Source organism: Colletes gigas, unplaced genomic scaffold, assembly GCF_013123115.1.
Source record: "Colletes gigas isolate AHSC1104 unplaced genomic scaffold, ASM1312311v1 Colletes_gigas_Sc00049, whole genome shotgun sequence".
In the NCBI taxonomy this organism is placed as follows: Eukaryota; Metazoa; Arthropoda; class Insecta; order Hymenoptera; family Colletidae; genus Colletes; species Colletes gigas.
Window position 1 is genome coordinate 198,999 of NW_025106678.1, and position 60,948 is coordinate 259,946.

At 38.4% G+C, this 60,948-nt stretch overlaps 2 protein-coding genes across 5 annotated transcripts; one reads left to right on the top strand and one right to left on the bottom strand.

Annotated features, from left to right (window-relative positions):
- The first annotated feature begins 7,255 nt into the window (after positions 1–7,255).
- LOC122403346 lies at positions 7,256–55,580 on the top strand. 4 transcript variants are annotated; one of them, XR_006259614.1, is made up of 9 exons: positions 7,256–9,881; positions 37,606–38,096; positions 38,444–41,183; positions 41,445–41,565; positions 41,979–44,030; positions 45,036–45,228; positions 45,308–45,556; positions 52,854–53,597; positions 54,055–55,580. XR_006259614.1 is itself a non-coding variant. In XM_043406827.1 (8 exons), exons 1-8 carry the CDS (start codon positions 9,872–9,874, stop codon positions 53,403–53,405), a joined length of 6,408 nt encoding a protein of 2,135 aa, XP_043262762.1. In that variant the 5' UTR covers positions 7,256–9,871; the 3' UTR covers positions 53,406–55,580. The 4 variants fall into 4 exon arrangements, 3 of the variants coding, with proteins under 3 accessions (XP_043262762.1, XP_043262763.1, XP_043262764.1); XM_043406827.1 differs by having other exon boundaries at positions 52,854–55,580; XM_043406828.1 differs by having other exon boundaries at positions 45,042–45,228; positions 52,854–55,580.
- A 3,155-nt stretch (positions 55,581–58,735) lies between these two features.
- On the bottom strand, positions 58,736–60,354 carry LOC122403339 (DNA-directed RNA polymerases I, II, and III subunit RPABC4). The gene is made up of 3 exons (XM_043406820.1): positions 60,198–60,354; positions 58,963–59,055; positions 58,736–58,860 (listed from the first exon to the last, which is right to left on the bottom strand). Exons 1-3 carry the CDS (start codon positions 60,253–60,255, stop codon positions 58,838–58,840), a joined length of 174 nt encoding a protein of 57 aa, XP_043262755.1. The 5' UTR covers positions 60,256–60,354; the 3' UTR covers positions 58,736–58,837.
- Positions 60,355–60,948: the final 594 nt, after the last annotated feature.

A 60,948-nucleotide genomic window follows, 5' to 3' on the forward strand; every position in this document is an offset into this window, starting at 1 on the left:
GCCTAAACGAAGTTGCCACATACTGTAAGTCGATATCTCGGGGAAAAGTTAGTTTTTAAAGAAGATGGCCGATCAGACGAACCAGATAAAGTTCTAGAATTTCAGTCTTGAAAAAAAAAACGAACGCCCCATCCGGACGGGGTGCTGCCCTGGCGAGCAAAACGGACGGTTGATTGTCAAGCTGCACACCGTGGCGCACGCAAATTGAACAAGCCTGTAGAGGCGAATAACCAACCCAACCAACCCAACCAGTCAGGCCAGAAGACTCGAGGCCTGTGCTCGATCGGAGTTCCGGAGGAGTCCGACTGTTGTTCGCCCGAGACGACGGGACATTCCACGAAATGCCCACCCGTTCTACCCCTCCCTGCTCGTCCCTTCTTCCTTTACGCTGCTCGATTTCCCCTCGAAGGCCCAACGTCCCGAGGGCCGCAAGGGGACGCTCCACGCGTCCAGCGATGGGACCGATCCGTCGTCGTTACAGAATCTCAAATCGCACCTCTCGAATTTGAACGGTTCTGCTCACGCTAGAACTTTGCTTGGCGCTTCCTGGCCTCCTATTGGCTTCCATCTTCCATCAATCGGAAGCCAAGACGCAGCTGGGGGCCTCTTCTGCGGAGCTTCACATCGAGGACTTATGTACCTGTACAGGTCGAAATTAAGAAATTATTATGATGGTTAAAATTATGCTTTTTCTTTAAACTAGAAAGCACTGCTTATACAAGATAGTTTTAACAATATTCACAAAAAATTTCGGAGGAAATTTTTTTCTCCTGAACAGTGTTTTTGAAAACAATTTTTTTGGCACCAAAGATATGATCTGAATTAAAGAATAACAATTACGTGTTAAACTAGATAAATAAGACTAGTGCTTGTCATAGTCGATTTTAAAAATATTGATTATTTCAGAAGAAAATGTTCGTTGAAGACAATTTTTTTTGCACCAAAGATATCTAATTGTGACCTGAATAATTAAAGAATAAAAATTACACGTTAAACCAGATGAATAAAACTAGTGCTCATCACAGTCGATATTAAAAATATTGATTGTATCAAAAGTACGTCTGCAACGAAAACTGTGGTACCTGGCCTTAAAATATGCTTTCTTTTATTTATGACAAAAAAAAGTTAATTCACAAATTTAAAAAGTCGTATAACAAGCACTATTTTACCATTTTGTTCGAGTGTGTAAGGAACCCGTTAAAAATTCGAAAGTAATCTGGAAACAATTTTACATTTAGAAAAAAGGCCCGAGAAATCGAACGCCTCTGGAGCGACTTATTGCTTATCATAGTTTTTTCAGCCGAGTCTATTGAAGTTCTTTCCAAACAGCAGGAAGAACGAGCAATTAGGAACAGTAAATAGTTTGCTCCTCGCCGGTCAAGTAATTGGTATCACGAAAAATTGCTAGAAGCGATGAACTTATCCCATTAGCGACTACGATCGACGCAATAAGAACACTTCGAGGCAATAATTAACAGTTTAGACGTTGCAGCGCGAAACGAATAGCATCGAACACTCGTTGCTGGTTAATTATCACCCAAGACGATCCCAGCGATTGATTTATACGTTTCCATGACCACCTCGATGGAGAGATTAAAATTGCACCGAGTCCGGCGAAATATTACAAGGGACTGTTCGGCCTCCGATGCAATTAGCAGTTAATATACTATCATTATCGTGGCTTATCACTCAAGGACAATCGGATGAAGGTATATAATTAACGATCGTATCGCGTATACCATAGCCAAGCTTCTAGCTGTGCAAGTTTATCGATCATATCGGATACCAAACGCCACTCGACTATGTAGTTTTTCCGCGGCCAATCAACTGTACGAATTGATTCCGCAACGCAACAGGTCATTTCGTTTTATTCATCGATTCCACCTCGAAGTTTACCATTCGATCTGAGGCTCTTGAATTTTACCGCGTCTTCCGCACAGTCATACCGTGACGCGTACGATAACACGATCGCGATACAAAATCGAGCTGCAAGCTCTATCAAACTCATCGAGACCGTGGAAAATGCTCGTGAAATATCTGCTCGGAGAGAACAATGTTTCTGGTGTTCCGTGGAACCGGTATTTCTAATTTTATTTTATCGAAAAATAAATAACAGAAATAGAATCGCGGAATGGCAAAGGAACACCTCGAATAATACACAATCTAATAAGAGAATCATCTGTTTTTAGTCGAGCTTCTAATTGTGATCTAAAATAAAAATGAAAGAATCTTAATAATAAGATAAGACATAAGAGTACAATTTATGGAAAAATTCTGTGCAAAAAAAAAATTAATTCATTCTGTTAAATACCCATATCAGATTATGGGTTTCTCAGAACGTATTGTTAAAATTCAAATTAGTAAACGTATATTATTGAATGAATTGACCTACCAATTCTTGTCAAATAAATTATTCTGATGAATAGTACTGGCAAAAGTAACCAACTGAAAATGTAATATTAAGAGTTTTCACAATCATCGCGAAGAATGATTATCATATATCTTTCTGTCTGGAATAATTGAATAGATATTGGAGAAAATACAATCGTCGACGTGAGAATGTTTTCTGACGTCTGCCAAACACAATTTGATTAATTCTAATAGGAGAATACGTCCATTGAAATTTTCATTTATATGCCAGGAAAGCTTATTTTTCTGAATCTTCGATCTGTTTCCTATGTTTTATCAAATCTATGAAATTTATCCCAAATTCTTGGTTCAATAGCTTTGCAATTAACGTGATCGATAAGCAAGTTGAACAACAAAATTGTAAATCACACGGTGCAAAATCGGGCTCGAAGCGTTAATAATAAACAATAATTGGGTTTCATTTCTCTCGGAAATTCGATTGTTCGGTATTTTAGTTACAAATCTACCTCGCCAACCCCACCATCTGACGTTATTTCCGTTTCAGCTGCTGATTTAATTCGCTGTTACCAGCAAGATCCAACGTAAGAGTCCATTTCACGAGCACGGAATAATTATCTTCGTTGAAAAATCATACGTAATTACGCGCGTGTTCCTGTCCCCCAAATCAATACGTTCAACTTAGTGTTTTATCGTACAAAGCGTGTAGATAACGAGATACAAGCCCAAAATACTTTTATGAAAATATTTTACGCAGTACATTTTAGAGCAACGTACTTTATAAATATTATATTTGTCGTGAGATTAGGTTTCAAGAACAACATTTCAGTTTAAACCTTGTCTCTTAAGAACTAACATTATTCAATTTTAAATTGGTTAGAATTTTGCAAATTTTTTGTTAATAAGGAATTTAAATGAGTAAAATAGTCCCTTTTATTTTAATTTAACACTATTAATATACAGTTTATACTTTCCATCAGTGATAATTCCTTGAATCCATAACTAACAGATTATTAGATTGAATACAGTTGTTTGTTATTGAATTTCTGTTACTGAACGGAATTAAAACAGAAGATACTTGTTATTTCCGCGGTGGACCAACAACCTTTGACCGGCAAATTGAAATTGTAAGAGAAATATTTAAAACGATGAAAAGGATGCGATGTGGGAAGATAATTATAGGAGAACTGATTTCACAAATTAAATGTAACTTCTGCGGTCTAGAAGCGTTACTTTATTGTTCGATTTGGAGCTTGTCAACAGTTCGAGAGGTTACACGTAACTGACTGTCGCTCGCCGGAATTCGGGATCCGTTACATGTGTTAGGCAACAACCAAAAACGTCCTCTTCGCGCGGAGAGAGGGGGGCTTTGTGTACACCGTACAGTAGCTATGTATACCGGGTACACGAAATACAAATTTAAAAAGACGGTTTACAAGATAAAAAATGGCGAGGACGTTCGATAACGTAGACTCGTTTCTAATTGTTTGAGCAGTTTGCACACTTGCACCAATTCGGATCTAATCTCAAGTTGCAAATACTTTGTTTAACACTAGAATCACCAAACCAGTAAAAATTCATAATTTTTAATAAAACTTGTAAAAAATTGACTCGACTGAATTTTTATAAGAGTAATTTTCTATGAGAGATTATATGTATAAACGCTTATTTCCATTGCATTATGTATTTCTTCGCGTATCTGTCGGTTAAACTTCTTTGGTGCAAATAAACACACTATAATTGTCGGAGGAAATTTAATAAGTAAACCGCGAATAAGAGGTACATCGATATCCACGAACCAACCGCTCCTTTCCGTTTCCTGCTCACTCTCGTGATTAGTATTTTCTTCCGATCGTCTTCCCCAAAGGAGCGGCCGTTTCGCAGAGGTCAATTCCCTGAAGGCCGTCCTTCCGGGACTGGCAGACGCGTGAGAAGAAGGTTGTATGTATCTGCGAGATAACAGGGTCCCCCTTGCGAGTGCCTCGAGCAGGGAAGACGAAACACAGCCGTGGCGACACCGAGGAAGACTTCGTCTGCCCTTGGCTTTTACAGATCCGGAATAGATAAGCCAGATTATCGCGCAGGGATTCCTGTTTGTCTACCGATTTCCCTACTTTCCTATCCGATGCTTGTAACAGAAAGCATCTCGAACGTCTCGCCTAAAAGTAGCCAAAAGATTCGGTGTTTTCCCTCCGAAACAAACACGTTAAAATCGTTCAGTAACGAAACAGAACAGCAATTTCTAAAGTAGAATTCATTAAAAATACAAACCGGTTGGTACGAAAGTATCTAGCCACCGTACAAAATTTGCAATACTTTATCGACTTATTTCTAATTTATTTTACGTTTCGAAATAGTAATCTACAATTTCTGAAACGAAGAAATAATTTCCAAAGAACGGAGTACCACCTCGCGTATAATTCGAACCGGCAAACCGATCTTAATTCACCAGTCGGCTTTAACCGATAATTAATTGGAGTTACTTGTTTCGATTAGATCGATCGTATGTACAATGTTCTTGGTAATTAATTGTACGCGACTTGGGTGTTTGCATGTGTTTCGAGAGTCCGTGTCATAATAACGGGTATGAGCGTCGTTTGTGGTCGTGTGGGCAGGATGGTCGGTGTATAATACGCGATTAAGCGACGGAAAAACATGTAGATTTATAAAAAGTCGATTACAATTGTAAAGGAATTATGCATCTCATTCATTGTTTATGCGATGACGGCGAAGAAAAGTCCGACGAATAGCGCGTCAGGAAATCCGCGTGACGTAAGGGGCCGCGATGGCGAACGGTGGTATTTTCTCGATTTTCCGTTTAACATGCTGCGGCGGCCGCAAGGCCACGGTTAAAAGCCTCATTATCGTCTTCAAATATGAGGCATAGACAAGAGAGAGCCGTAGTAGAGTGCGTCCCTGAGGATTCTGGCTGAATATCGCTAACTTTGTCTCTCCGCAGGCTTGAACTTTCTCGTGTCGAGATACGTTAAAGCCTATCCACACGACCTGGCTTGTTTAGATGTGTTTTAACACTTGAATGCCGCGTCGGTTCACCGTACTCGGGAATGTCCACCATGTTTGAATCGCAACGCGACAAATAGAACTGTTCGACAATTGTACCGGTACCACTGATCTTAACATTCTGATGAGAGTAGCATATTTAATATTAAATAGAAATCAGAAATGTTAAGAGTGCAAATCTTAATAAAAAAGTATAGCTCAAAGTAACCTACCAGAAAGTTAATATGAAAGAGTAGTATAATCTGAGAAAGTTCAGATATCGAACTCGTCGTCTCAAAATTCTTTAACCTCTTCAGGGACGAGTTTTTTCTTCTTTTTTTTTTGTCTATTTATTATTGACAGAAACCATAATTATAAAAAAAAAAAACTAAACGTCCACATATAAGGACGTGAAGAGGTTACAATCACAGAAAATGTTATTATTCCTAAATTTTTAAATATTACATCTGGCTAGAAAGTATACTTATAAGGTGATTATTGTAAATTAGGTTGGTTCGGTCGTCAAGAATTCTGTATTAATGATGTACAGCAGTGGTTCGTAACCTTTTATTTTTGTGAGAAGAGAAATATGTTAAAATTGCTCGGTAACGAAATAGCAGCAGTTTTAAAAATATTAATTTGTAAAGTAGAATTCATAAAAAATACAAGCCGTTGGCACGAAAGTATCTAGCAGTACTTCATCGACTTATTTCTAATTCATTTTACATTTCGAAATAGTACTCTACAATCTCTGGAAATAGTCTTCAATTTCGTGAATAATTGCTATTGAAATGAATGAAATTTTGCGAGATATAATTTAAAATCCGGCACCGAAAATAAAGAATACCAAAAGTCTTCATTTACAATTTTTTATTTTTATCTTGAATATTGAAAGATCAAATCAGATTCTAGTCAATCTAAGTACCAAGATAGTTGACTTTGAGACTCCATATTACATGCTGATTGGCAAATTTAGATCTTCGGAAGATTTGTATGTTTCCCACATTTAATTTAGACATTCAGTTACTGAAATACTCCTATAATTCTTTAAAGTGTTCTTTAAAGTGTAAATCATCAAAGGCTTTTTGTAAATCTAATATAGTACCACGATTATTCTTCTTTTCTCTAAATTATATTTTATAATTTCCGTTATTTTTGTCGTATGTTTGTGGAAATAGTATCAATGAAGTGCCGAGATTTTCCCAAGTAAAATGAGTACAAACACGACATACATCGAAATAATTGCAATAGCACAGTAGTGTCCGTTTAAATGTTAAATGATCGAGACCGGACGTAGACACTTAAACGGACAGATTCGGGAACAATTAACCGGGCATCACTGTAACTTGATGCATATACATAATTTGTATATTCGAATACAACTGATCCGATTTGCATCGTGTTTGGACTCATTTTAATTGGAAAAATCTCAGCAGTCCATTGATACTAGTTTCATAACTAATTTGACGTATATACATAATTTGTATGTTTTACTATAACTGATTAGATTTGCATCGTGTTTGGACTCATTTTAATCGGGAAAACCTCAAGAATCCATTGGTACTAATTTGATAACTAATTTGATAACTAATTTGACGTATATACATAATTTGTATGTTTTACTATAATTGACCCGATTTGCATCGTGTTTGGACTCATTTTAAGCAGGAAAACCTCAGCAGTATATTGGTACTATTTTCATAACTAATTTGACGTATATACATGATTTGTATGTTTCACTATAATTGACCCGATTTGCATCGTGTTTGGACTCATTTTAATCAGTAAAACCTCAAGAATCCATTGGTACTAATTTGATAACTAATTTGACGTATATATATAATTTGTATGTTTTACTATAATTGCTCCGATTTGCATCGTGTTTGGACTCATTTTAATCAGGAAAACCCAGCAATCCATCGGTACTAGTTTCACAAGCCTACGAGAAAATGAACAAAAACCGAAATTTTCGTTATCGCTTGACAATTTCTTTGACTCACGGCGACCCTTTGAAGTCTATCTCTACCTCGCTTTCTGCCATTAGATCTGTTTTCTATCCTTTGGCTAGGGTTAGACGTCGAATCTGCGACCTAGTGGGGTTCGTTTAAACGTACGCTATCAAGTTTCGTTCGATCAAAGCGGGCACCGTTGCTCGAAGTTCCATCGCTAGCAGGAGCGTTCGTAAAGAGTAAGCGCGTGTGGACGGGGCTTTACGCTCGTCTGAGCGTCGTGTCCGTTCCCCTCTCGTCCCTGTAGGATCCCCCACCCCGATGGTCGGCGTCCATCCCTTCAGTGGCTCGGCAGCGCGCGTTCGATACACGGAATCGCCTCGTGGTTCTCGGAAGGCAGTAGACTGTCGTCAGCCACGCCAGACGGCGCACTGCTCGCACACTCACTGCTCTTTCGGAGATACTCGCCCACTGGCTCACCCACGGCTAGCTGTTACCTCGCTGTCGCGACCTCTCTCTCTCCGGCTGCTGGCAGCAGCAGACTCGGCTTAGCGGGCCGCCAGTTACGCAACAATAACAACGCTGTCAGGAGGTGTAGCATGCGCGTGCTGTGCCACCTATACGCCGACGAACGACCCTGGAACGACGAGCTACCGATTCGTCGTCGTCGCCGCCGCCGCTTCTGCTGTTACTGCCACTGCGATCACTTGTTGAAAACCCGGTAGGAGAGCGCACATCCGTTTCGCAACGCACGCCACACGCTACCGACGATACTTCATTTGGTGGGAACAGACTGTGGCGGACGGTAGTGGTGGCGATCAAGGAGGAGCATGGAAAGTGCGTGCAGTGCCGTCGAACGGGAATTATGTTGCAGGAAGAGTGATGAGTTGTAACGGAGTAAACGTGGTGGGAAGCGATTCAGAGTACACGGTGCGGTGCGAGTGGCGCGGATCGACAGCTCGATACGCGACACGCGTCCAGAGATCCGAGCTTATGGACGATCGTGTCGATTCCCTGACGATCAGGCCGACGATGAATGAGCGAGAAATCGTAACGCCACGGTGCAACACAGCTGTCCGCTCGGAGCGCCGTCCCTGTTGGCTCTAGACCCCCGACGATCGCAACGAGGAAACTGATTTCTGCCAGTACGGGGTAAACGAGGAAGAGAAAAAAAGAAGAAGAAACGGAGTAGGATACTTGTTGATGCGAGACCGCCCGAAATACGGTTCCGCGGTGACGTCTTTGTCCAGGGGATCCGCGCGAGAGGAGAGGAGGATCGAGGAAAGAGATCTATCGTTCGGAGCGAGCCACGAGGTGCACGTCCGACAGAAGTACGCGAAGAAGTGGTACGCGAAATACGTCGCGATTAGGCGCCAATGACGTCAGGCAAGAGTCGCGAAGACGCGTAAGAGTCGCAAGGGGAATTCGTTTGTGGAGTTTGCGGTGCGTTTACCGACACGGTTCGAGCGTCGTTGTGTTGGGTGATATTACTGCTGGCAGTAGTAACCGTAGTAGTAACAACACCAGTATCTGTCAGCAGTGTCGGTGATGGTAACGGTTGTGTAGTGGGCTTGGTATCGGTGTTGCCGAACAAGTAGTGGGGCTAAAGGAGACCCCGGTGTGGAATTGCTGCGTGGTCCGTCGTGGTGGCCAATTATATTTTCTACGTGTGTGCTTCGCGGGCAATGACTAACTGCTCGCCGTTAAATGTGTTAGTAGGAGATATCGTCGACGGACCCGTTTCTGCGTTGGTGTTGCCGTCTACGTCAGCACCGGTCGGACGGGATTTGCATAGCAAACAGATTGACGCGCTGGTAAGTGGATAACGAGAGAGGAGTCGCGACTCTGTGTCCCACCACGTACCAAAGAGAAAAAGATAGTGCGTGTGCGTCTCTACGTGTTGGCCGTACGGGCTCCGTAAGAAAAGAAGAAAGAGCGAGTAGAGCCAAGAGACGCAGACGACGGGGCAAGTGTGGAGCTTAAAATAGAAGAGTGACTTCGGCTTAAGTACAAGCCGGGGGGAACGGGCAAATAAAGAGTAACCGGAGAGGGTGTCTCCTTTCCGATTTTCTTCCAAACAAAATGATTATTGTGCTTCTTCTGTGATACGTTTCTATATCCGGCGGTAATCGTGGCCCGTGGTCCGTGATTCGAAAGCAGGCAACACACATATACACACATATATAGTATATACGCATAGGATATAGGTGATAGAGTGAAACGGCGAATGAAAACAAATTTCGAACGGACGGGGATCGGTTATCGCATCGGGAAAATCGGTAGTAAGTGTTTCTGTGATAACAACGTGGTGCAAGCAGGAGGGGGGGTGGAAACGAGCCGCGATTCTCTCCCACCTATATCCCCCCCTCCCCGTCGGTCTGACATCTTTTCATTCTCCGCGGAGACTGCGGATTATTGTAAGAGAGAAGCTTCTGCATCACGGTCTCTCCTACGATGGATCGTGACTCGCGTTCGTATTCTTGCGGAGGCTGCGAGAGGACCGAGGGTCGAGCTATGCCGATGGAGTAACAAGTGAGCGGCGAAGCGGCGTTGCCATGACGACAGGTGAACCATGAGCTACTCCTCTCTCCTCTCTAGTAATCTATCTCTCTTTCTCACCCCCACCACCACTTCACATTTTACCCTTTTTATCCTTTCTTTCCTTTTTATCAATCCTTCTCCCCGACCGTCTCTTTCCCGCGTATGAATTCTTTCCTCTCTCGGAATCTCCTGCTCGCTGTCCCTTTCCATTCTTTCACGCTTCTCCGTTTCCCTCTTGTTTCTCTCCCCCCCACCACCTCGCTACGGGTACGTCTTCGGGCCGATTCTCGCAATTGTGTCCCTCTTCCCGTCTCTGACCTCGTATATTTACAGGATACCGTGCGACAACAGTGTCGTTCGTCTTTTAACTTCCCGCCATAAACCGCATTTATCTACCTGTCTCCGCTCCCCGGCCGCCCTTACTCCCCTCCACAATACATATCTTTTATCTTTCTCCGTATTCGAGCGCTCCGTTTCTTTCTTTTTTCCACGGACGGTCTTCCCTCGTACGTAGCCGATCCCCCCACCACCACCACCTAGAACGAGTCGTGTAATCTCTCGCGCTCGCTCGCACTCGCTCACGCTTGGCGAGAGCGCTCGTTGAACGCCGTTGTAGCATGCTTAACGCGTAGGCCGCACGATATTCCAAGTACGCTTGGCTATTTTCATGCTACACCAGAAAGACACCTAGCGACGCGCCGACCCGAGCCACGCCGAGCCGAGCCGAGCTTGCGGCTGGCTCCGAAACGCCCCGAACGGCGTATAAATCCGAAATCGGACGATCGGACCGACCGGTCGGAATCCCTGGAATTTATTCTCGATTTGTCCCGACCCTCCAGCGCAACGGGCATCCACCGGACCCGCTCACAATTTTTTCTCTCGCCGGTCACCGAAATGCTCGGACACCATCTTGACGTTACATCTTAACGCACTCCGATTCCGGGAGATCCGTGCTCCGAACGTACGCTACCAGTTCTAAGCTACCACGGTTGATCGAAGTCGATGTTTGGGACTGTTGGCTCCGGAATGAGAATTGGATAGATGAAAACCACTCGCATATTCTATCCATTTGCTCTGACTGTAATGTAATAATTGTTATGGAGAATTGTTTCTCCAGAAGGTTATTTTTTTGAGACAATTTTTACAAAATGAAAAGAGATATTGTTAGGTTTCTAAGAAAATATTTAAGACTCTGTGGAAGAAAACACAATCTTTCTGAGGTCTGGGTTAACCACTCCCACATTTTATCCATTTTCTCTGACTGTAACATAATAATTGCTATAGAATTTCTCCACAATTTTATTTCTTTCTAAAATCCAAATTTCTTTCCAAAATAATGTGAAATAATTGCTAATAATCAAACTTTAAAATTTTCAAACTGTGGAAAATACACAATCTTCGAAGGTTAGGTCTGGGTTAACCACTCCCACATTTTACTCATTTTCTCTGACTGTAACATAATAATTGCTATAGAATTTCTCCACAACTTTATTTTCTTAAAACAACTTCCACAAAAAGAAAATAGACAACTAAGTTTCTAAGAAAATCCAAATTTCTGTCTAAAATAGTGTGAAATAATTGCTAATAATCAAACTTTGAAACTCAGTGGAAAAAGACAATCTTCCTATAGTCTGGGTTAGGTCTATCCAAAATAGTGTAAAATAATTGCTAATAACCAATATTTTAAAACTCAGTGGAAAAACACAATTTTCCTGGAATCATTTTGAAGGTTGAAAAATTAGGAAAATTAGCTACGTTATTAAAGCAACCATTTTGAAGATTGAAACCTTTTACAACGACCCTCTAAAAAATTTATTTATCTCCAATGGGGGAACTGAAGTACCCAACAACCAATAAGTATCAAAACTTATATTTCTACAAAATGAGATTTTTGTCTTTATTTTCTGATTTGTATGAAAGTAATCAACTTCTAAATCATGTTCCAAAGGAACTGCGAGTTTTATTAGATCAAACGATGTGGTCAATCCTTCGTAAGGTCTGCCACTAAATGTAAGCAAAATGAAGGAGGATCTACTAAAAATTTAATTTATTAATAAATTTAAAAAAAATTTATATAATTATTAATCTATAATTTATTTTTTTTTCTATAATATAACTAAGATATTTATATGTAATAGAGTAAATATGCAACATTTTTTACTATTATTCCTTGCAGGATAAATGCCCCATGCGTATTCCAATACAGATGTTCCTCATTCAAAGTGGAATAAAACATCAACTTATAAGGTCGTCTAGAAAGGTTTCAATCTTTAAATTCATGGTGGTTTTAATTGCTCCAAAAATGTGAAAAACTTTCCTCGTGGGTGTATAATTATTTACATAAAAAAAATGTTTGTTATAAATAAATAGTTTCTCGTTAATTTTTTCCCCAATTAGAGGCCCCCAGTATTTTTAGTAATCGTTGAAAAGGGTCATGGAATTTTCATTTGTTTCGACTCTTTGTTACGCGAAATATGTAACATTACACGTGTAAACATTCATTTGCCGTGAGAGGCGAGATGCAAGAAAATAAAGTGTGCACGGAGACGAGGTGTAGCCGAAGTGCTATTTCTAAACTCAACCTCAGGATCGTAAATTTCTTCGACGTTTCATATTGCAGAGTCGCGATGTTATGTTCGCCAATTGTTTCCTACCGATGCAACGCATTCAACGCGAGAAACAATTCTGTTGTTGGTGATATGGCAATAATAAAAACGTGCACAAAATTTCAATTCACCCCAACATTGAAGTATGAATTTTGGAGCAGAAACGTTTATCAAGTTCTTGCTTATTACCCATTGCTAATATACACATATCATTATTATTAGAAACTGTGACACAATGGAAAATTTTTAAGAATTCCAGAAATTTTCTGCGATTAAAACATTAATCATCGCGTTGTTTGTATCCTGTATGTCTTATGTAAAACACAGTAGCTATGGGTCAGTCATAAATTCGGAGCAGGTTTCCTATACGGAACGAATTTTCTCTTTACTCCTATTTCTTCCTGGTGGCAACCATAAGAACGCAAAGATCTCGATTCAAATACTTAATTCGAGCATCAAAATTTATTTAAAACTCCAATGTTTACCTAGTATCAATAAATTGATAACTCCTCACTCGACATTGCATAAAAAATTTAGTCAATCTTATCGATTGTTTTTGCCCATTTCTGGCTTTAAACAGATACAGATGCACGAAAATTCTTCGTTTGCTCGTGATCGATAGTATCTGAAAGCTGTGCAAAATTTACTTCAAATTGTATCGTTAATTGTCGCTTCATATATTTATTGTTATTTGTGGAAATAATACTTGAAAATTTGTTTCTCAAATAATAGTCAGAATGAGTAAGATGTAACAGTGTGTTGCTAATGTATCAATATCTTATTGTAATAAACTCTAAGTGAAAACATAATAAAACTGTACATTAGAAAATTTGCTTTAGCTTTTAACAAAATTCGTTCTTTTTTAGTCATCGAAATTTCGGGAGTATCAGCAAGAAATAATAATAATATAAATGCTATATATTAAAAAATCAATTATGATGACTAATTAATAAGCAACAAGTAATTTGCTTCCTAGTGTCGAGTAAACCACTCAATTGCAAATAGATTTATCTGCTTTTCGTACGAAATACTTTGCAGTATTGTTTCAAAAATAGATTATTTCTTAAGTAGCCCAGTAATTTAAGTAAACCACTCAATTGCAAATAGATTTATCTGCTTTTCGTACGAAATACTTTGCAGTATCGTTTCAAAAATAGATTATTTCTTAAGTAGCCCAGTAATTTAAGTAAACCACTCAATTGCAAATAGATTTATCTACTTTTCGTACGAAATACTTTGCAGTATTGTTTCAAAAATAGATTATTTCTTAAGTAGCCCGGTAATTAAAAAATTTGATTTGAAATTGCGGAAAATTAGAAGCGCAACGATACGTCGACGGTTGTACATCGAGGCCCCAATCGTCGAGAGTCGCATGTTCGCGGAAACGGAGAACAAAAGAAAAGCATTCTTCGAGAAGTCCCAACGCGATAAATCTTGTATACGTAGTGGAAGGCAGAGGAGTTTCCCCAAGTTCCATTACGTCGACGCAAATACACGTGTCATAGATCTTCTAAGAACAAATTCCATCCGGTATTTATAGGTTCGTGAAGCAGAAGAAATTTTTCTGTTCCAAGTTCCACGGCGCGTTTCAGCGCACGGATTATTCCTATCGAAGAAACGGGGCAAAGAAAGTCGATTAAAGTCGCGATACTGTTTCTTCACGATAATTCTGAATGAATGCGATTTGTTGACGGATTGTTCATTGAGTACCGGGAACGCGCGCGCATTGCGTGCACGAAATTCCACGCGATCTTTTTTTGCCCCGACGATCTATTAAAGGAATTCGATTAATGCGTTCCGATAATTGTCCATAGTTGCGCGAAACCGAGAGAATTCTCGTTAATGATTAGCAACTTCCGCGAAGTAGCGCCGTTGTTTTCGACGTGACGCGATCAACGGGAAGAAGTTTCGGAAAATCGTTCGCGGAAATTCGTGCGACAGCTGCGAAACGTCGAGATAAGAGTGTGTACTAGGAGGATTTCACGTATCGTCGCCTGTTTCAAGGAGCGTCGCTTTCACGGAATATTGTACAACGTAAATAGTCGAAAATTACACCTCCATTCGCCGCTGAACTCCAAAATCTAAACGAACATGCAAGAATTTTCATTTTAAATTGACAAACATTCTCAAGTGCGTTTAGACCAATTTTATAGAGCTGATTGCATAACATAGGAAAATTAAAAAATATTTTATACTTCTAGACATTTTTATTTATTTTTTAATTTAAAAACATTTGAAATTTAATGATAGAGATTTTATATAAATTATATCGATGGTTGTAGGGGAATGAAAATTTCAGTATAGAAGCTCTGCTAATTTTCCAAGACTTTTTTTAGCTGACAGTATCCTGTACTAATTTTAATTTTAAGTAAAGTGACATTCTCAAACATACAACGTAGACATTTCTAAACTCGAAAATCTAAACGAACATGCAAGAATTTTAATTTTTAATTGATAAACATTCTCAAGTACGTTTAGACAAATTTTATAGAGCTGATTGCATAACATAGGAAAATTAAAAAATATTTTATACTTCTAGACATTTTTATTTATTTTTTAATTTAAAAACATTTGAAAAATGACAGAGATTTTATATAAATTATATCGATGGTTGTAGGGGAATGAAAATTTCAGTATAGAAGCTCTGCTAATTTTCCAAGACTTTTTTTAGCTGACAGTATCCTGTACTAATTTTAATTTTAAGTAGAGTGATATTCTCAAACATACAACGTAGACATTGCAACGTGAAACCGATAATTAACATCGAGGAAGTACAAAGTCCTTAATCGTGTACCGTGTTTCAGATATTGCATTCAGAAATTTTTATTCATTTTGTACGACGGAAACGTTTCAAATTTATTTTTCCTCTATGCTCACGAGGTTTACAAGAGAATAAAAATGCCAGCATCGTTCGTTAATTCGAAGCAGAAGCTTTGTTTATTTTCTGTAGCTTCTGGATACTCAACACTTTGTAACATAATTTTAATTGTGGGCGGAAAAATGTTCTTCACTTTGTTTCGAATATCGCATTCAAGAGTTTTTATTTATTTCACGCACAACAATTTGTTATTAAAGCCAACTTTGGCCTATTTCTGATAACTAAATATGTGGTGTATACTTTCTTTTGTTTAAAACTTCGCAAAAGTTTGAAGGAACACATATTTAAATCCAAAGGGATAGATCAATATAACGTGCAGTAATTTTAATTTCCATTTGGAATAATATTATCTACAGTTTATTGGAGTAAAATCAATAGAAACACTGATAATCTCTACTCGTCTACTTTATTTTAAATATAGTATCCAAGAATTCTTCTTTGTTTTGTAATTAAAATTTCATTATCATTAATAGTAGAATGTTTAGAATATCTATTACCCTGAAAATAGATATCGAAGACAATTATTACAAATTTATTTTGCAAGGGATTTTCGTTCAAAAATCCAAGAATTCTTTTTTATTTCGTAATTAAAATTTTATTATCATTAATAGTAGAATTTTTAGAATATCTATTACCTTGATAAGACAATTACTTTATTTCCAGTCTTACTTAATATGGGACAAAATTTAATCGAGCGAATTTGAAGGATATTTTCGTTTAAAAATCCAAAAATTCTCCTTTATTTCGTAATTAAAATTTTAGTATCATTAATAGTAGAATTTTTAGAATATCTATTACCCTGATAAGACAATTACTTTATTTCCAGTGTTACTTAATATGGGACAAAATTCAATCGAGCGAATTTGAAGGATATTTTCGTTTAAAAATCCAAAAATTCTCCTTTATTTCGTAATTAAAATTTTAGTATCATTAATAGTAGAATTTTTAGAATATCTATTACCCTGAAAAGGCAATTATTACTTTATTTCCAGTATTACCCAATATAGAACAAAATTCAATCGAACGAACTTGAAAGGGATTTTTGTATAAAAAATACAACTTCAAATCGTTTTAATTTATTTTATCATCTAAATGCACCCGTAATATTTTGTAACGATATCTACAAGCACTATTATTCGAAAAATAAATGCATAACGTTGATTCCAAATGGGACCAACAGTGGTTCGAGCCTGTTAGAAGAGAAGCAGGTTATAATAACTTTAACGTGTGACAATTTTAAGCCACTTAAGTTATTACGGTACGATAAAAGTAATTTTCCCCGAAAATAAACGGCCCGTTGTAAATTCGCCCGTCGAGACGCGAAATTAACGTGGACGTTGACGGAGCAATCGAATTTATTTGACCCGATGTTAAAATTTACTCGAACGGCCGGGGGGACCGGCGTCATAAATCTAGAGAACTTCATTACATTCGTTCAGTGATACCATAAAGCGGTTACGGCCTTGTAATAAGCTTAAAAGGATTGAATGCACTCGCTTTTCTCGTCGAAACTACTTTCGATCTTGTAACTTTGGCGGCTTCAACGGACCGGCACAATTCTCATTTTGCTGGTGTAGTTCAGTTCCAACGATAAGCGATATTACGCACACGTTGCGTAGAAAGGTAAATTACAGCTACGTCTATCACTCCTTATCTCTCGTTTTCTCGTTTCGACCCCGTATTATTTTCATCGCGGATGATCAACAATGGCGCCAAACGAAATTCTCTCGTGGACGATCGATCTATTGACGTCGGGCTAATATTATTACGGAAATCGATCGCGAGAACCTTTTCTATCGAGAGTACGAGCTTTCATGTTAAATTATTCTCAATTTCGTCAACGATTAAGAATTATTCTGGGAACAATTGAGGAGAAGAAACGATTTAAGCCATCGAGCTCCTAGCCTTCAATTACTCGACTTTATCCAGTAACATTTAAAATATCACTGTTATATTTTACTATTTGAAAGCTCTATTATTTAGTTCGAATATAGGGAAAGTGTTAAACAATAATAATTCACTGTAGCAGCAAGTTGAAACACTAATTCCTTTTTTTTAACAAGTTGACTAAAAGATAGAATCAAAAAGAAATATTATATTTGCAATATTATATTATAATGTACATTACGAGGTACTTGTGGTTACTCAAAGTACAGTTATCAATTATAGACTTAATATTGAATGCATGGGTTTAAAATTGATAACAAATAATTAAATAAACAAACATATTATTACATTCAAATGCAAAGTTGCCAAAAGACACCTTTTGGTCGAAAGAGTATAAATAATAAATATTGTAAAAATTCGTAGATATTCAGCAATTATAAGCGGCGAAGAATTTCTGTAAAATTGAGTCCCTGCAGTGTCGACGACGTTGGAATTGCTCGGTGGAAAGTTTTAATAATTGGAACGATCGGGGAACAAAGTCTTCCGTTCAAATGTCACGGTATTTCCCATAACGTATTCGAAACGATAAAGCCGTTGCACGTATTAAGAGAAAGGCAAAATGAAAGATGCCTTTCATTTACGACGATAACGAGTAAATTACTCGTAAACAATGAACGATTCTCGACGGTGAATGTCCTGCGATATTCCGCGCGCGGGACTCGTGACCTAATCACCCATTCACAAGTAGTACCTACTTCGTCATTGCCGTGCATTGAATGCTATTAAGCCGCGAACAAACCGGAGATTTGTCGTGAAAATCGTTAATGATTATCCGGAGGAGCCGCTATAGTCGGGCCGAGCACAATCGGCCGTACCCAAGGCCACTTCCCTAACTCTTTGAGTCACGCGAAACGCGACTCTCCGTTTTAAAAATGGAGGACGCGGTGGCCGCATATTTACGCGGACTGTCGGGAGATAGAGCCACCGAGTAGCCAAAAGGTGGCGGACAAAACTTATCGCTCAAGTCTACCAAACTTAAAAATTTGTAAAAAAATTGTATGGATATTAATTTTATCATAAGTGTAAAACGTTTTCGACTGTTTCATTTGAGCCATTCTTAACAAGATTCGACGATGTTGGTTATTGTTATTGGAAATATTAACTCCTATTCGAAAACGTTGGACACTCACAATGAAATTCTCGACTCGATTGAAGCAAAATAATTAACTTAAAAATGGTCAGATAACTTAAATAATTTCGATGCTCGACACGTTGACATAAAAAATGTACAATTTTAGACAATCGTAATAGTCTAAGGTTTGTTATAGAATTGATTTTCCGCGAATGAAATATTTTTTAGTTCTTCAGTGAAAACTACTGCCAAAGAGTGAAAGAAAGGCTTCCCAGTACTAAACGAACGTGTGAAAATTCATTAAATAAACGAGTCTGTTACGAAAGAGTGATTTCTATATTTGGCGCATTTCATAACATTCCACTGGAACGTTCCTTGGAAATTCGCATGATCGACGGTGTTCTACTTGCGATATATAATTTTATAACGGTGAAAAACCGACCGCTACTCCCGTTGTCGAAGACTAGGAATAAAGAGCGAAGCTTTTTAAGATGCACGTATATCTTTGGAGTGTCTCTGTGACGTTTAGCAGCACATAATCTTCGAGCGTACTTCAGTTTATCGTGGAAATTTCCTGGTAAAATCGGTCTTCGCGCTGGCCTCTAATGGCGCTCATGTTCACGGTAAATTGCAAACTCGCAATAATTCCCGTCCTCGATCGGGAAATTCGTCGAATTTAAGACTGAGATTGAAAAGATTTCGAGAATAATTGTTTCAATGTTTTATACATTGGTTCTAGTTATGAAAAACCTCAAAGATATCATCAAGGTGGGGTAAAAGGGGCACTTACCCCGTTCTTGGGAAAAAATGGCCGAAAAGTAGCGTCGAAAAAGACGGAAAATCGCAAACTCGCAATAATTCCTGTCCTCGATCGGAAAATTCGTCGAATTTAAGACTGAGATTGAAAAGATTCCAAGAATAATTGTTTAAAACTCTTATACATTGGTTCTAATTATGAAAAACCTCGAAAATATCATCAAAGTGGGGTAAAAGGGGCACTTACCTCGTTTTTGGGGAAAAAGGGCTGAAAAGTAGCATCGAAAAAGATGAAAAATGGCAAACATTCGATCCCACATTGATTATTGATTAAATATTGTATATTATATTAAAAAATAAGTAACAAAAATTGATAGACTATACTCCCCCTATTCTTTGCAATGTCACAAATCAGATAATATTAGCAATTTATTAGATGTCTCGGTATTCCAAATATGCTGCACCTCCTCAGCCTAAGTGGAAACAGTGGGCAGTGGACAGACACGTCAGACTTATTCGCGTACCCGAGAAACTTTCAAATCCAATTATCTCGAAAACGAAGCCCCCAAATGAACAAATTTTACTGTTAATTTTTGAATTATTTTTCGCATAGAGTCATCCCTCTTCTCGATGTTCAAGAATATTATATAGTAATATATGAAAAAAGTGCAAACTGGTTTGGAAAATAAGTACTTGCTTAGGTCATCATTAATTTGACCGTTTAAGGGATGATAATAATTGTTCCTCAAATTCTATGTCAGAAACGTAAGATTGTAATTAACAAAAAACACGTTGTGCCTAAAAAGAAATACTATAAAGAAATCTGATTATTCTTGGCTGGTTAAGGGGTTAACATTATTATAATATCAAAAGGGTGAATAATATTGTTGAGTATACGACTCAGTGCTAAATTATTAATATTTGGTCAATGAAGCAATCGAATCCTGAAAACGAGATGGTACGACTATTTTCAAACCCTGATCGAAGATTTTTTTAAAAAGAATGATCGAAATTTGTTTGGAAGGGGGAAGCGTGGTCACCCACGTAAAAGCGTTCCGCGCGTAGTTGCGAAAGTCGCTTATTCCGGGGCGGCGATTAGGTTGGAAACCGCGACAGAGAATGGGTTGGTAATAATAGGTAGCGCGGCGATCGGTGGCTCTCAAAAACAACAGGGGGATTCCGTGGATACACGGCCGTGAACGGCCTAGGGCACGTAGACGCACGGGGTGCGTGACCTAATCACCCGTTCACCGCTCCATCGGAGCGGCGCAAGTCGAACGACGCGAATCTGCGTCGAGTTTACTGCTTCTGCTGTTCCCTGTTGGTGACGGAGGGGGGGAGGAGGTGGAACGGGGACGACGGGAGGCGGGAGGACAAAGAGATGAGGGCAAGTGCGGAGCGGAGGGCCTCGGGGTTTCCTCGTGGCTGGCAAGGCGAGCCGAGCCAAGTCGAGCCGTGTCGACTCGTGGAGACGCAGCGGGGAACCGACGACCGTCTCCGTGTTCGCTTTTGCTACGGGGAAGACGCTCGCGGGGAGGGTGTTGGCACTTCGTCAGACCGGAGAGGATGAGAGAGGCGCTTCGTCAGACGCGCGAGCTTAGACGCACGCGTGACTCACTTGCCTATCGCGGGGATCTCCCGTTTCTCTGCCGGGTGGCAGCACCGTACGTTAACCGTCCACAGCGACGCTCGCGAGGACGCGTGAAGAAAGTTTCGCAATCGCGTCGAACGTTGTTCGAAACTAGGCCTGAGGGACTACAGTCGGCGACAAAAAGATTAACACCAGAACTAGGCGCTCCAAAAAACTCGCAATTTCTAACAAAAACTGTCAAAAATTTACTACATCATACGTTACACGTTTCGTCGAGTATCTACCGTACAAATAAATACACCATAATTGTCGGTAGTTCTACCATTTTATATTAAATTTATTTCTAAACTTTTTATTCGATACTTCATATTTGGTAAAGCACTTTATTCAAGAGGAACATAAAATTTTATTTCCATGCTTTTCCTAAATTCTTTTCTGACCCATGATGTACCACGTGCTACAGCAGCAACCACCGAAAGACTCGATATTTCTAATAAAAATTGTTACAAATTTACTGGACCATATGTTATACATTTCATCGAGTATCTACCGTTCTAATTTCTGCGGTACAAATAAATACGCCATAATTGTCGGTAGTTATATAGCATTTTATATTATATTTAAAAAGTACTATATTCAAGGCGAACATAAAATGGCGATTTTGCTTCCATGCTTTTCCTAAATTCTTTTCTGACCCATGATGCACCACGTGCTACAGTAGCAACCACCGAAGCGTTCCAAAAGACTCGATATTTCTAATAAAAATTGTTACAAATTTACTAGACCATATGTTATACATTTCATCGGATATTTACCATTCTAATTTCTGAAATTTTAATTTCTAAATTTATTTCTAAATTTTTAAATGCTTCACATTTCATTGTACCTAAAGTACTTCATTCAAGGCGAATATAAAATGGCGATTTTCTTTCCATGCTTTTTCTAAATTCTTTTCTGACCCATGATGCACCACGTGCTACAGTGGCGCCCGCTTAAGTGTTCAACGATCGTGACCGGGCGCGGACACTTAAACGGGGAGGTTCGTTCCAGAAATTGGCCAACTATAGTGCATACTGTCACGCGTAAATAATGCTGTCTATTGATGCAGATCGTAGATAACGCCGCGATTCGACTCGAGCAAGGAATTCTAAGAAATGGTGGGGGATAACTGGTGGACATTTAAGCAGACATCACTGTATTTTAAAAGATTACAGCTAAAGAATATTTACAATTGACGAGGAATCGTTCAGCATAGATTCTTTCGATTTTGTGCATACTAATCAGACCGTTCCATGACATTTAACGATCATGAATATAATACCACGATACTCAATAAGGTTAGACACGTTGTAAACCAAAGCTTTGTTTCTAATTTAATTAGCAATCGTACCGATTGTTCGTCTCTGCTCGAGCAAATTAATTTCTACTCTCTGACGAGCAAGCTTGGATTTAGGTCGTGTATTATTTTTGGAATTGCTGTCACTCTTGTTTGATCACATTGTTTCGACAACCCGACAATTTTATATAATATTTAACTCCGTCGATTTGGCACGTTACACGTACTCAGATTAGCCAAATAACACGTGGACAATTGCACTGTATTAACACGTCGCTTCACATTGTCGAAGAATCAATTTTCCTACAAAGTAGTCAGGTTTCAATCGAACGTAACGCGATCGGTTGCCCAAGTGTTAAGAAGCCACGCGGGGAAGTAAATTTACTATTCCATCGGTGGATGTAGATTTACTTCACTTACCTCGCGTTTACCGTTAGCATTTTCTTGGCTTTGTAGTCAGAATCTACTTTCTACGAGCCATTCTTTCCCAGACCTCACCTACGTCGAATTAGAATTAAAAAAATGTTGTTCCAAAAGGAAAATACGTTCACCATTTCGCGATACCTTTGTCAAGATGTTTTGGCGTTTCGTGGTATCGGGAAACATTCAAAATTGTCTAACTTTATGGTATTCTAAGGTTTGCAAAAAAGAAAATTTAATGTCCGCCGCTGGTTACTGCGGTTCATTCCAAGCCCAGCGCTTCTCGTCCAGAAATAGGTTGCAGACCGATGCAGCTTGTTCATCTTTCTTTTACCACGGTGCAGTGGACCAAAAATGTTCTCGGCACACTCTTCTGGGATTTAGAAATATTTAACTGGGAATTAGAGCTCCTTGATATCGATCCATAGTGTCATAAACATCGAACACATTTCTAGTTTTATTATATCGTTGAACATAAAAAGAATCTTGGCTCTGAAACTATTAAGATTTATCCCTGAAATGGCACACTGATTCCAGCAAAATTTTCTGTATAAAATAAATAAACAGTGATTTATTTTATCAGCCATCATTTTGTAAAACAATTGATGTAAAACAAACTGATGTGTATAATTTAGGTAAACGTGATGACGAGATATTAGCTGAATTCTAAACAATACAAAGTTCAAATCAATGCAGAACACGGAAGACCCAAAATTTGTAGGAATATGAAACCTTTTGCAAGTTCGTATTAGTTATGAACAGTTATATAATAGCAAACATTGAAATAAAATATATAAATCAGTGAAAAATTATTTAAAGACCAACTTTACTAAGTATTCAATTTTATTAAGTATTCAATTAATGATTTTTTTATTCCAGAAACCTTTATCTCCAGAATTTAATAGATTTCCCAGAAAAACTATATATTTTGTTTAAATTGAAAAGAATTGGAATATATTAAAAATTGATTTACTAGATTTTGAGTACCCAAAAACGAAAAGTTTAAAAACTTGTAATTCAGGTCACGTATCCTATGAATTACGCGTCTAAAAATATGATGATTAGAAAATTTAAGTTTTCGTTTATGTAAACTTGCATGCCAATAGTAATATCGTGTACATTCATAACACGCGTAAATATACTAATTTTTGTTGTTTTCCCAATTGAGAATGTTAGATATGTTTCAAGTACGCGATCGCTATAATCGCCCGTTTATTGTTGCTTTTTTGCCATTGAACAGTTCCAGCTGTTAACGACGTCGTCCCTGCGTCCCTATTTATCATTCGTATGTCCCGCTTTTTTAACCTTTAACCCCTCGACGGTTCAACGTCGAGAGTGACCAAGAAGATTTCGGTGTTCCGATTGCGGCGTTATTTATCGAGACGCGGCCATTGAATACTTGAGTTTTGTGTAATATCGAAAATCACAAACGCATCGTTTCCAAAATATTCTAATTGCTCCAGTTAAAAAATGTCTCCTTGTCCAAGAGTGTTTGTTTTAGTATTCAACGACAGTTCGACGCTCTGTTAAACGATGAGATCATATTGAAAAATAATATGTATTACGTTTGAACAGGAAAGTTTAAACAAATTCTTCGTTCGCAATGCACAATGAAAAATATGGAGAAATATATCATTCTAGTTTTGTAATAATACAGTATCATACTTCAACTTCGCGCTGGGGGCCGATGAATCATGCATCGCTTCGATAAATTTTCCTCCACTCGGGCATCTCATAAATAAACGATTGTATTGTACGAACTTGCTAATATAAAACTTCACAGTATTCTTAGACCGTTTATCGCTTGTTTTGACTTGTTTTTAAATTCGTATTTCGTTCGGGATCTAATCGTTGCAATTACATGGCTCTCCGTACGACCAGCATTCAATTTACTGGCATAGAAATTTTTCCGACGCGAAGACCAACGTTATCGAGTGAAATTATTTTCCAATATTTCGATTCCACGTCGAAAGCCATTTGTAGCGAGCGTATAAAACCATTTTAAAAGCATCCCGCGTTCGTTTTTCTATTATTAATCGTTATGCCCCCGCGAAAACCACAAATCCCGGGGAATAAAAAATATTGAAACGAATCGGCACGATCGTAGCAATTATTTCGTCCGTCGATGATTTACAATATTTTTCGATTAATCGTTTCAAAAACAAATATGAAACACTATTTTGCATTTGCAAAAGCAACACAATGAAAATGAAGGAGACCATCGTCGTTTGAACAAAATATTCACACGGAAACATACATTTTCGTTTATTCGCGAAACAGAAAATAACCGTGGAAATTTCAATATTTACCTTTTCATACATACTTTGTTTTTTAATTTATAAAACTCAAATAAAATCATTACAGAACGTTGCAGTTTTAATTCCCTGTACAGAGTAGACTTTTTAACGTGAATTTACAATTTTTCATGGCGAAATATGAGGGAGAAAAAATATTATAATTTTTTCAAAGGTTTTGCATCGAAAAACGAACAATTTTGCAGCTGAAATTTATGGATAAAGAATATTTCTTATATTTTATTTGTATTGCTTATTAGGTCGTTTCAATTTACTGAAAATAATAAATACTTAAATAGGTAATTATGCAATCTATTTTTCTGGAATCATCAATTTTACGTTTATTGGAAAATGAAATTTTCAGAGATATCTTATTACGTAGACTCTGATTAACTGATTTATTGTGATTTTTTTCTAAGATGAATATTCAAGCGAATTGCGTAGAATCTTTGTAATATTCATCTCGGATGAATTAAAACACGCTACATTTACGTGCGAAGAATTCGCGAATGAATGATTCATACACGCAACACTGACGTTACACAATAAGAAGACCGTCTGCCATTAAGGTGTTAATAATCCATTTAGTTTTCCGTTGCGTAACGCTTGTCGATTTTTCTTTTTCGTCCACGTGGCGTGCTTCTTTTCGTGGAACGTTTAAAAATATTTCATTAAAATAATTCCTTCCTTTCGAATATTCCATTAACGAACGAGTATAATAAAACGATGAATTTATTAACATCTTTACGAGTTTAAAATTTTTTGCACAGTGTGTTCGGAATAGAATTTTTACCGGGATTCAATGACTCGACCGGAACAGTAATTTTTCACACGTTCGAACGAACAAAGTCGGTGAGCACACACAAGAGAACTTATCACACGTACGGAAGGAAAAATAATTGGTATAACGAGGTCTATACACTTATGACGCATTTTCTTCGTGAACGCGTTGATGCACCTGCAAACTTAGCTTTTAAATCGAGCCACGTTTTACTTCAGATCAATGTCCGCCATTTTAGAGAAGTTCATATCACGCGTTCAAACAGTGAAAATGAAACTTTTAAAAATTAAGAGTAAATTGTTTTGTTTACATACAGAATTCATATTCCACATACTCGAAACTATCGATTTACGGGGGGGAAAAGAGTCGAAACTATCGATTTACGGGGGGGAAAAGAGTGATTTTTCCTTTAAAAAATTGAGCAAAACGAAAACGACGAACACGACAAATTGAAGCGAAGTTCGAGGACCGTTGGAGAAACGTTTAACAGAGCTAACGCGTCCGGCATAAAACGGTTAACAAATTATGTACAAGGCCTGGCCAGTGGCTCGATGCACAATAGTCTGAACGGACTATTCATGGCTCGTAATTGATCGTTTGTCGTGCGAGTTACGCTTCATTTCTTGGACTCTAGCGTTATCTTAGAGCGGCAGCCTTCGTTTGTCACCGGGCACTATTTGGCGCGCGATACTCGTGATACTGCAGCTCGGGAGTATGCGAGCATAGCGCAGATAATTTTCACGGAAAAGTGCCAGCGCTAGACGAACAGATCGTGCAACAGCGGTCTGTTATAGCGGCGGGCAAAAAGTTTCACGCGACTTAACTTTATCTTTTCGATAGATAACAGCGAGTGAGTCGTAGGTCTTGGGATCGCGTGTACGCTTGGACTCTATGATCCAGCAACTTTCGAAACGTAAACAGTACTTGGAATTACGCTCGAACACGATGGCGCCTCAATAAGTTTCATTAATATAATGTAGGAAATTTGTAATAACAAGATTCACGTGGAAAAACATCGATAAAGCTAGCTGTCTACGCCCAGAACATAGCGATTGTTGTATCATGTAAGGAGACAATATTATTGGAAAATTTGTGTTTCAAAGAAGTCAGGAAATGAAAATTAATTGCTTGACGTTTTGTCGAAAAGTTAACTTTCCTATTGACGTGCAAAATAGTGAAATTTTTTCTTAAAACTTACTGTATACGCGTCTTTTCATCACTCACTGTATCTACTTACGGATGTATGTATTTTCAAGCTCGATTATCTGGAAAACGAAGCATTCTACGAGACAAATTTTAAAGTATTACGAGTAAAGGAACAACCTGAGCACACCGACTTAATATTTTCCATTTCCTTATCAGTTTCATGGTTAGTTTGGAACAGCGATTCCCAGTGCTTTCCACCGGAATTATCAGACTAGAATAATTGCAAGTTGAACGACTTCGACAGCGAACGGCTCTATTATTAACGCGACAGTCGAACGTTGTTAATTGATCGAACGTTTCATTGTTACAGCCGCGATTGTTTGTAACGATAGAACGGGCCACCCTTCGATAATGCTCGTGGATGCAGTTCGCGGTCGTTAATGCGAGCATTCCGATTCGTAGAATACGGGAAGGCGATCGAATTAGTATCGAACGGAATCGGTGAAAATAGAACAAACTCGGGAGACGGTTATACCATTTCTTGAACCAGTTTGAACATCAGAATTAACGGAAAAGGCTCGTAAATATAATTAAAAATAAAAGCAATAATTGTCATTTACGGTGGAAATCCAAAATTATTGGTACACTCTTTTGTTATTTAAACAAATTCTATCGTTTTTATAGTAATGTACGTATTTAGTAATAATTTTGCAATTTAAAATTTCTCTTGCTATACAAGATGTTCCCTGTAAAATAAAAAATTAATGAGAGATTCTAGAGGTCAAAATAAAACGAAAATCAAGAATACCAATTTGTTGATTGAAGCTTCCTTAAAAAGTTATTAACAAAATTATTGTTAACAATTTGTCTACCTACACGAATTTCTTTCTCGAAAATGCGTAGGATTTCGAGGTTATGGCTATTCACCAAAAATGATTGAAATTATCCCTCGCAACCAAAAATAATTTTTTTAGAACGATTCGAAATATTTTAATTTTGTCGACAAATTTCTACACCTTCCTGAATTTCTTTCTCGAAAATGCGTAGGATTTCGAGGTTATGGCTATTCACCAAAAATGATCGAAATTATCCCCCACAACCAAAAATAATTTTTTTAGAACGATTCGAAATATTTTAATTTTGTCGACAAATTTCTACACCTTCCTGAATTTTTTTCTCGAAAGTGCGAAGGATTTCGGTGTTATGTGTATTCACCAAAAATTATTATAATTGACCCCCGGAACCGCAAATAATTTTTTTAGAACAATTCAAAATTTGTTTTTTCGCCAGAAAATGTAGGCACCTGTCGATTATTCTTAAAAAGTCGTTTTTGATTTTTAATAAATGTGTTTGACGCTGTACGGAAAAGTTTTCTAATACTATTTTGTACGTATCCATGGGCTCTATTTTAGAAAAAAATTTCAATAAGATTTATTCATTATTATAGGAGTTATGGCTCTTTAAAAATTGGACCATTTTTATAAAGTTTTTGTCAGTTTTTGAGGTGAAGGAGCAACTTTTCGAATATTTTTGGAATTCCCACATATTCTTCATTAAAATACGCGTTGTTTGCATTTTGAAACATTAAAATCGTCCAAACCGTTCAGAAGTTATGACGTTTTAAAGAAACGCATGAAATTTTAGAGTGACATTTCTGGCCTGAAATTATATTTTCGGAAAAGAATTTTTTTCTCGAAACTGCGTAGGATTTCAGGGGTATGCCTATTCACCAAAAATGATTGTAATGTACCCCCGCGGCCAAAAATATTTTTTCCAGAACGATTTGAAATTTTTTTTTCGCCAAAAATTTTCCAGTCGGTATGGAACTTCAAACGTTAATAACTTTTTAACGAAGCCTCAATCTACAAATTGGTATTCTTGATTTTCGTCTTATTTTGGCCTCTAGAATCTCCCATTAAAATTTTTCCCTGATATGGCCGAACATCCTGTATAGTCCTACCCCGATAGACAACTGTTTTTATCCTTCGTTTTAAAAATTAGTTTTTAAATCTATCCACGAATGCAATTACAATTATATATCGATGTCAATTATGTTTTCGTTGAAACCACTCGCAGAAATTTCTAAGCGGGATTGGAAAATGAACGAAGGGGGATGGCTTCCGGTACGTTGGGGGTTTATCTCGATATTCTCGATAAATATGGAGGATCACGCGAGAGAAGCACGACGATCGAGAGCAAGGGTTCACGTTGAAGCAAACGCATTATTTACGCATACGCGTGTCCGTTCCACTCCGCTCGACAATTTCAATTTTCAACTTACGACTGTTGGTTCGAGGTCCGCGCGGCATTGATTTTATTGGTCTAACAATAACCACAGTTGTCTGCCCGATAACGCGGCAGGCATGCGCGACGAAAGCCTCGAAACAAACAGCGCGGAGAAAGCAAGAAATTTTTCGAAACCCGCGTCTGCCGACGGAACATAATGAAACAGAGAAGTCTCGCGTAGACGAGCTCGAAAACCTGACGTCTGACGAGTAAAAAGACGAGCAAAAAGGGGGAAGGAGGGGTACGAGGTCACGGTGTGAACTATCGAGATAGAGAGCAAACAATAATAACACCAATGCGTCAAGAAAACGCTCTATTTTACGTAATGCGCTATAGTCCGTCAAAGATGAGGCCAGTACTATGTTTTAACCCTCTTGCATCATCGACGTGTTGCGTAAACTCCCCGTAGGGGGTTGAAATTTACGTAGAAAGTGATTTACCAATTTTTTAAGCAGCTGAATTTAGATTATACGCGGAGACATTTTTTATTCTTCACTTGGAATCTTAATCAGTGGTTTGAGTAATTAAAAACAGTATAAATAATATTCTTTTGGTAAGAATAAAACATTCCCAAACTGGTCAAGGTAGACAAACAGTTTTCAGATAAAAGTCATTCCTTTAAACTGAACCTGTTATTTAGAAAATAATTTGCCAATTTTTTAAGCAGTTGAAAGTAAATGATAAATGAAGATATATTTTTTTAAATTTTTTATTTTTTATTTGGAATCTTAATCAATGGTTTGAGTAATTAAAAAGAATATAAATAATGCTCTTTTAGTAAGAATAAAACATTCCCAAACTGGTCAAGGTAGACAAACAGTTTTCAGATAAAAGTCACCCCTTTAAACTACATCTGTCATTTAGAAAATGTTTTTCCAATTTTGTAAACAACTGAATTTAGATTTTACATGAAAATATTTTTGTCTAGTTTGTATTATTACGACAAGGGTGTGTTTTTTTATTTTTGTACAACGTAAATGAATTGAACAGAATAAAAACGAATCACAATCCATTTCCGTGTCCCATAGGTGTAATTGCATTCGGCTGCAGAGGAACTCGAGCCGAAAAAGCACAAGGTTCGCGATGTTTGTAAACGTAAAACGGCAAATAGACCGAGTTTCCATTCGGCCACTGTAACGGACACGGCGTTGGAATAACAAAATGACCCGGTCGTGTGACTTCGCGAGCGATCGTTCGCAGAAAATCCCCGAAATCGAAGTTCTATTTCGGAAAAATAACGCGTCATGGCGCGGAATCGCCGTCAGTGGCAGTTGTTTGCTTCAAATATTTACAGTTGCATAAAAAATATTCGGGTTCTTTTCTCGCTCGTAACAGTTCTGTTTCGATAAAAACGATGTTTACTAAATTTGATACACAAGACGTGTAAACGAAAGTAATAAAGGAACGATTTGTAATGGTCGATAGACGCTGTAGTGAAACTGTTGATACAGTAATCTCCAGATAAGTGAAACGAAGTTTATGTTTCTTTATTGAGAACGTAATTATCGCACGTGGGTCGAATTTCGTATTGTAAATTACGATTTTTGTGAACATTATTAATATTGATGGACTAGTAATGTTTTTCTAGTGGAAATGAATCCAAACACGCCCACATTTGAGCTATTTTCAATTATGAAAATTTTTTTAGAAATTCGAATTACAGGTTATTGATAGTAGTTGGAACGATGTCGTATTTGGACTCATTTTTATTGAGAAAACCTTGCCAATCTGCTGATAGGTGTAATTAACAATATTTCTGGAATAAATTGACTCATTAGATATTTGGTGATTATTATAAAAAGCATAAACAGAGAAAAAATTCCATTACTTTTAATCAGTCAATAACATAAGTCATTTCACTGTTTTCAAATACTTCGAATAAAAATGTATCATTTTAGTAAATTAAGTACTCAAATAAACCATGCCTTACATTTTCGAAACTGTAGCCAAATAAAATTCTTTTCACTCTTCCCAACTCAACGTACGTAAATGAATGTGAAAAAAAGCTTGATAATAAAGAATACAAATTGCTGTTTAAATTTGTGAAAGTGTCCTGAAAGTTTCATCGAAATGGGGAACCAGAAAAAAAGCTATAGGACGCCAGGCCATGAAAATCGGGAGATTCTGAATTGTAAATATTAATTTTTTTTTTTAAATCTTTTACTTCCTGGATCGATCTGATACCCCACGAAATCGATGGCGCGTTTACTCGCGACACTTTGAACGTAGATTGTACGGTGAAAAAATAAGGCTTCCTGTGATAATTCCACGCTGATATCGCGCGTTCCCGGAACAGTAGGATTTCATAGGAACGAGTACAACGAAGAGTGCCGTCACTGTCGTTTCATTCATTTCTGTGGATTTCCTGTTCGAGGATCCAATAAAGTCGTAAAGCGCCGTTTGTTCCACATAACTTCAGAGACTTGGTTATCCATTTACAAAGGGGCTTCCTCGTATTCAATGAATCTGTTATACACAAGGGTTGCGAAATTGCATTAACCTCGTCGCTTCTTCCGTTTTTAATTGGCACGATACGGTTTTACGCGACCTGTTTCGTATCGGTTTATTGGTTTCTGCGTATTCCTTGCTCGGCTCTCGATTCCACTTTCATAATCTTCCCTCGTTACCGGCCAGATCCTTGTCGCGAGGTTATATTAACGACCCCCGGAATCTGCGAGGCAAATTACGGGGGAAAACTTTTCGAAAAATTATACCGTACACGGAAACTCCATGGACAACAAAGCACAGTCGTTGTCTTATTCGAAATATACTCAACTATTCACTATTCAACAGTGGACGAATATTCTTTATCCCCTTGACCTACGATTTAATTTCAAATAATTCTTCAAACCTGTACTATTTAATTTTGTTTATGTTCGTACAAGAATAGATTTTTGGGAAAGAATTTCTTTCTCTCTTTCTCTTACGCGATAAGAGTCCACTTTCAGTCTGGTGTTCGATATAAGTCCAACGTTAGACTTTGCCTCCATTTTATTTATATTTCTCCTTAGTACTGTGTTGCTTCACATTCTCTTGCACCACAATAATTTTTCAAACGTGTACTATTTAATTTTGTTGAAATTTGTTTATACAAGGAATGTAAAAATATCTTGATTTTAATAGATAAGACTTGATGACAAGTAGTCTCATGATTGTGAAAGATATCATCAAGAACTTGTAACGAATCAGACTCGTCATTGTACGACAAGGGGTTAAGAACACTGTTATGAATAAAAAGAATTTTGATAATAACATTAAAGAAATAACGAAAAACAAAAAACCCAATGTACAGAATTTAAACAAAAACCCAGTGTTCAAAAATCTGAATTCGTATTCTTAGTTCCCTTTTTTTTTATTTCTCGTCTACTTTCGACGAACTTTGCTATACAAGCAAGCCTGTAGCTTGGTCCATTTTGTAGCTGTGGACTCACGAAAAACCCGCACCTATCGCGTCCAGTATAGTGTGTTGGGCAAACAGTAGCGCCGCGTTAATTGACCGCGACTCGAGATCAAGTATCGAGGGAGGCGCGGTTCCAGGGCCTGCCAAACGCTTTCTTTGCCCGTTGACCGGGTAAAATATTCGAAAATGAAATTATTCGAATAGCCCGAGCCTCGCTTAGTATCGCAACGAGCCTGCGTGGAATGCTTCCGTCGACAAAGCAGGTTGGCTCTCGTTCTGCCAGCCTCCGCCGTCCTCGTCCTCGTCCTCTTTCTCTTTCTCTTCGCGTCTTTCCGGCATCTCGCTTGCCGCGTATAAATAGCACGATCCAAAATTACCAACAGTCCGGCGAGCAGCACCGCAGAAGACGACGTCATCGAAGAAAAGTCCCTCCGCTGAATGCGTCGACCATAGCCGGGAGGAACGCGTGGGGGTTGCTTGAAGTTTTGCACGCTTATGCACCGAGACCAACGCGATCGACGACCATAAACAGCGGGACAAAAAATAACACGCTTCTAAATCTATCTAATCTTTGCTGTAAGGTTTCAATTTCTCCTATATAGGATACTCCTTTGAAAAACTTTTCATCCAAATATCTTGAAATGCAATTTTCAGAGAAAACAAAATTCTCCTCAGGGGTGAAATACCACAGACCTTTGTTGTTGTTTTTTTAAATAAAAATTTGTGTCTCGATTTACAAATTTTTGTTGTACTGGGTTAGGTTTGTTTATTAGACTTCTAAATCTATCTAATCTTTGCTAAGAGATTTCAATTTCTCCTATACAGGTTTCTTCTTTGAAAACTTTTCATCCAAGTATCTTGAAATGCAATTTACAGAGAAAACAAAACTCTCCTCAGGGGTGAAATATCACAGACCTTTGTTGTTTTTTTTTTAAATAACAATGTGTGTTCCTATTTACAAATTTTTGTTGTGCTGGGTTAGGTTTGTCTATTAGACTTCGAAATCAGTCTAATCTTTGTTAGAAGATTTTAGTTTCTCCTATAAAGAATACTCCTTTGAAAACTTTTCATTCAAATGTCTTGAAATGCAATTTTCAGAGAAAACAAAACTCTCCCCAGGGGTGAAATACCACAGACCTTTGTTGTTTTTTTTTTTAAATAACAATGTGTGTTTCTATTTACAAATTTTTGTTCTACTTGGAAGAAAAAGATAACATTTTTTTATTAAACTCCTTTAATAAAATAAGAAACTGCATCGACTGAAGTACACAAAGAATTTTCTTTAGAATTTTTTTAATAAAATTACTTTTAATATTGGTAAAATTTTGAATACTTGGAATGAAATTTTTCAGTGATTTAACACATCAACGTTATAAAATTGCTATTATATTATAGCACTTATTCAAAGTTTCAACTATCACTGCCCTAATAATAAATTATAATATTAAAAGTATAAAAATTGATGGAAATCGCAGATTTGAAGAAAAGTACTTCATTGACGAACCATTTTTTAATTACAATATTCTTCGTGGCAATAAGTATAACAGACTCGCTTAGCGTCAGAACGCTTTCCGCGTTCGTTATATAGATTTTGAAATTAACATAACGTCGACAGTAATACGTGTCGCAAAATATTAACGACAGCGAACAGGAGCATTTCTAAGAATAAATGTTTCAACGTCGACAATGATCACCGTGTAATGTAACGATACGTCATTTTCCGGTATCAGACGTCATCTTATCAACATGAGAAACGAACGCGTTAAAATTACATTATGAAGCAACGTTTTCGCATATTGCAGAATTGATCATTGATTATTATTGAAAGCAAACAACTATAATTCTAAGAAACGACACACACACCGCGTCTGCTACGCAATGACGCGTAAATTCAAAGGAACGTCGTAAAAAAAATGTGCTGGGTGGTGTCGAGTAAATAATTTTTCGTGTAAAATTCATGCATAAACAACACGTGTGTACCTTTTTCCATTCCCCGTTCAATGACAATTCTACATTCGAGTTTCCTCGATGTTAGTAAACAATTCCAAGAAGACTGAACCATAATTATTCTATGAATAGGATTTCTCATAATTCGTGAAAAGCAGAATGTTTAAAAATATGATTTCCAAGGTTGAATTTGACATGACTCAAATGTCGATTTTCAACTTTTTGAAGAACGATGATTTCGAGGTTGGCTTATTAAAAGACGCGTAACGGCAATAGAAATGAATGGACGTTGGAGAAATTAATTTTAGTCGACAGACTGAGCGTTGATTATGTCTGAGAATTTTCTCGATAACGAAGGTTTTTTTTCTCGCGTTTGGCTACGAGCCTTGATCGCTTACGAATGGAAATCCGAAAGAAGGAAAGTTCTGTTCGCGCGCAAACCGACGACCGAGTGATCTGAACTGTTGAACTTGCCTCCTTCCGCTTTCGTAATGTAATTCTCGCATAAAACCGTAAGAATGACCTTCCAGGCCTTGAATATTAAGCGATCTGATAAATGCGCATTAAACGTGCACGTCTAGGCTGTCGTTCGATCCGACTAATCGGAACTGATAGTTGTTTCAGCGCGAGCGTCGCGTTTTATAGTTTCCTCTACGCTACGCGACAAAATAATAGGACGACGAAATTTTCCTGTTTCACCAAACTACGTAGAAAGATACCCTTGACTGTGATAAGTCGTTAATAACCTCGATATCGGTGCGGCTCTAAACTCGAACAAAACGAACAGAATACGTAAAAAGGCTTTGTCCACGCGTCAATTTAACAGGTAAACTTCGAAATGAGCCGAAAAAGAGTTATTAATCGTTAATAGAACGTAATTCGAAAGGTACTTCGAAGCTCCTATGTTACTGTTATCCTTTCATTTTATCGAATCTGTTTTTCGTATAAGTAGAAATAATTACTGAAAAGCTGCGTGTACAGGGTGTTCCACCCCTGGGAAAAATTTTTGGGAAATTCTAGAGGCCAAAATAAGACGAAAATCAAGAATACCAATTTGTTGATGGAGGCTTCGTTAAAAAGTTATCAACGTTTAAAGTTCCGACCATACTAAATTTTTTTCTCGAAAATGCGCAAGATTTCGGGGGTATGTCTATTCACCAAAAATGATTGTAATTGACCCCCGCAACCGAAAATAATTTTTCCAAAACGATTTGAAATTTTTTTTTCCCGTCAAAAAATGTCACACCTTCTCGAATTTTTTTCTCGAAAATGCGCAAGATTTCGGGGGTATGTCTATTCACCAAAAATGATTGTAATTGACCCCAGAAACCGAAAATAATTTTTCCAGAACGATTTGAAATTTTTGAGTTTAATGGTTAATATCTTTTTATCGCAGCCTCCATCAACAAATTGGTATTCTTGATTTTCGTCTTATTTTGGCCTCTAGAATTCCCCATTAAAATTTTTTCCAGGGTTGGCCGAACACCCTGTATAATAGTTTCTTCGTACATTACTAAAAGAGGAACATTATTTACACTTATATACAGGGTATCCTAGTGTCGATGGTTAAATCTAAAATAGGGGATGATTCTACATGAAAAAACAAATCGAGAACAAAGTATAAAATTTGTTCGTTCGAAGCTTCGTTTTCGAGATACACAATTGAATTTGAATAAGAGTCTGGTCATGTCTGCCCACTACCCACTGTTTCTACTTACTACACTGCTAATATTATTTAATTTGTAAGATTGCAAATAATAGGGACGAATTACTGACTGATGCTGACTGATGACATTTGTCATGTAATTATAACATTTCCGTTTCATCAAAACAAAAAAATGTCAGCTTAAAAAAGCTATACGTACTTCTAAAACAGTAAAAGCTACAAAAAAGTGCCATTGAGCAAAATTAAATGGTCATAATTATATTAACTTTCATGCATAGATGGAATTCTATAATTTGGATTGCACTGCTCAACCTAATCGTTCAAGAGTCATAACACATTAAAGTTTACTGAATTATTTCAATGTACCACTGTTCATTTTTGAACATACTGTTACACATTAGAATATTTGTAAACAAGAGTCTACGTCTAATATCAATCAATTTAAGATTAATCAATTTCCTTGTTGATAACTCTGTACCATATACGAGTAATGAAAGAGCAGATATATTTATTTTGTTTATTAAATGTAATTAGAATGGATGTGGTCGTGCAAAATTGCATACAGGAACGTATCCTCATCGAAAACAAGTTTCATACATCTACAAATGAATTCTACAAACATAAACACTAACAAACAGCCGTGTAACAACGTATATAATTTATTTTTCTTTGATTTTCCATAAAACGTACAAAACACTTTTATCTTTCTTTTAAAAATATGTCCTTTTAATATCAATGGTATGTTAAAGCAAGACAAGGTTACCATTTATATTTATAGTAATAATTGCTTAAGCTAATAGTTCCTTAGAACCAAAAAATTTTTCAGCCAACTTTTCCACCGCTTTTACGAAAGCAATTCTCATCCAACTCGAATTTCTGAATCGACGAAACAAATTTGTCGGTTTAAGATCAAACAAAAGGCGCTTGGATATTTCCCACACGCAACGGGTGCAGTTAAATAATCGAATGAATATTCTTATCGTAGCTCGAGCTTGCTTATAACATTATGTAGGTACTTGTTTACTCGATCGTTATATCTGCGACATATTTTAATGAGATCGTTATGAAGAAATCGCGAATTGTACTCGTTTCTTGCGCGTACTTTTTTAAAACTATAGTTTATGTAGGTATGTTTTGCCTATTATTAACATCATATATTTAATTATTTCGTTACGTAACATATCCTGTTAAAACGCTTGCTTATTTTCACATGGAAGATTTTATATCTTCGACGTCGAGTAAGAAACTGTTAAATCCCGATTGTAAAAAGCGCTCCATTGCGCGTCGCGTGAAAAAAGCACGAAGATAAAACGATTGCTTCACTCGATGAGACATTACGCACGAAACAAGACGATACGTTCACTTGGAATCTTTTCGACAGTAAACTTTTTACGGGTACGGTAATCTTCCTATAACGCGAGTCATTTGAATGAATTCTCGCGCGAGTAACCTTTTGTTCCAACAATTTCTTGTTAAGATAAATCCTTATACACATAAAAATTTATTCGTCTAGACAAATGAACTGTTATTCCCGATTTCTATCCGTTATCCGAATAAAATTTTCCCTCCGCTATGGCGTCACGAACAGCGATCGATAAAACGTGTGTATGTTTTGTTTGCAGAGACTCATACTGTGGCGATGACAGACCCACAGTTGTCGAACAATAACAATAATAACAACAACAACAACAACGATGGCGAGCCAAAGTACCTGCACAAAAAGTTCAAGAAGATGGCGACGACGGAGGTTGCGCCAAAGCTGGAGCCAAAGAAGGACACCGCGGCCAACAACGGTTCTCCAGAGGCACCCAAGAAGAAGGATTCGGCCAAAGACTCCAGAGAGTCGCTCAAAGATCCGATCAAGGTCGAGGCCTCTCCGGAACCGGGGGATGGAGAGCCGACGGAGTCCAGGAAAAGCGGCTACGTGTGTCCTTATTGCAGGCTATCGTGCGCCAAGCCGAGCGTCCTGCAGAAACACATACGAGCCCACACGAACGAAAGACCGTATCCCTGCGTGCCTTGCGGTTTCGCGTTCAAGACGAAGTCGAATCTCTACAAACACTGCAGGTCCCGTGCTCACGCCCTGAAGATGGAGGGTGGCGATGCCAGCAAGGTACATATTCGCTGAATTTTTTAAAATCGAAACGAGAATCTCCTCGCAAGGAGAGATCACCAAACTGATACTCTAAACAGTGATAGATTTCGACATCCCCATTACAGTAATAAAGGGTTAGAAACACGACGTAGTTTACTTTTGGTTTGCATTCTGTTTGAAAAGTCCTTTAAAATTAGTCTTCATCGTCCCTTGTAGATCGAATAACTATAGTCGAAGCTATAATTTTATGTATTTTAGAACGTTAGTTTGGTCCAAGACGGATTGTCAAACGCAATCAATTTTCTTGATATTAAAAAAGACGGGTTTGTACCTCCGATAAGACTCGATTGGGCGAATGTTCGCAGGTATCGGAGGACTCGGACATAAGCCTATCCGACAGCGCGAGCAACGGAACCGGGACGCCGCCGCCCCCGCCATCATCGACGCCGACGTCGACCATGTCCAGCATAAAAACGATCAGGACCGGGAAAATCTACAAGCCAAAATTCCACACGGCGCTCCAGTGCGTCAACAACGACACCGAAACGTCTTCCCTTTCATCCGTTTCTTCCAATAACAGTTCTTCCTCGACCGCAGCCGCCGGTTCCAAGCCCAATCCAGAGCAAGTACAAGAGCACATCGACAAGATCATCACCGATAACCAGGCGATCGTCGATGCGGTGGACCCGCGTCTGCACAAGCTGATGCAAAGGCAACAGAGTCTCGTCGAGACGAAACAGTGCGATCAACCGTTGAATCTCTCTTCCTTCGAGGAGTCCGCCTCGCGGAAACGATGCTACAGCGAGAGCTTCGTCCGCGAGAGCAAGGACTGCCCGAACAGCTCGGACGGTTCGTTGATCAAGGATCTCCTACTGAACAATCCGAACACGTGCCAAGAGGGGGAGAACGAGAATTACCGGTGTTCGTCTTGCGGCATGCACTATTTGAGCATCGAGGACCTCGAGGCTCACCGAAGATACTCTTGCAAGGGCACCGCGAGTCCCCATAGAGAGTGCCAACTGGACATGGAGAGGAGAGAGTCCGATTTCGAATCGAAGTCTTCCGATTATTACAATACGCTGCAACCCTTGCCCTCCCCGGGGCCGCTGTTGGGTAACACGAGGCTCGTGGACGCGTACGCGCCGCCCGCGAAGAAGCAACGCTCGGAGTCCGTGCCCACGACGCTGCGATCGCTCGAGGAGTTGAGCAAATACCCGCGACCGAATTCGCTACAGATGTTCGGCGGTGAGGTGAGGATCCTGGACAACACCGGCGAGACGAAGACGATGAGGATCGAGCCGCGACAGACGAACTCGCCCACCAGCGAGCAGCACATCGTGAGCAGCAAGTGCGTCACCTCGGAGACCGCGTCGATCGTGGTTAGATCGGGTCTCCATTCGGGGGGTACGATGGTGCACAAGCCACCGGGCACGCCAGCTAGCACACCCAGTTCCTCCATATCTTTGCCCAACACGCCGCAGATGTTGGCGCCGATCATGCCGAACATATCAACTCCGAACATAGCCCCCAGCATGTCGTGCTACAATTACCTGGAAACCCACCTGAACCCCCTGACCAGCATCACTGCCTACAATCCGTTGACGTTGCCCCAGCCGGGCATCACGAATATCCTGCACGGCGGCAAAGTAATACCGTACGTGCCCGGCATGCCCGGGCCCCACACCCTCGCGCCAGCCATAGACATATCTTCGAGCATAGCGACGAGCAACGCCGGTTACAAAGTGATACCAGGCTTGCCCGGCCTCCACATGATCCCCCAGCCCCTGGACCTCGCCAGTCCGGTGAAGATACAAACACCAAGCGTACCTGGTATTCCGGGACCGATGTCCAGTGGACACGCCACAATGATGGGCCAGCCACTGGACCTCGCCAGCCCGGCCAAGGACTCGAAGCTCGGCTTCAAGACGCCCAACAGCGACGCCTCGAAGCCCGGGTTCACCAGTCCGAAAGTTCCTAGCGTTAAGATTGAGACTTCCACGGACAAGTACCGCAGGGTGCCGCTCGCGGGGGAGATCGCCAAAGTGGAGCTTGACCGTCATATCAAGAATAGCGTGACCATGAAGTACAAGGCTATGGAGAGTCCGCGGGAGAGGCGGGAGTTCACGTACGACAGGAGCCCCAAAGCGGAGAAGTCGTTCGGGTACGCGAACGGCGTCGATCCGGGCAACTCCTACAGCAAGCTGAGATACTCGCCGAAGGAGTCGTCGTCCGAAAGCAGGAAGAGGCTGTCGACGTGGAACGTCAGCGAGCTGGAGTCCGGCAAGACGCCCGTTGTTGACCCGTTGGGGTACAACGCGGGTAAATACGATTCGCCGCCGCCCGTGGAGAACGGTCGCGTGAAGACGAGTTTCGTCGACAGCAGGGACAAGTCGATCGAGAGCTACGGCGCGGTGAACGGCGCGAAAATGAAGCCCGATACCGTGGCGCCGATGGTGCTCGGCAACTTGGACGGCTCGAAGACGGACGCGCCGAGCAAAGCTTCCGTAGATTTAATCGTTAAAGTAGACAAGCCCGAGGCGAGATCCCCGAAGAACGGCGACGCCACCAAAGAGGAGATGAACTCGAGCAAATTTCTAAGGCCCACGTCGTTGCCGCTGAAACCTGGCACCTTCACGCCGAAGAAGCATCACGGCATCACGCCCACGGCGAACACGCTGCCGCTGATCAGCCCGGAGACTCCGCGACCAAAGAAATCCTACGGGCAGCTTTACCTGAACGGACACGCCTACACATATCTAGGCCTCAAGTGCTCCACCAGAGTGTTTTACTGCACCCTGAACCGACCCCAGCCGATGTACGTCACCCAGCAGCACGGTTTGTCCATGTACTCGAACTGGAAGATATGCAAGGAAGCGCCGCCCGACGTCGACATGGCGCATTACGATTCGAGGCACAGGCCTCTAAATTACACCACCGCCTCCAAGAAACAGGAGGACGTTTTGACGCATTCCTCGCAGAGGCCCACCACGCCGACGAATACCGACAATGGATCGGACGGCGACATGCAGGAGAAAGCGAAGAGGGTCAAGATATTCGATGGCGGGTTCGAGAGCAACGAGGACTACACCTACGTTAGGGGCAGAGGTGAGGAAACTATATCTCCTTCTATGAATTCCATGTTTTAAACTGACTCGACGTTCGGTGTTTATTACAAAGGACTTCACCGAGTGCTAGGGGTACCAGCTTTGAAATGGTTTCAAGTTTTTAGGGCTACGGAGATTAGAACTCTTGAAGGTTTTTATAGATTCGAGAGTGAAGAACCACTGCTGTATTTTATAAATAGTTTTCTTTTAACCACGCCTTCGTTTTGCATAATTAAAGATGTAAATTTCTTTGTTATGTCAGGTCGGGGTCGATACGTTTGCGAGGAATGCGGCATTCGCTGTAAAAAGCCATCTATGTTAAAGAAACATATCAGAACGCACACAGACGTGAGACCGTACACGTGCAAGCACTGTGCTTTTAGGTAAGATTTTTAACATTCGAATTTAGTACACTTACACTACATAAATACCCTGGATAATTGAACTATACCTACATACGAAATGATAAACGAGGAATATAATCGCAAACGAGGTATACGAGTAGATCTTAAATCCAATGTATTTTTCGGCCCAATTTTCTGGGACTCCAGAGAAAAGAACACAAGACGAAGTGAGACAGAAAATGTTTCAATATGTTTTTACAGAATTTGTTGTGCGTGCAAAATGTGCGCGAATCCAAACTTGAAAACCCTCATTGTATCGAATTAATATTGTCCATCAAAATGATTGATCAGAAACGGCTGATATTCTATTATCTGTTTCCATTCATCGCGTCCCGCATTTCTAACTAATGTATTCGCTATTCGATCATTCTAATCAAATTATATCCGTACAGTTTCAAAACCAAAGGCAACCTGACGAAGCACATGAAATCGAAGGCTCATTACAAGAAGTGCGTCGAGCTGGGCGTCGTCCCCGTCCCGACGTCGGTCTGCGACGAGAACATCGACAAGGACGCCATCGCCCGACTGGCCGCGGGTGGAAACACCGAGGAATCCTCGGAGGAGGAGGACGAGAGCGACGGGGACGAGAGCGAGGAGTCAGGAAGCGAGGAACAGGAAGCTGCGCAGAGTCTGCTGAGCCTCTCTCAACGGAACACGAACCGATTCCCAGGGCTGCTTCCGTCCGGAAGACCCACGACCTATCCTTACACCCTGACGTTTCCAACGACCTCTACGTCGTCGACCGTGTCGGTGGCCGTAAGCAACTCGCCTCTGAGCAGCCAAGGCTGCGTCAGCACGCAGGCAACCACCCTCGTTCGAAACGAGTTGCCCTATCGGTATTATTTCCCCTCGAGCCGCAGCGCTCCGGAGGAATCGAGGACGACCGTGATTCAATCGTCCAAGAAGGAAACCGCCGACGTGGAAGTGGACGAGGTAGACGGGGATTCGCATAGCAGTTTGCCTCAACCCATGGATCTCACAACGAAGCCGGCTGTGCAACCCTTGCCGTCGCCAATCTTGCAAAGGGCCAAACCAGCCGACATTTTGACCCCCGTTTCCGAACCGGTGCTGCTCCAAACGATCGTCCAAACGATGGAAAGACTACCGATACAGGGAAGGGAATGGAAACCGGATGCAGAGGGCCATATGTTGCAGGCGTATCTGACCGAGAGGCACGTGATGGACAGCAAGATCAAGCAACAGTACCGGGTGGGGAACACGAAGATGGACAAGCTTCCGAAGGACAGGGACTTCTACTTGAGGCAGTTGTCACCCAACTCGAGGAACATGGAGCCGAACAACGTGTCCACGGTGACGTACACCGACCCTAGCAAGATGCAACAGACCGTGATGGACTCGAGGATCAAACACGTGTCGAAGCACACCACGGACGAGATCAAGATGGAGATCAGGGAGAAGATTTATCAGAACAACGTCGCGGTTGATCGACGGTCCTTCGACATCGAGTCGATCCACAGGGAGAAGGAACAAGGCCGGACGATCGTCGAGAGAGAGAATTACGAGCACGGGTTGATCAATCCCGTCGGTTCGAAGACCAGCGTGGAGTACGGTATGCCTAAGAGTAACAATTGCGCGGAGAGGTCCAGCTATTCCGTGGAGTCGCCTAACAGGAGCACGCCGCAGAGCGTGGACTGCCACTCGCCCAAGTCGTTCAACGCCGACGTCAATAATCGGCTGTTGTCGATACCGCAACTGAACAACGACATCGAGCGAAACTCGGTGTTCGGTTCGATGAAGGCGATGAACGAGTTGGAAAGGGCGCGGGAATGTCACGCGACGGGTCAGGAAATCAGGCAAACGGGTCACGAGATCAGGGTCGCGACGACGGATCACCGAATGCAGAGCCAGAGTCCGCGTAACTTGGACATGAGGCCGCCCAGCAGAGAGATGCGTACACCGAGCCAGGACTACAGAAGCCAGATGCAGGAATTGCGGCCGCCCGGCCAGGACTACAAACTCTGCCGGCAAGAATTGAGGCCCCCCAGTCGGGAGTTCAAGCCGCTGGTCCACGATATACGCTCTGGCCAAGAGATGGTGGCCATGAACAGCATGGAGATCAGACAGAGCAACGTGGACAACCGTCCGCCCAGCAGGGACATGATCCTGTTGTCGGAGTACAGGCACGCGCAGCCTCAGGAATCGAGGGTGAACTTCGAGATGATGCCGTTGGCCATGCACGAGGCCGCCAAGATGCAAGATGTCTCGAGGCCGCAGATCGTGGACATGAGAAACGTGGATCGCGTCGAAATGAAACATCCGGAGATGACGAAACAGAGTTTGGCCGAGAGCATCAAGCACACGGTGGCGCGGAAAATGGTCGTCGGAGGACCAGGTTTTAGATCACCCTCGCCTACAGCAGGGAATCTCAAACCGCAAGCAGAGTTCTTGCAGCCCTCCAGCGGACCTGCGCCCAACTATGTTAGGTGAGCTACGCACGAACAAGCTTTTGTAGATTGTTTTATACTACTATGATCGCTAGATGATAACAGTTAAATTATTTCTTTTCTACCGTGATTTTATGCGTACCTAAGAGGATGGAACTAATTATTATCGCAAGTTATTTTTAATATGATTTTACCTGGAGGAAAATAATTTTGAGTTGAAATTTTGAAACGCGTTTTTTGTCGGTTTTCTTATACGATTTTATATCTTCTAGCTATTTGACTTTCATTTTGCTCGTTAAATATTAAATGATAGCTATGATAAAAGGACGTTTCAAGCATGATCTATGATCTGCCATCGTTCTGAAAAACTTGCGTTCCTTTGCAACGCCGTGCTGCTTCTCTGAATACAAAAAACTATGCATATTCGCGTTTGATGTCGTCATCATAATTCTTGAACCATCTCCCACTCGAAAAATACGCAATTATTCGGAAAAGGTAATAATCAAACAGAACGAAGTCCAGATTGTACACTGAGTGAATTATAGTTTCAATAATAAAAATATAGTTTCGAATCAAAGTAAATGGAAACGCAGACAAATGGATATATTTTCTTAATACAAAGCTCGCTACTAATTCCACGATTATTCGTTAATTACAGCGCTAGTCGATACTTTTTCTTTTAAAATCGATTTCTTCGGTGTTCGACGAAGGGTGAGCTATCGAATTTTCCAGGGCAATGCAATTTTCGATTGTCAATAGTTTGAAACATTGTAATTCGAAAGTTTCGTCTTGTAACTTCTCGTGACTTCACGATGGCTCTATAGATTATAAATCCCTAACTCTTGAAGGGCTGCTTGAAAAGTTACGAAACGAAACGTCGAATATTATAACATTTCAGTTCATCGACCAATGAAAAACGAAATATTGCTGCGAAAAGTCTAGTAACGAACCTTTCTCGAACTATTTTTTAAAATAAGGATCTCTGTTGTTTCGTTCGAACGTCGACATAGTGTTGGTCGAAAGAACTGAATCTACCGAATATAGTTACAGTGTGACCGAAGATGGGAGAAGCGTCTGTGGGATTTGTAACAAGGTGTTCAACAAACCTAGTCAGTTACGGTTGCATATCAACATTCATTACTTCGAGAGACCATTTAGATGCGAAAGTTGCGCAGTTTCGTTCCGAACCAAGGGTCATCTGACAAAACACGAAAGATCTGTTTCTCATCACAATAAGGTAATTTAATTTTTTCATTCAATAAAATGTTTACCGAGTAATCGTTCAAATAAATGTTAATCGAACGTTTATATTACAGGTCAGTATGACTTCTACGTTCGGAGCAGCAACTACCAGCAATCCTAGACCATTCAAGTGCACCGACTGTAAAATAGCGTTCAGAATACACGGTCACTTGGCGAAACATCTTCGTAGCAAGATGCACATTATGAAATTAGAATGTTTAGGTAAATTACCGTTCGGGACGTATGCTGAAATGGAGAGGTCCGGCGTCAATTTGAACGACATTGATACTACCGACTGTGATAATAGTCTTACTAGTCTTCAGGTACGTAACCCGGTCGTTTAATTATTTTTTAACACAATTAAAATAGATTTTAATCTGCATCCAAGCTCAAAACGTTGTTTCTTTGAATAATCTCTTAGATTCTATTTATTATAACAGATTCGATCAGAATCCTTGTACCCGAAATAATAAAATTCGGCTTCGTGCCAAAAAATAAATTCTTTGTGACTAAGCTTAAGGGGTCATTCTGGTTTATCGGGCCGAAAAGTGAGGTAAATTCTATGAATTTTTTCTGATTTAAATACATTATATATTGAAATAAATACATGTAGTATTTATTGTACTATCTTTTGGCTTTATGAAAAATATTTTGTTATACATAAACAATTATTATTGTTAGTGTTCTATTAGCGTAAATATTTTATTGATATTAAATTACATTTACAACTAGCTTCATTGAGCTAACCAGCAAATTTGATGAACTAGAGACGTGGCATGCGCGCAGTAAACGCTCCGTAGCGTTGCCGCTTCCATTACATGTGATGTTCCTTCTTTACTTAACTCTGCAAATCGGTCGGTTTGTTCCTTTTTAGTCTTCTGTGTTGTGGTGCCTGATTTAGATCCTTGACATTGTCGTTGGGGTGATTTAATATTCGTTTCTTGTGTGCTGTCGCAAATTTGTCTATGTGTTGTTTGATATTATGTATGTTCAAATCATTATGAAGAGAGTCTGAGGTAATGTACCAAGGGGCGGCAGCAATAGTTCTCAGTGTTTTGTTCTGAAACCTTTGGATGATGTCTATGTTACTTCTCTTGGCACATCCCCAGAGTTGTATTCCATATGTCCAAATAAGAATGATAGCGACCTTATACAGGAGTAGTTTATTGTGTAGTGTAAGTTTCGATTTTCAACCAAGCACCCAATACATGGTTCTCATTTTGTGATTTAGTTGCATTTTTTTCTTTTTTATGTGGTCTTTCCATGTGAGTCTTTTATCCATGTGCAGACCAAGATATCTGACACAGTCCTTGATCTCGAGGTATTCGCTGTTCAGTTTGACTGCAGGGGACGTAATATGTCTGGTAGTAAATGTAATATGTGCTGATTTGTTTACGTTGATCTTAATTTTCCATTTTTTGGTCCATTCTGTAGTCTTATCAAGAACTCCCTGCAAGAATCGTGACGCCTCCGCAGGGTTTTCATGGGAAGATAAGAACGCAGTGTCGTCCGCGAATGTGGCCACGAGTACGTTTTCATCTGCAGGAAGATCTGCTGTATAGATTTGATATAATGTGGGACCTAGGACGCTACCTTGAGGAACACCCGCGAGTATAGGGTAGATTTTCGAGTATTTGTCGTTTTGATTGACCTGGAAGAACCTGTCATTTAAGTATGATTTTAGCAGAACATAGTAGTTATATGGAAGGTTTTGCCTAATTTTATATAACAAGCCCATGTGCCACACTATCAAAAGCTTGGTTAATGTCAATAAACGCAGCGGAGCATACCATGCGTTTCTCGAAACATTCTTCTATCACATTGACTATACGATGTACTTGTTCGATAGTAGAGTGTTGCTTCCGAAAACCGAATTGATGTTGTGGGATTATGCATTTCTCCGTTAATATTGGTGTTAGCCTGTTTAGCAGTAATCTTTCAAATCATTTTGACAAGATTGGTAACAGTGAGATAGGCCTGTAAGAGGTCACTTCTGTGGGTGGTTTGCCAGGCTTTTGAATCAGAATGATTGTCGCAAATTTCCATTGGATGGGAAAATACTGAACTCTCAGTATCGCATTATATATTTGCGTGATAGCTACTACACCTTTCTTTTTTGGTAATTCTTTTAACATTTTAGCGGTAATGAGATCATATCCAGGTGCTTTTCGGTCATTAAGTTTCTTTATTTCTTGTGCTATTTCTCCGGGAGAGAAATGTATGATGGGTTCGCAAGGTTGCGAGGGAGCATTAAGGAAGTTCGTGATGTCTCTGTAGTCGCTGTCGAGCGTTGGTATGTCATTCGGTGTGAAGATTGTAGATAAATGATTTGCAAAAGTATCGGCTTTTTCTTGATCGTTCCTGGCCCATCGGTTGTTTCCCATTTTTATAGGAGAGATGTGTTCAGTTGGCCTTTTCAATTTTTTTGTGATTTTCCACAAGGAGTAATTATCTTCCTGACGTGGAGACAAGCTTTGAAGGTAATCTTGGATGCGCTCATTTGTAATTTGGTGCAGCAGCTTTGTGAGTTCCCTGGTTAACTTATTTAGCGTTCTCTTATCATCAGGGTGTCTAGATAACTGCCATTTTTTCCTAGCTTTCCTCTTTTCTGCAATTTTAATTCTCACGGATAACGGATGGTTCATTGCGTGTTTATTTTCAGCTTTGGTTTCAGGCGTCGATTTATATGCTGCATCTTGCAGCGTCTTAGTTAGGAGTTCTACCGCCTGATCTAAGTTGTTTGCAGTTTTTAATGGGATATTTAGATCTATATTATTATTTATAAGTGTTCTGTAAAGAGACCAGTCTGTTTTCGAGTTTGTCCAATACGGCCGTTTTTCGTTGTCTACCAGTGTAGAGCTCAATGTGAGTATAATTGGCGAATGATCAGATGACAAGTCCAAGCTTGTATTTACCTCAACCTGGCTTAGCGAGATACCTTTGGCTATAAAAAAGTCAAGTAAGTCTGGTGTTTTCCTGGGGTCGGTTGGCCAGTAAGTCGGTTCACCGGTGCTGATGTGATTATACCCTTTTGATGTCATTGTTTTCTGGAGTTCTTTACCTTTTGGGTTGCTGAGTCTTGAACCCCATTGGGGGTGTTTTGCATTGTAGTCTCCACCTGAGATAAATCTCACACCTAGCGTGTTAAAGAATTGATCAAATTTTTCTTTGCTTATTGCATGTCTGGGTGGACAGTAGACTGCAGCAATGACGATTGTACTGTATGCATCTTTGATTTCGACACTAGTTGACTGTAGACAAGCTTCTTCGAATTTTGATGATTCAGAGTGCGATATCTTTTCGTTTATAATAATAGCAGTTCCTCCGTGAGCTGTTCCGTCTGGATGATTGGTGCTATATGTTTTGTACTTGTAAATATTGAAATAGCTTCTGTCAGTAAAATGAGTTTCAGAAATTAGGAGAATATCTATTTTATTTTGATTTAGAAATAATTCTATTTCCTGTTTGCGTTGCTGCAAACCGTTTGCATTCCATAAGGCTATTCTTATATTATCAGGCATTGTTATTTTCTGTTGATGAAGGCGGTAAGCAGATTTATAATCATGCTGTTTTGGTCCATTAATTGTTTGAAAAGAGACTCGAATTTCTGAAGGAGTTGATTTGACATTGTGTTAGTAGCATCATTATGGTCATGTTGGATAGTATTACCTTCTGTGGCTTGAGCGTAACTTATGTTTTCACATATACTATAATTTCTATTTACAATTGTATTTTTATCTGGCTTACCTCTTATTTCCTGTAATTCTCGATATACACTGCATCCTTTGTAATTTGCAGGATGCGGGCCGTCGCGCAATACACATTTTGCAGGAGTGTTTTTCTCCTTGGTGCAAGTATTTGTAGGATGATTTTCAGCACATTTCACGCAGTTAAATGGCTTGGTGCAATAACCCTTGGTATGCCCATATTTTTGACAGCGATGACACTGAGGTATCACGTTCTTTTTACGCGGTGGTACGACTTCTATTATAGTGTTAAGAAGGTGTTTTAATTTATAGATTTCTTTATTTTTCTCACCTGGTACTTGGTCTACAAAGAATAAAGGGAGTGATTCTTTCGTTTTCCAGCTACGTATATTAGTGACACTTCTGATTTCAAAACCTTTTTTTTCTAGTTCATCTTTAATATCCGTTGTTGGAATTGAGCTATGTAGATTTTTGATAACAACTCTGAAAGATCTTTCCTGACGCGGTTGATACGTGTGAAATGCTATGTTATTTCTTTTTAGGAAATGGACTAGTTTTCGGTAGGCGTCTGGTGTGTTGGTGTTTACTTTAACCGAGTCCGCAGACATTGATTTGCAGGAAAAATCTTCACTTATTAGGACAGTTTTAAAGCTTTCTAACATTAGTGGGAAGTTTGCTATATCGTTCATAAATATTGGAGGAGGTTTTTGTATTTTATTAGTGTTTTCATTGACATTCTCGGTAATTTCATCTTCTTGCATTGGTTCATTATTATTCAGCTCTGAAAATCTATTGAAGTTTTGTTTGCTGATATCCTGCAAGGCTTGTTTCTTTCTTGTGTAGTTATCTGATTGAACTGTATCTCCATTTCTTTTATTCCTCCGGGGTTTTACTTGTTGCCACGTGAGTTCTTGATCTGATATATTCGTATCGAAGTGTTGTCTAAATTCCTCCTGTTCCTGTAGTGGCGTATCTATGTGTATTACTCACCATTTCTGTACGTTGTGTTGTTCCGAGTTGCCGGCGTTGGCTGTGTGTGTGTGTGGGTCTGCTTATTTGTTGTGATTTCTGTAGCCATAATAGGTGCTCTTCCAAATATGGATTGTCCGTAATATGGATATGTAGAGTACGAAGTTGTGGTTACTGTATCACTTGCGCAAGTGAATATCGGTGAGGGAAATGCCCCTCCACTTCCTTGCTGCATTTTGCAATATCTTAACCGTTCGCTTATGTATATTTACACTCAAGGATCGCAACGTATACACGTCTGTACTCTCCGACGGTCCGCACGCGAATTCTTATATTTCTTGAATGAATTTCAATTAGTTCGGCAAAAAACAATTAATATTAACGCTCCAGATTAAATGTCAACTGCTAGGTTATATACACGCGCGTGAAGTAGCGTAAATATAACACTGAAAAAAAAACCTAAGTTGCTGGCGTAGGTGATTACAGTCTTCAGGGTTATCTGAAAGAAGAAAATGAACAAGATTTTTAATCGGCATGAATGTCGCTATCGCCAGTACCTCGTCGAACAATTTCTGTTAAAAAATAACAAAATGGCAGCGGTTAAAAGAAACGTAAAAGAAAAACAGCGTTTTTTTAGGTTTTTTTTTCAGCGTTATATTTACGCTAATAGAACACTAACAATAATAATTGTTTATGTATAACAAAATATTTTTCATAAAGCCAAAAGATAGTACAATAAATACTACATGTATTTATTTCAATATATAATGTATTTAAATCAGAAAAAATTCATAGAATTTACCTCACTTTTCGGCCCGATAAACCAGAATGACCCCTTAACAAACGAATTAACAAACGAAGTTATTATAATTTTGAAATTGAGAAAACACAGTCTTGATGAAATTGATCAAACATAAAATACCATGATGATGCACTGATGCAATAAGAATTCTGTCTATTAAATTTGTATATACAGGGTGTTCGGCTACCTCTAGCAAAAATTTTAATGAGCGATAGTAGAGGCAGAAATAAGACGAAAATCAAGAATACTAATTTGTTGATGGAGGCTTCGTTGCAAAGTTATTAACATTTAAAGTTCCGCCTGTAGAATGACAATCCGGTAAACAGCTGCGTTCGCGCGGACGGTTGCGACAGGCGAGTGCTAGTGGTTCTCACGCAGCATGAAAAATTCTGCTTACCGACATTATCGACAGCCTTAGATTTTTGTCCACTTATGGGAATGCGAACACCTTACGTTGAATAAGATTCAACCTGTCTTATGAAAATCCAGAAGGGCATATCAAAACTCGCCCGACGAGATTTTCACAGAGAAAGGGTGAATGCCAGTTCCAATACACAATGTTGTGAACAAAAATCACCCACATGCGATTATACACGCCCCACGATTGTCCACAGTGTCCACAAGTATCCACAAATAATCCTTTCAGGCACTAACCACTATGCAATTAAATAAACACGTACCGCGATTATGTTATTCGTGAATGTCTACGTGTACGTGTATCACGATTCTTCCGAGTTACTTACGAATAAAACTGTTATTAATTTTTCAAATACACTTCAATTTAAAAATGTAAAAAGGAATCGCAGGATAAATGAAATTTTCGCATCGATTTACGTTCACGGCGAAGAATGTAACAATACTAGCAGCTGACTGTGCCATCGATCGACGAGGTTCAGAGAAACATATGCCGAACAGGCCCCGATTCTACGTCACTCGCCTCGCTTATCTCTCTCACACACAGCGGAGACAAAGGGCAGCATCGGCACGTGTTCGGCCAGCTAGTCAGTCGTAAAACAGAATCAGTCAAGCTAGTTCATGCGACACATTTTAGACATATTTGATTCAGTTATGTATTAAGTAGCATGTAAGAAATACAGTGATATAAACAATCAGCGAATACTTATTAAATTCCTGTTTACATTTTTAAATTGAAGTGTATTTGAAAAATTAATAACAGTTTTATTCGTAAGTAACTCGGAAGAATCGTGATACACGTACACGTAGACATTCACGAATAACATAATCGCGGTACGTGTTTATTTAATTGCATAGTGGTTAGTGCCTGAAAGGATTATTTGTGGATACTTGTGGACACTGTGGACAATCGTGGGGCGTGTATAATCGCATGTGGGTGATTTTTGTTCACAACATTGTGTATTGGAACTGGCATTCACCCTTTCTCTGTGAAAATCTCGTCGGGCGAGTTTTGATATGCCCTTCTGGATTTTCATAAGACAGGTTGAATCTTATTCAACGTAAGGTGTTCGCATTCCCATAAGTGGACAAAAATCTAAGGCTGTCGATAATGTCGGTAAGCAGAATTTTTCATGCTGCGTGAGAACCACTAGCACTCGCCTGTCGCAACCGTCCGCGCGAACGGAGCTGTTTACCGGATTGTCATTCTACAGGCGGAACTTTAAATGTTAATAACTTTGCAACGAAGCCTCCATCAACAAATTAGTATTCTTGATTTTCGTCTTATTTTTGCCTCTACTATCGCTCATTAAAATTTTTGCTAGAGGTAGCCGAACACCCTGTATACAGGGTATTCAGCCAAGCCTGGGAAAAATTTTAATGGGAGATTCTATAGGCCAAAATGAAACGAAAATCAAGAATACCAATTTGTTGATCGAGGCTTCGTTAAAAAGTTATTAACGTTTAAAGTTGCGCCTGCAGATAGGCAACCTGCGCACAACTGCGTGCGCGCGATAGAGGTTCTCACTCAGCGTGAGAACTACAGGTGGAACTTCAAACGTTAATAACTTGTTAACGAAGCCTCGATCAACAAATTGGTATTCTTGATTTTCGTCTTATTTTGGTCTCTAGAATCTTCCATTAAAATTTTTCCCAGCTTTGTAAATAGAATTTTTTAATTGTTTTTGTACGATACCGATATTGTAGAGGATGAATTTCTTTCGGCAGATGCTGGCTCAGAGACTTTGCGAGAAGGATCCTAGTAAAATAGGGCAATGGGATTCGGAGGCGATTCCAAGCCAGGTAATCAGTGGAGGCGAGACTTCGTCGGACGAGGGTGAGCCAATACCGCAGCATGCGATGCATCCGTGCCCTGTAAAAGTAACAGCAGACGCAAATATGTCTCGATCATATCATGTGCCAATCATCGAAGATCCAAAGTCTGATGTTCACATTGGGAATTCACAATTTAAGCAACAGGGACGGGAGTACGGCGTCAAAGAGAGGCCGAATCAGCCCACATTTCCGGTGGACGATGTAAGGCCGGACGAAAGCATGCAATCATACAAGTGCCAAATTTGCACGGTGTCTATGCGTACTATGAACGAGTTACAAGTACATTGTTTTGTTGAACATAATATCGAATCGGAGTCTAGTACAAATATACATGGGGATAGGGGTGTGGACAAGTGTAGAGAGAAAGAGAATACTCAGAAGAAAGTTGCGGACGAGTCTGTAATAAAGGAAGATCACAATAGACAAAAAGTTGAAGACACATAGTGCCAAAATGATACAGTGAACCAGGAAACCAGCGGTGAAGTTGTTCGAACGAATTCGTTGCCGTGCCGATAAAATAGTTGTAGTAAATATATGCCATCACGTTTCGAAGGAAAGCTGCCCTGAATCGAGGATGTTTTCCAACGCTCGTTGTTGCCAATCGAGAATTGTAATAATCTTCCAAGTATTAAAAAGGTAATTATAACAGACTTCGTTAAACAAAAGTTGTGCGTTACGACGATGTACAGCAAATTTTGGTAGCAATAAGAGTTTTGCTACTTTTACCATATAAATCTGATTTATTTAATATTTTAGTTTGTGCATTTACTGACCAGTAAATCTCGTGCACATCGAAAAAGAAAGAACTTTATATCTTCCTGTATGAAATTTGAAAATTGAATCATCGAAACAGCGACACTTGACGTCTTAAACATATTTTTTAAATAGCTACAACTTTATTGTAGAAAGGGAATCGGAATTCTATTTTTTTTTTAACAATATGTTTAACTGTTTTTTCAATTTCACTCGGTAATGTTTTGATAAAAAGGTTGCCCTTTGATTTAGTTTTAATGTCATGAAAATTTATAATGTTAAGTTCAAAGATCAGTCTTCCCTGTTATATGAAATCTGTTCCTTTTGGTTCTGTTTTTAGTGTTTTGTATTTAGTCTTTCCAATAGACATAAGGTTTTCTGTAAATTGCTACAAAATGGCGGTTTCACTCTTGTTCTTCCTGCAAAGAGACACAACAGACCAACCACAAAGAAAGTATGATCTTCAAATTCAGCATAATGTGTACTGCGATCCAACAATAATAAAAATGTATATATCGATTTATACCAGTAAAGCATACAAAATATAGAGTAGATAATATTTAAAACTAGTATATACCAGAATACGCAATGCGTTTCTCTATTTAAATTTAATTAAATATTTCTTTTTTAATTTTGTTGAATCTCATTTTTCTTTTTCTTTTTTTTTGTTTTATTGTTAATCAATATCGTTACTAAAGAATCACAGAAAAGGGATTTCCGTCTACGTACGCGTTCTTCACATTGTTATAGCATTCAATGCAATAGATGTTTAATTGTTGTTCGTATTGTTTAAAAATACATAATGATAACGTATATCCGATATCACCGAATTCTCGCTTCCGATTGTTGTTGTACCTCAAGGCCGGTGTTGAAAGTTCGAATTTAAAACTTGTTGAGCTTCCCTTCGAAATTTGATGGAATGTAACTTATAAGAGCATAGTTCTCATACGTAGTGAAAATATGATATTTATATACAATAGTCTTGTATCAGCATGAGGTGCAATGGACTGGCATGTGATTCTGTATTTAAAGTGCAACTGTTGCGTTCAACATTGAAGAGTATTCTAACATTAAAAATTAATATTATATCTTAATTATTGGTACATGAAGTATACACGAAACACGCGCACGCGTACACACATACACACAAACATTGAGCGAGAGAGGGGTGAGTCGGCAGAAACTAAAATTATAAACATACCTGTTGGTTTCGGTGATACGAAAAAATTCACCTTGAATTATCAAAGAGTGATAATTCAAACCTTGAAAAAAAATGATTTTTTTTTACGTACTGTGCGTTGTTGCTTCGAATCGATCATTTTCTTCTTCAAACCTCGGATCACCGAAAGCAACAAGTACATTTGCAATTTTAGTATCGGATAACGCATCCTGTATATACTTGTATGATATTAGTATGAGCAATTACGAGAATCATTGTTGACATAAGAGAAGATGTGTTTGTATATATTTATGTGTAATATAATGAAACCATGTTAGTCTTTATTATAATTTTAAGTGATCCGTAATGGGGAACAGAATCGGTTATTCGGTCATTATTGTACATTTTGTTAATTTCAATGCATCATCTTTGTGCCCTGCAATCCTCCTACTCGTCTTTCCGGGATACGTATGTATTACAATTCTTCAAAAACAGAGTTACAAATTCGATGGAAATAATTTCGTATCGATGGGGGAAAAAAAAGAAATGTACAAATACCGATAATTCAAAATTCCATCTTCAATATGTATGGACGAACATACAAACGCCCTGATGCAAACGAAAATATTTTATAACTTTGTGTACCAGTGCCAACAAAAAGTTCTGTCAGCTTATATGTACCAATATTGTTGTAAGTTAAAGGATAAGTTCAGCGATAGAAGTAGAACTTAACGAACAACTGAGGTTTGTTGTATACATATTTTTGCTAATTTCATAAATTCCGACGATAAGATAAACGAATAGCGGATAAAATCGTAGCGGTAATGAAAATCATTATTCGAGTAATATTTTGCTAACTATTAAATACGATTATTTCCTGACTCTGTTGACGATTGGTATGAAACGTTAATACTTTCTAGTAAATTTAAGCGAACTTTACCGATGGATCGACGATCGTTATCGGCGAGCTGGATAACCGATTTCCTGATCTTGCTTAAAACAGTTAAGGAGCAACATACCTTCCACGAGAGACAGCTATTCTATCTTATAATTATCTATATAGTATACAGCACCCAGTTTTTAACATCTCATTCAAGCACGACATGTCTTTCCTACTGCATAATCAGATTTGAATTATCATAATTTGTACCTAGATGTGCTTGAGACGAAGTAGTAGACGAATAGACCGACCGCACAATCGTATACATTTGAGGTCCAGTTGAAGTGATTGTCGCCAAACAATATCAATGTAGTATAATTTAATATAGCATTTGGTGTATATTCATTCTAATGCTATCGACTCGGATTACAAGAAACCATGTATGAATTTCCAAAGCGTGCACGTGTGTATGTCCATAATGGCCAAGCCAACGATGTTTGTATTTTGGAAGAAACGACGAGACAAGCAAACAAACAAAAAGAAAAAAAAGTAACTTTTGCATTGAAATTAATATTTGATAAGGTATACTAGAAGGGAAAAGGAAAAAAGAATTCCACGGAAGAAGAATATTTTGGAACGTAGCTAAAGCCAAATTTCGTACGGTGTAATATTTATCTCTTCGCTATCTTGTATGTGATTACCAAGGGTAGTTCTTTCAGATTATGATTCTGGATATATTTTCGAAACGATTGTTTTTTCTAGAAGTATCGCACTACTTTCATGAGCATACATAACAAACCGTCATTTACATATCAAATCTATTGATTTAGATTAAGGGACAATGGATACGATCACTTTTCATCATTTGTATCCTACAGTAGAGAACAAACAATTCGATATAAAATAAATTTATATTATATTGGAAAGCCAACTTGATTTTATCCAAGACGTCGTTGTTCTATTCGAAAATATTTTTTTATCACTTACACAGAGATGTTCGGTTAAACCCGTAGAAAATTTTTACGAACAATTAAGTATATGATATTCAAATTCATTTATATATTATACGTTCATTAGATAACTGATAATCGAGAAAATCGTGTAAACGTTATTTTAAAGCCGAATAGGATATAAAATTAACAGAGAAGAAACTATAAACAAATTTTAAAGTACTTGATACGTGCAAAGCATTTATCATCTAAAATAACTCATATTCTACGAGAACTATTAAGTCGTAAAAGATTTTTTACTTTAACACTTTGACTGCCACGTCACCCATATATATGGGTGACAGAACTTTTAACAGTAGAACTATAACAACGAATTCTCAAGTTGAAATGTTAAAGAAAATAAATTTTAATGGGGTCACAAAAGTAACTGCTACAACTTTTTAAGTTGTGTAGTGTACAATTGCATAAAATGAAAGTTTTTTGGTCTCGTGAACAATTTTAGGATTTTAGACTGGCAGTTAACGTGTTAAAGATATCTACTTATAAATAACGAATATGCTATCATTACACAATCTGCAATTTTTTCAAGAATTTCTGTATAAGACGACCATAGAATTATCTTCCATTAGTATTCTAAGTATCCATAGATTTTCATCGACCAGTGAATTCCGAAATTTCTTTAAAAGTATTTTACATACTTAATTATACATTGTTATTTAAATGTTTAGATACTTCAGCCTTTTAAGCGCGAAGAAGCCAAATTCTATTGTCTTCCATTTTCACGAAAATTTCAAGACTCCCAACATTTTCAGGATTTTTGAAATGAAAATATATAGATCTCGCTGATTGAGAACATTTGTATTAGGAGTTTTAAAATATGAAATCGCACTCCTAGACGAAAGTACCTAGTATTACACAGAGAACTTTATATCGTTTATTATATACTATAGTCATTTCTTTTAAAGCACAAACGATCTTAAAGTTTAAAATAATGTGTAAAAAAGAGAATCGATACTGTGTAACATTCTCTTTAAATTTCATACTCTTTCGAACGAAGAGAAAAACGAACGCGAGTTATTATAGATGATAAATCGTTTTGCCTTGCATATTATCGTATCGAAAAATTCTGTAAGAAGTTGGCTTGGCTCCTTCCAAACACAGTATTAGAAATCTTAAGAACAAGCAGGATTAGAATCACGATGCGTGAATTATTTTTAATCGAACTGTTTTACGAGAAAATACTTCAAAAATTATCAGCTTTTGTCATCTCGTTTAAGTTGAATTTCTGAAACGGCCCCTACCTTTTTACTGTTTTATAATAAATATATTGACGGTAAGGCAAACAGTTGGCAGGTTGGTATTTTACATATATTATAAACGATGTAGGCCATTAAAAATTGTATAAATAATTTTCTGAGCGCGTAATCTAAATTGTGCTCGTGTACCGTTCTATCGTATGCTTTTGTAATCAGTTGCTAGATCATTAAAATATTTCGGGTTTGAGAAGTTAATCGATGAGATAAAAAAAAAAAAAAAAAAGAAACAAAGAGGGTACTTTAACAGAAACCAATCGAGCGTCCGCTCGTGAATATCAAACAATGGGACCGGAGTAAGATTTTATAAAATGTACACAGAAACGTTAAGAACATTGGCTTTTATGAAGTGTGAGAATGCCAACACTTTGCTAGTGTCACTGTCACTTTTCTTCCTGATTCTGTGACTCTGTTGAACTACTGATGAAAATGTAATTTATTTATTGTAAATAAAAAACATATATTGCTTAAAATGTTTTATATTACATGATCTGCATTGATAGATAATCGACGAAATTTTGGTGAACAATGTGAGAAAAAAAAAAAAAATAATCGTTTTAAAAGTTTATAAAGAGCTATGAAATATATTTGGATTAATATTGTTATAATTTTCTAAGGTAATATTGCAAGCATAAAAGTACAATTTTATGAATAATGTGGGATGGGAATAAATATTTAATTTGCAATAACATTGTGTATTTTTTTATTAAAAAATATGACCTTTACATTAAACGTTAATATATACATAATACTAAAACATTCTTCAAAGTTGCAGCATCTTCTTTATTCATATCCTTAATTTTATAACATTTGCTTACATATTACCGGGCATCGAATACAACAACTAAGAATCATTGTTAAGGAAAATAAATAGTTCGTTGACCTTATTCAGTATGCATACGCGATTAGGTATTTTATTAGCTAAACTTTGTTGATAAAAGGATACGTCTCTTGGTACGTTTCTTGTACATAATTCTGTATCCACACTCCCTACATCGGATTGGATCCCTGGGACGTATTTCGTTGTCGTGATGACATTCTACGAGTATAGAAATTTTTTGTTTATTATAAAAATTATTTTTTTTATTACCACGCAAACGGCGACTTTTTCTAATTTGGCACAACGCGTACATAACGTTTGTATTTCCATATGTATACTATATATAAAGTTTGTAAATATAATTATTACATTTTATCATATCATTACTGGGTCAAAATGATCTAATTCTGATTGTAAAAGGTTTAAATTAACACGTAGATTAGAAATAATCATGAGTAGCTACTAAGAGTAAAAGAACTGATAAGAAATATCAATTCAAAATCAACTATATATATTTGGTGCCTGAGAACAATGTATCCAGCATCTTCAGGGGCCATTTATTCTTTTTATGCAAATAGCAAGCCACAAACTTCTATACCAACCAAGATGCCTGCTCAAAAAATACAGAATCTTAGTTGGTACTAGAATTGGTAACTTTCTACATGCATAGAAACAATTAAAGGACCCTAGTAGCGACTGAGATGCATTCTTCTCAAAATAAACCAGCTATAGTTGGACTATACTTCTGAAAATACAAATAAAAATTAACCTGTTAGAAGAGATCTATTATAAAGTTCTTTCTTAATTATGGATATGTTGAATCCTGGGAATATCAGAACTGAATACATAAAAAACAATTAATTAGTGGCTCTGTGTTTGTTTAAGCTTTTCTATTTTGTTATGTAGGTTCCATTAAGTAACTGGGATAATACTTACATTTTTAAAAACACAATTACATACAAATCTCTGAAAATATAACACAGAAAAAAATATTTTTGCATCACACTAGAAACACTAGAAACGTATTATGCACTGTCTTCATAAAAAAAATTCTTTTCTTGCATGCAACACTATTTCGAAATTTTTGTATAAACCAAATCATCTTTATAAAAATAAAGGTAAATTTAATTTGGTATTGCTTGCAGAATATTGTAACATTCAAGGTTACTCAAAACACATATTTCATGTTAAAAACATTTATAACAGATTAAATGATAATAAATTTGACAATGTACTATCTACATATTTTCATTAACGATACTGTCATTTTATAATTTTGTTTTGACGGAAGATTTCATGTTTATGTATACAAAGAAGGAAAAAGTGAGGTTAAAAGTGGCTATATGTAATTTTAATCATACCTCCGCAAATATACACCATAGCTTGCTTTGGGGTCGAGTCTGATTTGCTAGATTCCATTTTAAGTGAATACTCGTATTTTATCGCACAATACTTTAAATGAACATTAAATAACTATTTATGTATCATCTGAACGCTTGCAAACTTGATAATGTCGTATTGACGATCAAGTTAGTGTCCATATAAAATGACACAACTAGTCAAATGAACGTTTCGAGCTTTTGATTATTGACCGAGTTTTATATACTACTTTATCAACAAATTATTCCAGATAATTTAATTATACCATAATACGATAATATTTATTAATATTACTCCTAATAAATTTTTAATATTCTTAAATTCTTTTATGGATTTTCGAAATTCTTCTGCATCTTACAAATGCATAAAATAACTAATTTTTGCATTTATCAATGGTTTTTCGACTGTTACCTCATGAAAGTAATAAAGAGTTGTATTGAAATAATATTTTGAAAAATAAATTCAAGCATTTATTGTAATAAATTACTTCTAATAAACTCATTCTATGTTTTATTCGAGGTTTAGATGTGCATTATAATTTTGCATTATAAAAAATACACACATGTTATTGTGCAACAAAATGGCGACCAAAAAGTCGGAAAAAAATTACCTTGAGAGAGAAAAAACATGAATCATAATATTCTTAGCTGTAAACCAAACAAGTTTGTTCCGACATATTTTTTCGTATCGCAAAATAATAAAGATATTAATATATGTATATGCATATATGAT

Coding starts and splice junctions, on each gene's coding strand:
- LOC122403339 (XM_043406820.1), bottom strand. CDS start 60,255: ATGGAATCTAGCAAATCAGACTCGACCCCAAAGCAAGCTATGGTGTAT. Junction 59,056..60,197: donor TATGGTGTATATTTGCGGAG/GTATGATTAAAA, acceptor CTATACTCGTAG/AATGTCATCACGACAACGAA. Junction 58,861..58,962: donor CAAGAAACGTACCAAGAGAC/GTATCCTTTTAT, acceptor AATGATTCTTAG/TTGTTGTATTCGATGCCCGG.
- LOC122403346 (XM_043406827.1), top strand. Junction 45,229..45,307: donor CTGTTTCTCATCACAATAAG/GTAATTTAATTT, acceptor TTTATATTACAG/GTCAGTATGACTTCTACGTT. Junction 45,557..52,853: donor ATAGTCTTACTAGTCTTCAG/GTACGTAACCCG, acceptor TTCTTTCGGCAG/ATGCTGGCTCAGAGACTTTG.